The sequence below is a fragment of the Daucus carota genome, chromosome 6 (assembly GCF_001625215.2).
Source record: "Daucus carota subsp. sativus chromosome 6, DH1 v3.0, whole genome shotgun sequence".
Classification (NCBI taxonomy): Eukaryota; Viridiplantae; Streptophyta; class Magnoliopsida; order Apiales; family Apiaceae; genus Daucus; species Daucus carota.
The window spans coordinates 17,031,082-17,103,170 of record NC_030386.2 but is presented as its reverse complement, the minus strand read 5'-3'; the positions used below and the strand labels follow the sequence as shown (position 1 = coordinate 17,103,170).

The following is a 72,089-nucleotide window of genomic DNA, read 5'->3' as shown; positions in this document are numbered from 1 at the left end:
TTACCAGATTTGGTCGGAAATGACCAGAATTGGTCGGTTTTCTGGGCACCAAAATTCAAAAAATGCAGTGCTTACAGTATGAACTATATACCTTTCCTGTCATTTACCATACCCAACAAACACAAACAAAATACCAAATAATATCAAATTCTGAACCAAAAACAACATCCAATATGCATTAATTTAAAACATCATTCAAATACAACCAAACACTTCCATACAAATTATCCAAACCATGCAAATTCACAAGATACAATTCTTTTAACATAGCGAAACCATGCAAATTCAGGTTGCATCCCAAAATTATCCAACCAAAAGTCATTAACAAAAGCAATAATAGTTAGCTAATTAAAAACTAATTAACATGCTAACTATCACCATCGGAAGCATCATCGGAAGCATCGTCACCAGCACCATCTCCATCATCCTCACCGAGGTCGTTCTCCGAACTTTCACCATCGGTAACATCCTTGTTGGCATCTGCAATTGCCTGCAACAATTCATCGTTTATAATTACCTCCTCCCACATAAAATTCAAACACACAAATATACATTGCACACACACACACATATAAATACTTATATACTTACAGCTTGGGTTCCAGCCTCGTATTTGTTGCAGATGTCGCTCATGATTGTCGTGACAACATTCACAACCTCCCTAAAGAAAATGGAGTTGAAGTTGCCTCTACTCTCCGGATCAGAAACTTCTATAAGGTTCCTAGCAAGACCTTCTAGCTCTGCAGTGTCCAACTGTTGCTGGAAATTAGTTGGATTTGCTTGTGCGTTTGTGAGAGCATTGCGAACAACTTGCACAAACAGAGGGTCTGGTATATTTGAGCGGTTGGAGACAGAAGACGAGGAACTTGCACCTCCCCTAGTAGTTTCTCTGAAGCGGTGAGCCAGATTTGGCAACAACGTGTTTGCAGGCACTGTTGGAAATCCAATGAGCCGATTCTTTTTTGGCGTATTTGCGCCGTCTGTTGTTGCTTGCAACCACCACTCTATAGGCTCCGAGTAATCTGATCCCGGAGTTAAGTCAACCCCTGAATTCTCTAGAATGGCACTATAGCGAGACTGAAAAGAACATAAAACTAAAGTTAATTACGTGTATATATGTATATATGTAGACAAACAAATTAAACATTCTTATAACTAGATATATATGATCAAGGTGAATTTAAGTGCAAGTACAAGTACAATTATATGAATTCAACTACAATCATATATAGAATAATTAAGTACAATTAAGTACAAGTACAATTATAGGATAATTTCATATGTCAATTCATGTAAAAGTACAAGTAAAACTAAATTTATATACTAACCACTATGGCCATCGCCCCTGGCGTAGTATAGACCAAAGGAGGGCATTTTTTCCCCTTGCTAGCCTCCCTCGCCTTCCTCGATGCTTTTGTTGTATGGGTCCTTTCCCACAATTCGAGGCGCTTCGGTTTCTTCCCCTTTTTTTCTGCCGTCATTTCCTAGAACAAGGGAATTATAATTAATCACAGTTGTTCATTAAAAATGTTTTGAATTACCATAAGCATGTACAATATAATTACCATAAGCATGTACAATATAATTAAACAAGAAAATAAGCATGTGGCATTATTAAATAATTAAGAAACATAACTGAACTTGATTACTCCTAAATTGTATAATAAAAATGTTTTGAATTACCATTTCAATTGCTTCAAAAGATTTTGCACCGGCAGTGTGCAAGGTCTCCACCTTTTCTCGATTTTGTGATCCAACCTTGGATCGATGCTTGTGAGTGTCGCTATCCCAATATTTCAACAGATTTTCCCAAAAAGGGCCTTGAAAATACCCCGGCCTCAGATTAGGGCTGTCAAAAAAGTCTGAAAAATCCGATATCCGTCCGAAAAATCCGCATTCGTATCCGAGATGAAGCGGATATTATCCGTATCTGAGACAAAGCGGATATTATCCGCATCCGAATCCGACAATTCCGGATACGGATACGGATATAGGCATATTCGTATCCGATAATATCCGAATCCGAAATTAAATATATATGATATTAAATATTATATATTATTATTATTATTCAATAACTATATAATGTGTGTATTTATATATGTATACATAAAATAATATAGTTATATAAATTTTGTATAATTTTAAAATATTATAGACATATATCATAATTTAATTTGAGTTTAATATTTTAAAGATAACAAATTTATATTGAAAGATAAATAAGAATTAATATTTGAATTAATATAAACCTTCTTTAATGATTTTAATTTTTTTACTCAGTTTTTAAAAATTAATTTTTTATTTTTACTATTTTTTTATGATTTTTTAGAAATTTTAATAGAAAAATAAAAATTCTGATTAAAAATCAGATTCAGATTCGGATATTATCCGAATCCGGATAGTATCCGTCGGATCCGGATTCGGATATCATCCTTTAAAAAATCTCGGATTCGGATACGGATACGGATATGGATTTTCGGATTCGGATCCGGATACAGGCAGATCCGTATCCGAATTATCCGTTTGACACCCCTACCTCAGATCCTTTGCCGACTTTCCAGTTTCCTTCATTTTTCTCACCAAGCGGCGCTTCTCCTCATTCATCATTTTTTTACAAGTTCTTTTCACGTGCTCCCTTATACTCCAGTTGGCCTCCGTCCGACTTTGTCCCCTCAAATTTTTGTAGAAGCACTGAAATGAAATAAAAAACATGTTAATTATATATATAGCAAGCATTACAAGGAATATATGTATGTGTGTGTGTGTGTGTGTTTATATATAGGATGTAAAGAATAGAAAATTAAGTTACATATATATACAAGGAATATATGTATGTTTGTGTGTGTGAGTATGTAATATATATATATATATATATATATATAAGGAATAGAAAATTAAGTTAAATATATATATACAAGGAACATATGTATGTGTGTGTGCGTATATGTAATATATATATATATATATATATATATATATATATATATATATATATATATATATAAAGAATACAAGGAAAATTGTACATATATGTATATACCTTAAACTCATTAACAACATCATCCATCCAGTCCGGCTTTTTGGCTATAATATCGGTATATGTGTATGATCCAACCGGCCAAAGATCACGAAGTATTGCAAGCAAAGTCTTCTTTGCTTGGTCATCAAAGATACTGTACAATGATGACAAAAAAATCTTATGACAAAATCCAAAAACAAAAAATACATTATAAATGCAAAAATAAAATGATTAAGTAATTACCGTCCGCCATGAATGTCAATCCGGGTAGGTTTTCTAGGCAGCTCTTCCCCGAACTTTCCTATAGAATTAGTTCTGGGCCTACGTATCAAGCGAACAAATTCAGTTTGACTTCCCGCAGGACTTGGCGGAGTAGCTGGACTTGGTGGGCTTTGATCATCAGCTGCTTGAGTTGGAGGAGTCCGTGGTGGGCTTTGATCTTCAGCTTGAGTTGTAGAGTTGCGGCCTTTCTTGCCACGAGTCGTGCTACCTTGAGAAATGGCGATCTTCTTTTTGCCTTTGTCTTTTTTTGGCGCCATAGCCTATACATGAACAATAATGACATATATAGTTAGTCAATTGAAATTAATGATCATAAGATATATATATACTAGTTAAACAAAATGCAAACACTAATTCACATTCACGAAGAAAAGATAAAAAAAAATGAAGCATGTTCTGAGCACATCATAATGAGATATTATGTCTTGGATTAGGCTATATAATGAGCACATCAGTTTGCACAAACAAAAAAAAACAAAATACTGGCAATGAGAGGGTAGAGCTAGACATGACATTGCTCAAGTAAGTGCTACATATTCTCCTGACTATATCTGAAAACCCCTATAGCATTCTTTTGCTTGGATAATATATTTTCACACCGAGAGTACCTTCTTCAATAGCACAAGAAAGAAGGTCTGATGCACGTAAAGATAGCAAAAGTTAAGACAAACAAACCTCGGGTGCAACTCAAATCACTATCCCAAGTATAAATCCCTAAACTGAGAATAATCAATTCCGATTCATATGTATATCGAAGCTACCATGCTATGTGGAGATTAAATCATTATATAGAGATAAAATATCTAATGGACCAAGGCACATTAACAATCGGCCTTTGTTATAAATAAATGAACTACTTGACTCATAAACTCGAGCACTAGTTTTGTGGAAGGCAAGAACCATATAAAACTGAACTGGACTGAAACAAAAATTCCACCGACTAGCAAGCGAAGGAGGTGCAACCCAGTGTTCTGGAACAATACCCATACATTACGTGCACAGAACACCCACAAATGCATGCACAAAACACAAAAACATACGAAAAACACCAGATTAAAGCAGCACAGGAGCCAAAACAAGATAGATTGAAGCAAAACAGGACACAAATTAAAACAGAGCCAAAAATAATCATATCAACAGATAATAAAACTGAAACAACTAAAATTCAGCCAGATTAAAGCAAATATAAACATATAAACACCAGATTAAAGCAAAAAACACCAGATTAAAGCCAAAAAAAAATCGAAACCCTAAAATTAGTACAGAGAGAGATGCGATAGAGAGAGAGAGAGGCGGATAGAGAACATAAACTAACACATGTATAGAGTATATATTAACCCTATGATAAACCCTAATTTAAGGATAGTACAGAGAGAGAGAGGGAGAGAGGGCTTACAGAGAGAGGGGGTTGCAGAGAGAGAGCTTTGAGAGAGACGAGAGAGAGCGTTGAGAGATGCGAGAGAGAGCTGGGAGAGACGAGACCACAGAGACGAGCTGGGAGAGATGAAAAATGAGAGACGTTAGGTGAGTTTTAACCCTAACATAATAAAACGACGCCGTATACATATGTAAACGCAGTCGTTTTATGTGGGCGGGGGTTTTAACTTTTCGTGGGAAATAACCCGGGAAAGCGAAAAAAAAGGGTCAGGCGGAATCGAACCCGCGACCCCTGTGTACGAAGGACAACGCTCGACCACCAGACCAGCCACAACATTAAGTTAAACATCAAGGGACTTAAATATATACGTAACCTTATTTTACAAAATAAAATAAATAAAATTCAATATTTCATTATAATATTCCTTCAACTAATGTTCAAAATGATTGATTTTAAGGACCCATATAAGTTAAGTAATTATATTCATATCCGTACGGTTGGATCATTTAAATTATTTATTTATTTTTTTTAAAAATTAACCCTACGTTCATATTTAAGTATAACCTAATATTTTTGTTATAATATCTCAACAGATAAAATCCTATTGATTTGATTTTTGGTATACAAGTACGATAACTACTTAATTTACGATCCGTACGGTTGGATCGCCCAAAAAATAAATTGATATTTCGAAAGTGTAAACCCTAGGATAAGTTCAGATAAAATCCAAACCCTGAACTCCGACGTTCACTGCAATGCATGATTCGTAACAGAAAAGCGTCTTTATAATTTTTTTTATATTTTTCTTCTTTTGTTATCGTGATTAGTACCTTAAATTAGACCATATCACAAAGATTCTACATTTTTCTGTTGTTTGAATAATTAATTTGAAGTTAGTTAGTTAGTATTTATAAATTGTTATGAAAATAAAAAATTTTAAAAATCAAATATTAAGTGATGAATATTTTTATATTAATTTAGTAACTAATTAAAAGCTAGTTTCAATTTTTTTAGTTTTTTTTTAATAGTTTACTTAGCCGTATAATTTTTTTTGTTTTTCTCACAAGTCAAAACCGACCGCACAGCGGTCGGAAATGAAGGAAAATATGATCGGTTTTCTGCATTGAGGATAATGGTCGGAAATGACTTAAAGTTGGTCGGTTTTCTGTGTTCAGTTTATAAGTTTGGTTGGAAATATGTTGCATTTAGTCGGATTTCTGTGTTCAGTTTACGAGTTTGGTCGGAAATATCAAGCAAATGGTCGGTTTTCTGTGTTTAAATTTTTGTTTTTTTTACAAGTCAAAACCGACTGCCAGTATATGCTGTTGGTCGGTTTTCTGCAGTACAATGAATACAATTGGTTGGAAAAGTGATGAGTTTGGTCGGTTTTCTGCAAGAAAATGACCACAATTGGTCGGAAATGACCCCAAGTCGGTCGGTTTTCTGGGTGTAAATGAAAAAAAAAAGATCAAAATGACCATGATTTGTCGCTTTTCTGCGTATACAATGACCAAATTTCACAAAATAAATCTCATAACATTTCAATTTTGAAGCATAATATTACAATTTCAATTCCATGAAACTAAAATAGTTAATTACAATATCTAGCCACTAATCAATATCTTCATAACCTTCTTCTTCTTCTCCTCCTCCTCCTCCTCCTATTTCTTCTTCATTTTCTTGATCTTCCCCATCAAATTCTTCATTGTTTTCATCTTCATCATCGTCATCAACTTCATCATTATCATGATCTTCGAATCGAATTCTTGGAATTGGCTCATATTGTGCAAAGTCAACGAACAATGAAAATATTGAAGTGGATGCATTAGATATATTTTCTTGGTAGGGATTTTCGGTAGAAGGGGTAGTTGATTCATCAAGAGGACTATTTTTAATTGAAATAACCGTATAGAAGTTACTACGAGGATTTAATACACTTGGTGCATAATACACTTGGGTCGCTTGACTTGCTAAAACAAATACCTCGTTCGACCTTAGTCTTGACTTTATGTCTATACTAACAATTCGATTTTTGTCAACATGTACACCGCTTCCCGCGGAATCAAACCAACAACATTTAAACAAATACACATGATTTCCCCCCCTATAAACAAGTCTAATAATTTCTTCTAATTGACCATAATAATTTTCAAGGGCATTAACATGAGATGTACCTTTGACAAGGACACCGGATTTATCCTTACAACGAAATTTATATCCATTAACCTTGCAAGATTGAAACGTCATAATCATGCGAGATGGTCCATTAAGTAGATCTTTGAACCGTGGATATATTGCAACATCATTTTCAATCTAAATATAATAACATACAAATCAATACAAGATGAAAACAAAAATCAATACAAAATCAAAACAAAAAATAATAAATGTGTTACCTTTTTCTTGAACCAAATTTTGAAGTTAGTCTTGAGAAGTGATTCCAATTCTTCGGGCGTTGCACCCGTATAAGATGCGTATTCTCTACACAAAAGTGTGGATAGTTAAAACAAGATTCAAACTTACTTTTTATGAATTTTTTCACAAAATAAACATACCGAATATATGGTTGAACCTCTGGCATGTTCAAGAGAACATAATATTCCGCAATGAAGTATTCATCATCATCCAAGTATCGAACAACATGTTTTCCCAAACACTCAATTGGATATCTAAAAACCTCCAAAATACTATCATCTTGTTTCTCAACCGCAACTTCGTTCCTTCCCACGGTGTTATGAATCGTGCCAACATTTGACTTAAAGTAATATGAACAAAAGTTGACGGTTTCTTCTTCGACATATTTTTCCGCAATCGAACCTTCCACTCGTGCCTTATTCTTGATCTTATCTTTCATAAACTTTAACAACCGTTCAAAAGGATACATCCATCTATAGTGAACGGGTCCCCCTAGACGACATTCTTCGGCCAAGTGTAAAACCAAGTGTTCCATAATATCAAAAGAGCTTGGGGGGAAAATAGTTTCTAGCACACATAGTGTCTTTACTATGGATTTCTCTAGAAGTTCTAGATCACTACGTACTAGAATTGTCGAACAAATATCGGCAAAGTAATTTGATAGTGCCGCAAGGGCATCCAAAATATCACGAGGTAAAAACTCACGAAAAGCAATACTCATCAATTTTTGCATAAAAATATGACAATCATGCGATTTTAACCCGTGAAACTTGAGAACATCCATTTTGACACATCGAGCTAGATTTGAGCAACACCCGTCGGGAAGATCTAATGATGATACCCATTCACATAATTGGCGAAGTTGGGGTCTTGTAAGCGTAAAACGTGCCTTTGGCTTCACCCCATTATTTAACCATAACCCGGACATCACACCAAGTTCCTTACAATCCATCCTAGACTTGTTGTGATCCTTTGACTTGAAACGGTCATCCACAATTGTGTAAAATACATTTTTAAAAACATTCTTTTCGGTATGCATAACATCAATACAATGACGTAACCTAAGTGACGACCAATATTCAAGTTCATAGAAAATTGGCCTACTAGTCCAATTGTGTTCTTTGCCATAACCCAAAGCTCGTTGTTTGGTCAATCTTCCGGGAGGAGGGAATTGCAAATGATTAAATGTTGATATTTCATACTCCCCACTCATCCGACCCCTAAAAACGGCCCGCTCTGTACTTGCGAACTTGGGTCCTTTTTTCCGTAACGAATCATTTTCATTCAAAAAAATTCGATTAGTCCCATACCAACATGGCTTTCCACAATTTTTAAGTTGGAAGCCTTTTACACTTCCAAGACAAACCGGGCATCCACATTTGCCTTTTGTTGACCATCCTTTGAGTTGTGCTAAAGCCGGAAAGTCACTTATAGTCCACATCAATGCCGCCCTCATGTGGAAATTATTTTTTTGTGATTGATCAAATGTCTCAACTCCACTATGCCACAAAATCTTTAACTCATCAATAAGCGGACGAAGAAATACATGAAGATCCTTCTTTGTATTATCCGGACCCGGAATAATGAGAGTCAAAAACATGTAGGGTTTTTTCATTGACATCGATGGAGGAAGATTATACACAACAACTACTACCGGCCAAAGACTATATACTTTATTACCGGAATTATCAAAAGGATTAAAACCATCGGTTGAAAGACCAAGTCGTACATTACGAAATTCCTTAGCAAACGAAGGGTGTTGCAAGTCAAAATTTTTCCAATCATCTCCGTCCGAGGGGTGACTAATTTCTCCCTCTTTTACCTCTCTATTCTTGTACCATGTCATTTGTTTAGCCGTATGCTCCGACATAAATAATCTTTTGAGACGATCTATAAGAGGAAAATGTCTTAAAATCTTACGAGGAATTGTGGTACTCTTTTTTCCACATGCTTCTTTGTAACGACTCTTTCCACAATGATCACAATCTTTTTTGTCTTTATCATCCCCATAAAACAACATGCAATTATTTTCACAAGCATCAATTTTGTTGTATGAAAGCTTCAATTCCTTTACTATTTTCTTCACCTCATAGTAAGTAGATGGTAATGTGTGTTTTGGTGGAAGAACATCGCCAATAATCTCAAGTAACAAATTAAAAGATTTCTCACTACAATGGGATTCATTCTTAAAGTGCAACAACCTTGTGGTGAAAGATAGTTTTGTGTAATTGGTGTTTCCCGGATATATTGGTGTTCCACATCTATTGACTTCTTTGTAAAATTCGGAAGCATCCGCATTAGGTGGTTCTTCTACTCTACTAGTACAAGCCTTAGGTTCGGCTCCAACATCTCTTAACATCGCTTCCATGTCTACCGGTTTTTCAACTTCTCTTTGAACACGATTATTTTTTCTTCGTGATGACTCCCCATGAGATGTCCAAATTTTATAACCCAAGCAAATTCCATTAGCTATCAAATGATATCTAACATTTTCAATGGTCTCCCATGTCCCATTTTTACAATTAACACATGGACACTTCATCAAATCTTCAACTACACCTTTATTCTCAATTGCAAATTTTATAAATTGCTCAACACCCAATTTATATTCCGGAGTAAGTGTTATTCGGTTACTTTCTAATCGACGATTCATCCAACTACGATCATTGGTCGACATCTACATACAAGCATACACAAACAACTCAAAACAATATACACACACATACACATATATATACACACAATTATATACACAATTATATACACAAATATATACACATATGTACACATATATACACATATATACACATATATACACATACAAACATTTCATACCTCCAAGTTCAATTTCAACTTCACCTCCTATTTCAACTCCACCTCCTATTTCAACTTCACCTAGAATTTCAACTTCACCTTCAATTTCAAAATTACACATTTCATAATTAGAAATATATTCAAAAAAGAAGACAAACATTTTAAGGTTAATTCATACCTTCAAATTTTTTTCTCTTCCACAAATATATAATTATGCTAAATTAACAATAAGACTTGGTGAGGTGAGGGACTTAAGCAAACTAAAAAAGTTGAAAAGTCATTTCCGACCGCCATTTAAAGATAAGACGGTCGGAAATGCCACGGCGGCCCCCACAGCTCATCCCCTCAGCCAATCACCGGCTGACACAGGCAAACAAAGCTAGGTTGGTCGGAAATGGCAGAACTTGGTCGGAATTGACTTGGTCGGGAAAAAAAACAGGGCACAACTGTGAAGCTTCTGTTCTAAAACCGACCGATAATGCGCGGTCGGTTATGTGGTCACAGCTCATCCCCTCAGCCAATCAGCAGACGACACTTGTAACACAGCCAGGCTGGTCGGAAATGTCACAACTCGGTCGGAAATGACTTGGTCGGAAATGAAAATCCGAGCTCAGATGCAAAGCTTCTGGTCTAAAACCGACCGATTCGTGACGGTCGGTTATGTGGTCTCGTTGACGCGGCGTCCATGTCAGCTGAGAAAAAGCAAGGGAATGGGGCCCACCCCCTTTTAACCGACCGATCATGGTTGGTCGGTAACGTCGGTCGGAAATGACCCTCACATTTCTGACCGGAGTTGTTTTGGTCGGTACGTCAGTCGGTTATGTGCTCTTTATTTCCGACCAAGTCCGTCGGTCGGTTTTATTGGTCGGTTATGTGCGCTTTTCTTGTAGTGGTAAACAATTTTGTGCACCAAATAAATTGTAGTGTAGTAATTTACTCAAATCCTCATAAAAAAAATATCATTATTTTTATGCTCCTTATTATTCTATATCTTCAAATTCAATTATTCTTCTTTGGGAAGGAGTTAGTTACGGTCTTATTCATTATTATTTTTAGATTGTAATTTCTTTTGTGTGCACAAAATATATGAATAGAACAAGTAATTTGAAATACAAAAAGTCCTAAATATAGATTCCGACTATAATTATTATTTCTTTTGTTCTAATAATACAATAATATAAATGAAACATATATATTTAGAAGTTCTTTTTCAACATATATTTATATTATACATAATTAACCATAATCATATCTACAATAATTATATAAATAATATATAGGAGTACTGTATAATAAGGAAGTATGTTCTTTTTCATTTTCTAAGATGTGTATATATCATTTTATAATAAATATATTATATATGTTTACAATGCAATAATATATGCAATATATGCCTCAAAAATGCAAATATGTCTTTCAAAGTTTATATTCTAAGAAAAAAAATTTGTTAGCCCGAGTAAGCTACAAATCTGGGTCTGCATATAATTTATACTCCGTTCCTTTGACTATACTTTTCGGATGTCCCTTCAATTCTATACATTTCAAAATTTTCCCATAATAATAAACTTTTATAATATAAAAATCTCACCCACCCACCGACTTCATCTACTTTTCCAAATTTATCATTTAAATATTAATGGGTCTCACCAGTTTAGCTACTTTTCTTTCTCTTTCTCATCACTTTACATTACTTTATACACTTTTCTTAGTCACAGTGCCCGATACAAATGTATATATATCAAAGGGATGGAAGGATCTTAGTCACAGTGTCCGATACAAATGTATATATATCAAAGGGATGGAAGGAGTACTAGTTTATAACTCATTTAACGCAATTTCAAATGTGTTTGAAAAACTTGCATTTTTTTTTAAAAATTATATTTATTTTAATAATTCGTACCAGGTATGGATATTTGCAATATATATATATATATATATATATATATATATATATATATATATTCTTATTAATATATATTTATAAAATGTAATATTATTTACTTTAATTTATTAATTATGTTACTAATATTCTATATGCTAAGTTATTCGCGATTAGAGTCAAGATTTTCAAATGAGTGAAAATAAAATAATTTAGTGATATTTAATAATTATATCTGAAAAGAGAATAGAAATGAGAAAATAATAATAAATTTTATGATAAGAATTATATTCTACTTATAAAATTTTCTTTTATTTCATTTTAAACTTAATATTGTAATTAGAAAACCTTTCTTTTTAATTTTAACAAAATCTACTCAATACAAAAAGAAATCGGAACGTTTTCCAATTACTTAACCTTCTTCAAATTGATTTAGATCAACGAAAATATCAATTATTTCTCATATATATTTAAGTATTATATATAACAATCTTTTATTATATGAATATAAGTGTTTATCAAATAATAAGATCAAATAATTTTTATTTATACTGCGGTATTTTAAATATATAAAAAGTAAAATTCATATTATAATTACGAAACTTACTTGTATTCGAATTTTACAAAACCTATATCTTCTATTTATAATAATTTAAAATAATAATCATATTCTATGTTTAAAATATAGCTAATACAGCTTGTACCATTGAAATGGAAGGTGTTACCCGTTTAGTAAATTTAAGATCATGTCTTATATATTCAATTTAACCAACGATTATAACCAACCTTCTTGAAAATGCCCTAACAACCTTCTTGAAAATGCCCTAACAACCTAATTCGAATAATTATTCAAATTTTAATAGATATTGGTCAACGACATTTTATTAATCCAAACTCGATCGAGTCTTGATTTTTATTACAATGTAGACATTATAATACTGATATTTGGAATTAAATAAATGTTATCTTTTTATCTAGTCGAACTTGCCAAATTCAAGATGTTGTCCATATTAAATAATTGAATTTTCGACCTGAGGCCTGAACTTTAGGTATATATGGAGCTTTAAAGATTTTCAACGGTTCACTTCTTACTTTGCATGAATTATTGAATCGATAATGATATATTCCTGCAACATGCATACAAAGGAGGCTTTCCAGCTGGAGACCACCAAGGCACACCAAGCTCATTCATGCACCAGTACACTAAATATGTACATATACTTTTATTACTTAAAAAGGAACACACATATATATATGCAGCAAACAGTTGACACAGGGATGAAAAGAATGTACACGCAAATACATGCATTGATAACCACTTAAATAACCTCTTCCGGTATTCCCCAGTTGTTCCCCAGTTGTCATCAAAACACATAAGCTTCTTTCTCGTCATCAATAAGTTCTTATAATTACATAAAAGCTAGCCAAGGTTCCATGGCTTCCCGCAACAGCACGCTCTTCCTTGGCCTCATTGTCGCCATTTCTGCAATCATGGCGGCAGCTCCCTCAATGGCATTGTAATTTCACTTGACGATCCCATCTCTGTCAGAGATATGATCGTAATTCAGGGTGTCCTGTCCTGTGCGATCAATGTTACTTTTTCACCAAATAGCACTGTTCCGGCTAGCAACCCCCATGTTTAATCTTGCATATGCTATATCGCAAACCCTAATATACAAAATAAAAAATAAATTAAAATTTATGCTATGTCTATGAAGTTCCGATCATTTTTTAGCTTCTGATAATAAATTAACTATTCCCGATGATTTAATTGACTTATACAATATAATTTCTAAACAATGTACAGATGCGCCATTAAAATTGTTGGAATTTAATCTTAAACTTATTTAAGTATTTGTTTATTTATTTAGTTTTAAATAAATTAGCTGTAGTGTTTAATTTATATTATGACTTGGTCATATGCAGTAGCAGGTTATTAGGAGAATTAGCGTTAAGTAGAGGAAATGTGGGAGCATAGTGGAGTAAGTTGATTCTATCACTAGTTTCCTATTTTACAGTTGGTGCTTGTTTGGTATCATCAGGAAGTAAATTCCAATAGTAATATCTACTTCCGATTTTTGTTAAATATCATGGAAGTATCAGAAAATTGTTTGGTTGACACGTGAGGTATTATACTTCCCTCATATTGTTTTTTTGTATTTTAAAAATGATATAATTTAATAATTATAATATCTTTTATTATAACTAAATGATAAATATTATTATTTGATAAAAATAATAATTATACAAAATTATATGTACTTTAAAAATAAATCCAAATTATTTGGCGATAAAAATATTCCATATTGACAATTACACAATGAAAAAAAAATTAATAGAATCATTTTTTTATTTTATATAAAATTTGGATATAAAGTTATTAAATAAATTAATTATTCAAACTTATTCCTAACCATAGATTAGATTATATTTATAAAATTTTGACAAAATAATATTATTAATACATTATTATTTTCTCAATATTTTTAACTGAATTAAAATAATATATTCAATGTTTTAATAAAGAAAAATAATTTAGTAATAATATTTTGAGTTACATATAATAATAATAATAATAATAATAATAATAATAATAATCTTTTATATATGTATTAATATATATAGTAGAATATTTTATATATTGTTACTAGCATATTGTACAAAAATTAACTTTACAAAAGTGTTGGAAGTGTGAGTTAACGAGGGGGAGTGGGTAAGTGACTTTCCACGTTTTACACCTATTAGAAGTTCCCAGCAACTTAAACTTCACCTGATTTTGGTAAACCAAACAATTAGGTGGATCCTTACTTCCCAAGTATTTTAAATATCCTCATCACTTACTGTCTACCAAACGACCTCGCAGCATTAGTATTTAAACCGTTGCATGTAATCAGTTTACATATATAAGAAGTTTTAGTTTTCCTCTCTGCAAATATTTTCCTACGTTGTCTAAACAACTTATATACATTATTTAGATTACGTTATTTTTTTCAACAAAAATTATTGTGCGGAAATAGAACTCTTGCAAATACAACGTCAGACATGATGGGGATATTTGGTTTCACGTTGGTTCCTCAAATTGGAAGCGAAATTGGAGACCTAACGAATTTCTTGGTTGCCCTAGTAGCAAGTGTACAGTAGTTGTTACCCCTCCTCTCGCTAGCTGCAACGCCACCCTCCCCGCACTGGAAATCTTGTATCAAGGCTTTCCACATCACGCATCTTCCTATCCGCATTTAGTAATATTCTCGCTATGACCATTTTATATATCTATGAGTTCCAGATAGCTTGATTATCCCATTAAGAGTATAATATATCTATATATATGCATCGCTGAATAAACCTGAAGAAAAACTATCGATGCTTAATTATCATGTTCACTCGCAAGTGAGCAGTATGTAGCTTCCAAGCTTTGTTAAGCAGAGATCAGAACAGAATGAAGTGTGTGATATTCTGTGTATACTGTTGGGCTTTTAATCTAAATTTGTGGGCTTAATTTTATTAGTCTGTACGTCTTTTGCTGTTTGGGTCGATCAGCAAGTCTGAGTTTCCAGCTGATAGAATCAAGCAGTGAAGTCGCGGAGATAGTTTAGGAGCTTTCTTTGTTATCATTTGAATAAGATTAATTAGTATTAGGAGTTCTGAGTTGTCATGGAGTCCTGGTTTCTAGCAGCTGTTAGTTGTTTTCCTTATGCATTCTATATATGTATTCAGTTGCAACTTGCAAGTAATAAAAGTAAGCTGAGCGTACAAAGAGTTTTTCCTCAGTTTATTCCTTTAAACTTTCACAGGTTTAATAGAGTTTGGTTCATTTGTATCCAACAATCTGGTATTAGAGCGAGGTTAGTTTGTGCATGCCCGAGTTTATACCCAGAATGTCTTTGACAGATACAGGAAAATGCAAGAATCGTACGATAAGCCTGAGTTATCCCATGCTGACGAGAGAGAACTATATGTGGGCTATGAAGATGAAAGTGTATATGCAGGCCCATGGTGTTTGGGCAGCCATTGATCCGGAGGGGTCGAAGATGCGAGTTGAAGACAAGACGGACAAGATAGCCTTAGCAGCTATTTATCAAGGTGTCCCTGAGGATATCTTGTTGACACTGGCAGAAAAGAAAGCCGCTAAAGATGTTGGAATTAATGCACTTTCACATTCATGTATCTCTAGTATTTTCTAGCAAGATCGGTTTTAATTATATGTTCATGAACATAGTAATCTGATCATCAAGAATTCATTGAATCTGATATCTACAAATATTCTAGAAACATCTATAAGGACATATATATTACATTGTACTTCTTCAGCATGAGATATATACAAAATCACAAGTTTCATATAGATATTAAGAGCTCTGCAGTAGCAACTCAATAAAAATTCCTACAAATTGGCATCAGAGCAGTGTTTCGATTCTAAACTGGGATTGAAATAAGAAATTAAGTATGGCATCTACTTCAGTTCCTAGTGGTGAGTCCCAGTCATCTTTAATTCCCTTATTTGATGGTGAAGATTATGACTACTGGAAGATAAAAATGAAGACTGTTCTACGGGCTGAAGGCTTGTGGAATATCGTGGAGAAAGGCTTTGCAGAACCTGCTGACGAGGCTAGCTTGACAGAAGCAGAATTAAAGAAAATTGAAGCATTTCGTCGCCAAGATGCCAGAGCACTAAGCAAGCTTCAGATGGGTGTCACAAAACTAATTTTTTTCAAGGATTTCAAGAGTAAATAAGGCAAAAGAAGCATGGGAAATCCTCGAGACTGAATTTCATGGAGATGAGAAGGTGAGAAGTATCAATCTTCAAGCTCTTAAAAAAGATTTTCAGAATCTCAAAATGAAGGATTCTGAAAATATTCAAAGTTATTATGCTGGAGTAATGGAAATTGTGAACCAAATGAGAACTTATGGTGATGATATATCTGACCAACATGTTGTGGAGAAAATCTTGATCAGTTTGACGGACAAGTATGAAAATATTGTTGCTGTTATTGAAGAAACTAAAGATCTCACCAAGTTGTTAGTAAAAGAATTGATGGGCTTCTCTCCAAGCACATGAAAAGAGAAGATTTAAACAAACGGGGCAAACAGAGAATGCATTTCAGTCAAAGACAAAGGTGAAGGCGCAACAATTTACAAGGAAGGGTTGTTACAATCAGGAGCAGAAAAAGGCTGATTGGAGGAAAACAAATGAATATTTTAACAGCAACAAGAAGGTAGAAAACAATGACAGAGGTACAAGCTTTAACTCTAAACTATTCTGCAAAATTTGCAAAAAGACTAGTTATATGACATCTAAATGCTGGTTTAAGGGGAAACCACAATGTCATTATTATAATAGATTTGGTCACCTCGAGAAAGATTGCAGATTTAAATTTCAAGAAAGAGCAAATTTTACTGAAGAAAAGGTGGATAACAAAGAGGAAGATTGTTTATTTTATGCGTGTCATTCTAGTCACCATGAAGATAATAATGTTTGGTTCCTCGATAGTGGCTGCAGCAATCATATGTCTGAAAATGAAAATATTTTTGTGCACCTAGATACTACAGTAAATCCAAAGGTGAGAATGGGAAATGAGATATAAGTAGCTGAAGCGAAAGGCAAAGGCACGATTGCTGTCAAAACAAAATCTGGTGTAAAATATATTCGTGATGTTCTTCTTGTTCCAGATTTGAATGAAAATTGTTAAGTGTTGGACAGCTTCTGGAGCATGGTTATTCTCTTGTTTTTGAAGATAACTTTTGCAAGATTTTTGACAAGAAGAACAACAATCAGGCCATTGCTGAAGTAAAAATCGAGAACAACAGAAACTTTCCTATAACATTTGACTACAAAGCTTTAAAGGCTGATGTTGTTGAAGAATCATGACTTTGGCACAAGAGATTTTGTCACCTAAACTTTCAGGGATTAAAGCTTCTCAAGCAAAGAAACATGGTGGACGGACTACCGGAATTACAAAGTAAAATGGACCCTTGTGAAGGTTGTATCATGGGAAAACATCACAGAATTCCATTTCCTAAAGGGAAGTCATGGAGAGCTAGGGAACGTCTAGAGCTTATACATACCGATATTTGTGGCCCAATGAAGACTCCATCTTTGGGACAACAAAGGTACTTTATCATTTTTATTGACGATTTTAAAAGAATGACTTGGATTTACTTTTTGAAGGAGAAGTCAGAAGCTTTCACTGTGTTCAAGAGATTTAAAGCTCTTGTAGAAAAGCAATCAGGTTCTAGTATAAAGTGCATTCGAAGCGATAGAGGAGGAGAATATACATCTAAAGAATTTGAAGAATATTGCAAAGACGAAGGAATTTGGAAGCAACTAACAGCTGGATATAGTCCGCAGCAAAACGGAGTTGTTGAGCAGAAAAATAGAACCATTGTTGAAATGGGCAGATCCATGATGAATGAAAAATGGTTGCCAAAAAAGTTTTGGGCAGAAGCTACAAACACGGCTGTATATATCCTTAATCGGTGTCCCACGAAAGCTGTACAGAACATGACACCTTTGGAAGCATGGAGTGGTGAAAAACCTTCTGCAAGTCATTTTAAAATTTTTAGTTGTGTTTGTTATGCCCATATTCCTGCAGAGAAGCGTACTAAATTAGATGATAAAAGTACAAAATGCATTTTTATCGGATATAGTCTTGAGACTAAATTTGGATACAGACTTTATAATGTCAAAACTAACAAACTGATTGTTAGTAGAGATGTTTTATTTGATGAAAAAGCAGCCTGGGATTGGAGAGAAAAACAAGAGGACCATATCAGTCATCCTAATTCCTCAATAATAAGTGAAGAATGTGAAGAAAGTGATGAAAGAGAAGTACAAGCTCATACATCAGAATCTGGATCCGAGGATGATAATGAATCTCCACCAAGAAAATGGAGGCGATTAAGCGACATCTATCAGACCTGTAATTTTGTAGTTGGTGAACCAGAAACCTTTGAAGAAGCAGTGAAGCATGATGTATGGCAGCAAGCAATGGAAGAAGAAATGCATATGATTGAGAAAAATAAAACATGGGAGCTGGTAGACAAGCCTGAAGGAAGAGAAATTATCAGGATAAAGTGGATTTACAAGACTAAGTTAAATCAAAATGGAGAAATACAGAAACATAAGGCGATACTAGTCGCTAAAGGGTTCACACAAAAGGCTGGTATTGATTTTTCAGAGACATTCTCACATGTGGCAAGGTTAGAAACTATAAGAACCTTGATTGCTCTTGCAGCACAAAAGAGATGGAAAATTTCTCAGCTTGATGTTAAGTCAGCTTTCTTAAACGGAAAGCTGGATGAGGAAATTTATGTTGAGCAACCGCAAGGTTTTGTGGTAGCAGGGGGAAAAAATAAAGTATTAAAACTCAAAAAGGCCCTTCATGGTCTATAACAATCGCCTCGAACTTGGTACAAAGAAATTGATACTTTCTTTTTAAAAACATGGATTTCAAAGAAGTAAGAGTGAGGCAACTTTATATGTAAAGAAAAATGGATGCAATATTCTGATTGTGTGTCTCAATATTGACGATCTCATCTTTACAGGAAACGATGACAAAATGATGCAAAGCTTTAAAGAACACATGATGAAGGCATATGAGATGGGTGATTTAGGGCTGCTTGGTATCGAAGTAACTCAGAAGGCAGAAGGGATTTTTGTCTCACAAAAGAGGTATGCAAAAAGTATTCTTGAAAAATTTAATATTTCAAATTGCAAGCCTGTTTCTACACCCATTAGTTGTTAGTGAAAAGTTATCAAAAGATGATGGTGCATCAAGGGTTGATAGCTCTCTCTATAGAAGTTTAATTGGTAGCTTGTTGTATCTTACCGCCACAAGGCCTGACATCATGTTTGCTGCTACTTTACTATCACGATTTATGCAAAATCCTAGTCAAATTCACTTTGGAGCAGCAAAAAGAATTTTAAGATACTTGCAAGGAACTCTGGACTATGGCATCTGTTACAAGGCTGGAGAAAATTTAAATCTGATTGTTTACTCGGATAGTGATTGGGCTGGAAGTGTTGATGACATGAAAAGTACCTCAGGGTATGCATTTTTACTAGGTACAAACATCTGTTCTTGGCTGTCGATAAAGCAAAAGGTTGTTGCGCAATCATCAGCCGAAGCTGAGTATGTAGCAGCAGGGAAGGCAACCTCCCAAGCTATTTGGCTAAGAAGAATTCTTGAAGATATTGGCGAGAAGCAAAGGGAAGCAGCTATTTTGTTCTGTGATGATAAATCTGCCATCTCTATTGCAAAGAATCCAGTATGTCACGAAAGAACAAAACATATAGCAATCAAGTATCACTTCATCCGGGATGCAGTTGAAGAAGGCGAAATTAGACTACAGTTATTGCAAGTCTCAAGAACAACTCGCTGATATTTTTACAAAAGCTCTCCCCAAAGAGAAGTTCTGCTATCTACGAGATCGTATTGGAGTTGTCAAACAAGTGCATTAAGGGGGAGTGTTGGAATTAATGCACTTTCACATTCATGTATCTCTAGTATTTTCTAGTAAGATATGTTTTAATTATATGTTCATGAACATAGTAATCTGATCATCAGGAATTCATTGAATCTGATATCTACAAATATACTAGAAACATCCTCACATAGTAAATCATGTTGATCTAAAAGCTTTGCAACAGAGAGCAAATTATGCTTGAACTCAGGAATGTAGAAAACATTTGACAAAGTAATGTCAGAATTCAGAGAAACTGTACCAACAGTCCTCACATGCTTAACTGTACCATCAGGCAAAACAATCAGTAAAGGTGTAATCAGCTGTTCAGTATTGATGAAAACATCAAGAGAAATAGCCATATGATCACTTGCCCCTGTATCAATTACCCAAACCAAGCTGTTTGAAGCCACAGTAACAGAATTAGCTTGAGAATCAGGAATTGTGTCAACAAAATTCACAATAGAGTGTGAATCTGTAGAAGAATGTGCAGATTGATTCATCTGCATAAATTTCATAAAGTCCTTATATAATCCAAGATGATGAGAATCATCAACTGGAAAAGATGAATCCTGAACAGAAAAATCCAATGGAGACTCCTGAACATTTGCAGCTAATCTCTGATTTGACTTTTGTGTCACTGTGTTTGAAGAAGTATCAGAAGTTTTGCCTTTATACCAGTCAGGATATCCAACTAATTTGAAGCATGATTCCTTCAAATGTCCTTTCATTTTACAGAACTCACAGAATCTGTCAAGTTTATTTTTATTAACAGCTGAATCCTTAACATCTTTCTTTGCAGAAAATTTAGAATTCTGAAAATTACTGTTATTAGAGACAGTCATCAAAGCACTCATTTCTAGAGTTTGAGAATTAGCCAAGGCATTCTGTCTCTCAATTTGTTGTAACATATGATATACTTTGTTAACAGAAGGCAAAGGATCCATACTCAATATGTTGACCTTAGCCTGATCATAAGACTTGTTCAATCCAGCAATGAATTGAATCAATTTCTTCAATTGTTCACCCTCAACGATTCTCTTAAGGAATCCACAAGAACATTTAAGTAAAATACCACACGTACAGATAGGCAATGGATCAAGCACATGTAATTGATCCCAAACTTTCTTGAGTTTATTATAATACTGAGCAATAGAATCATCATTTTGTTGAACTGACATGAGATTCTTATGCAAATCATACAGCTGTGGAGCAGTAGAGTGACCATACCTTTCAGCGATCTCAGACCATAATTCCTGTGCTGAAGAGACAAACATGAAGCTCTCTGCAATTGATTTATCAATTGAGTTAATCAACAAGCTGCACACCATATAATCATTCCTGATCCACTTTTCCAGATCCTCAGAATCATCAGATGGACGAACGAGAGATCCGTTCGTGAATCCGAGTTTGTTCTTAGCGCCAAGCGCCATAGTAACACTCCGATGCCAATTGATGTAATTGTTTCCAGTGAAAACAACATGACCTAATTGAGCATTAGAATTGTCATTTGATGAAATGAAGTAGGGATCATTGTAACTAAGTGCGGTATTGTGAATCGTTCCAGATTGAAACGATTGAGAATTAGTTGCCATGACTGAACAGAGATCAAGACAAATGCGATGTAGAAAAGCTTGAATAGACAGTAGACAGAGTATTAATGGCGGAAATGGATAGATCGGTGCTCTGATACCATATGGAGAAAATAGAATGGAAGGAGAAAAACCAGATTGTATTCATAAACTGTATGTACAAACAGAATGGAAATTACAGGAAATGAAAGTTCTATCCAAACTGAAACAAACCAGCCAACTTATAGTGCTGAGATCCTAACAGAATCCTAACAGAAACTCCCTCTCAATTACTGTAGTATGAAAAGACTAAAAACTCCTTCTATTTATCTTGACAACATATGTATTACATTGTACTTCTTCAGCATGAGATATATACAAAATCACAAGTTGCATATAGATATTAAGAGCTCTGCAGTAGCAACACAATAAAAATTCCTACAAAAGAAGCCTGGGTGACTTTGAAAACATTATGTCAAGGAGCGGAACGTGTCAAGAAGGCGAGGATTCAAACTCTTAAAGATGAGTTTGAATCGATGAATATGAAGGATATGGACTCACTGGACGATTTTTGCTTGAAAATGAATGGATTAGTAACCAACATACGTGCACTTGCGGAGAGCGTGGCTGATTCATATGTAGTAAAAAAAATTACTCCATGCGGTACCAATGAAATTTCTCCAAATTGCTTCGACCATAGAGCAATTCGGGAATGTTGAAACGATGACAATCGAGGGTTCTTTGAAAGAACATGAAGAACGATTGCGGGGACAATCCGAGAACAGTAGTGGGCACCAATTACTTCTTACCGAAGAAGAGTGGAACAAGAGAGAAAAGAAAGAGAACAAGTTATTGCTGACCAGGGAAGAGTGGCTGAAGAGGTCTAACAGAACAGATGGCTCATCAGGACAACGATATAGAGGCGAGGACAATACGCGTTGGGTAAAGGACAAAAGCAAGGTTAGATGTTTTAATTGCAGTAGTCAGGGGCGAATCTAGACACAAAATTCTAGGGGGCACCAAGCAAATTTTTGGAAAACAACTATATATTTTCAAATTGTGGGGGCACTTCTATATAATTATGTAAATTTTAGAATGTTGAAAATATGTATAAAAAAAATTAGGAGGGCACGTGCCCCCGCTGACTCTTTCTAGATCCGCCCCTGGCAGTAGCTATGGACATTTCGCTGCGGAATGCAAGAAACCAAAGCAAGACAGAGAAGCAAAAGAAGCAGCACTCATTGCCCAAGTTCCTGATGAAGACTCTGTATTACTTACGTATTATACATAACTACCTTTTATTATTATGAATATAAGCGTTTATCAAATAATAAGATCAAACGATTTTTATATATACTGTGGTATTTTAAATATATAAAAAAATAAGATTCGTATTATGATTATAAAACTTATTTGAATTTTACAAAACCTATATATTTTATTTATAACAATTTGAAATAATAATATGTTATATATATTTTTTTTGAAGAATAATATGTTATATTTAAAATATAGCCAACCAATAATGACAGTAGTAGCATGCATTGAAACGAAAGGTGTAACACGTTCGGTAATTAATTTACATGATGTTTTATATATTGAATTTAGCCGATCATTATAACTAATTTACCTCATTGAAAATGCTCTAACATATTCGAATAATTGTTCAAATTCTAATAGATGCTGGTCAGTTAGCCATTTGGATATTTTATTAAAACAAACTCGAGTTTTATCACTTAATTTGCGAGAGTCAGCATAGAATCTTATCGAGTCAATGTATATATTAGTACAATTTAGACATTATTATACATTATTTAGAATTAAATAAATGTTATGTTTGAATCTAATCGAACTTGCCAAATTCAAGATTTTTGTCGATATTAAATAATTGAATTTTGGAACTGAGGCACAAACTTTAAAGATTTTCAACGGTTAACATCTTAGTTCTTACTTTGCATGAATTATTGAATCCATAACGATATATCGTTGGAACACGCATACAAAGGGGGCTTTCTAGCTGCTAATTAGGGCGGAGACCACCAAGGTACACCAAGCTCATTCATGCACTGGAACTCTTGTATCAGGGCTTTTGCCAGGCATCACCCAAGCCCTCTTTGGTTTTCTCCGCATCTTCAATATACAGCTTGGTGGGTTCCGGTTATCTTGATTATCCCATTAAAAGTATAATATATCTATATATTATATGCATCGCTAAATAAACCTTAAGAAAAACTATCGATGCTTAATTATCATGTTCACTCACAAGTGAGCAGTGTGTGTAGCTTCCAAGCTTTGTTGAGGAGAGATCAGAACAGAATGAAGTGTGTGATATTCTGTGTATCCGGGAGATATTATAGGCTCCTCTGTAATAAATAAGGTCTCTGTGATTGTAATTTATCTACAAGGTTATGCTTTGCTTAATTTGCTGTTATCTCCATCCATATACATGTTGTCTGAGGAACTTTATTAACAATATATACATGCAATACCAGAGGAAATAAATACAGCACATAAAAACATAACACGAATATACCAACAGAGAAGCTACAATATAAATTACCAAATTGAATTGAGCATTTTAAAATGACCGCCAGTATAATTATATATATATATATATATATATATATATATTCATTGGAATAATAATAATTGATTAAAAAGAAGATTCAAGGCCTAAGGGGGAAAATAAATTAACTTTTGCACAAAAGAAATAATTTAATAAAGTCAGATCAGATTTGCAAAAAGAGAGGTTAGATCACGCCAAGGCCCAAAAGAAGCCCAGCCCAGCCCAACACGCCAAGGCCCAAAAGAAGCCCAGCCCATTATTTGAACGCCTACATCACTGCTGCAACGGTCGAGGGAGAGAATCCTGCTTCCTTAACTGACCATTACTTCCCCCCGCATCGGGCGGGAACGTTACAAAACTGAGGTTCATCTCCCTCCTATATAAAGTGGGTAAATCAAGGGTAAAACACATTCACATACATACTCATACATACACACATACGCTTGCAGTTCCATAAACCCCTTCCTAGAGCCACTAACTTATTCTCACGCCGGAGGTGAATCGGGGGGACAATCCCTCGCATTCTTCTCTATTTCAGGGCACTTTCAGGCTTCGGCATCCGGCGGAACTTTGGCTCCAACATTGGCGCCGTCTGTGGGAACTGCAAGTAGAATTTCTTATAAATCAACACCATGACAAACACAACCGAACAAACCACTGGAAACACCTCCAACCCAAACCCCGGTTTTGACTTTGGCAACAGTCCCGAAAGGCTGCTGCCCACCCTCGAGGAACAACAACAGATGCTGTTGAAATGGCGGGAAGAACAGGCTGCTAAAGCCCAATCTTCCAAGACCAAAGAGCAAGAAGCTGCCCGATTAGCCAAGAAGAGGGAAGCCGATGAACTGCGGCTGAAGGCCCTCCAGCTACAAAGGGAAGAAATTGAGCTCCAGGAAAGAGCCCTCCGAGAGGCCTTGGAGGCCGAAGGAGATCGAGCGCCAGAAGGCGAAGGAAACAAGAAGAGGAATCGGGAAGACCAAGACGGGTCTTCGGACTCCGAGTCGCACTCCTGAGGGCCTCGTCACAGGCATGTCACACCTTCGGATTCCGAAGGGGAGGAAGGCCCCCACGTTAGGGACCGACTCCGCCGAATGGAGAAGGCCATGTTTGGGGACAAGACGTTGACCCACGAGCCAGTGATAGCCGAAGAGATCGAGCAATATCGGCCGCCCCCGGGGAGACAGTTCCCGAAAATGAATGAATTTAACGGGAAGGGCGACCCGATCGATCACTGCGACAAGTACGAGTCCCTTATGACCGGAATGGGGCATTGCGACGTCATGCTATGCAAAATGTTCAAGACCTACCTGAAGGGGTCTGCTACGATGTGGTACCGATCCCTGCGTCCAAGATCGGTCAGTTCTTATGATCAGTTGAAGCGCAAGTTCTTGAGGCACTACTCTCACTTGTGCCGAAGAGAGAAGGATACAGAGGCCCTTATTCATTGCCGACAGAGACCTAATGGGGAGCTGGGCGATTACTTGGCTAGGTTCAAGGAAGAAGCTGGGATGGTCACCAACCTGGATAAGGTGAAGGCTGCAGGATTCCTGACGGCTGGTCTGGATCCGGTGAAGGGTAAGAAGCTCCGATCATCTTTGTACGATATACCCCCCAAGTCGTTGAATGACATTTACTTGCGGGGGGAGAGCATCAGAAGGAAGATGGAGTCCATTGGGGGACATAAGAACGACCGGAAAGATGATCGGTACAGTTCCCGTTCGGACGGCAAGGGAAAAAGAAATGATGGCTACCGAGGCAGAAGAGATGAAAGGGATGAGAAGCTGGACAGAGGGGCCGAACGAAGGAGAGATAGAGACAGCACTGTGTTCACTCCTCTGAACACATCTGTCTCCAAGATTCTGAACGAGATTAAGGGGAAACCAGGATTCGTTCGGCCACCGAAGATGAAGATCCCAGATTACAAGAAAAACTCTGATAAGTATTGTGACTATCATCGGGACAACGGACATAATACCGATGAATGCTACCACTTGAAGAAGTTAATAGAAAGGATGGTCAAGGCTGGTGATTTAAACCAGTACGTTAAAGATCTGAGGGATCGGCTGGGTCCCAAAGAAGATAAAGGGAAGGCGCCCGAAGAGGGTGAGAGGTACAGAGGCAAGGTCCGAACGATATTTGGAGGAACAATTCTGGACCGAAGTAGCAAGACAGCCAAGAAGAAGTACGCCCGACAGGTCTACAACCTCTATAGCATCAACTCCACCAAACAGTCGTATCCTATAATGTTCTCACAAGAAGACTATGAGGACGTTATGCTGCCGCACGAGGATCCGTTGGTCATTAATCCCGTGATCGGTCAGAACAAGATCTGGAAGGTCCTGGTCGATGGAGGAAGTTCTGTTAACGTCCTCTACTACAACACCTACCAGAAGATGAACCTGGAAGGCAAGCAGATCGATACCTGCTATGAGGCACCTCTCTATGGGTTCGGCAATCAGCCCGTCCCGATCGAAGGTACGATCCACTTGCCCTTGTTGCTCGGTATATCCCCTTATACTGTGGAAAAACAGGTCAAGTTCTATGTAGTCCGAGTCGAGAGTCCCTTCAATGCCATCTTGGGGAGACCTGTTCTCACTGCTTTTGAAGCCATTGCCTCTATTCCCCACCTCAAGTTGAAGATCCCGACCGAGAAGGGAGTGGGGGAGATGAGAGGTGATCAGAAGGCCGCTCGGATCATTATGTTGGAGGACTTGGAGAAAGACAAGGATCTAGGCGGCGCCGAAGGAAATAAACGGCGCCGAACCGAAGATGGTCCTGGGGGCAGTGGCCATGCCTTACATATTGAGTTGGAGAAGTTTGGGAATGATCTTTCAAACCCGATAGCCGAACCAGGCACTGAGACCGAAGAGGTGGAATTATACGCAGGGTGCTCGGGAAAAATGGTTCGGATCGGTAAAGACATGGAATCAGGGCTGAAGGAGAAGGTGATTGATGTGGTCCGTCGGTACCATGATGTTTTTGCCTGGGGGCCCGAAGATATGCCGGGGTTGGATGAGTCGATCGCTCGGCACAGGCTAAATGTTCATCCACAGGCTGTGCCAGTTAAGCAGAAAAAGAGGAACTTCGCTGTGGAAAGGCAGAAGGTGATTGAGGCCGAAGTGGAAAAGTTACTGGAGCCCAAGTTTATTGAAGAAATCGAGTATCCTGAGTGGTTGGCAAATGTGGTGGTGGTCAAAAAGTCAAACAACAAATGGAGAATGTTTGTCGATTATATCGACCTCAACAAGAATTGCCCGAAGGATCACTACCCTCTGCCGAACATCGATCAGCTGATAGATGCCACATCTGGCTATCAAATACTCAGCTTCTTGGACGCATTTTCAGGCTATCACCAGATCGCCATGGATGCCGAGGATATTCCCAAGACAGCATTCATCACCCCGAAGGGAACCTATGCTTACATCAAGATGCCCTTCGGTCTGAAAAACGCGGGGGCCACTTTTCAAAGGATGGTGAACAAAGTCTTCGCCGATCAGATAGGCCGAAACATGGAATGCTACGTCGACGATATGATAGTAAAATCCTTGTTTCGCGATCACGCCGATGACCTCAAAGAATGCTTTGAGACCCTAAGACGGAACAACATGAAGATCAACCCCGCCAAGTGCACCTTCGGGGTTTGTAGTGGCAAGTTCCTAGGGTACATGGTCAGTGCAAGGGGGATCGAAGCGAATCCTGAAAAGATAAAGGCAATATTAGAAATGGAAGCCCCGAAGACCATTCGGGACATTCAGAAGTTAATTGGGCGACTGGAAGCCCTCCGAAGGTTCATCTCTCGGTCGGCGGAAAAGGCGCTCCCTTTCTTCGAAGTTTTGAAGGGAGCAAAGAATTTTGAGTAGGGGCCGAAATGCATAAAGGCCTTCAAAGAAATAAAAGAATATCTGGTTAAAGCCCCCCTACTGCTGAGGCCCGATCCGAAGGAGACCCTCCAGCTGTACTTGGCAGTAAGTGACCGAACCCTTGGTGCGGTCTTAGTGAAGGAACACGAGAAGAACCAACATCTGGTCTTCTATGTGTCTCATATGCTGAGGGATGCAGAAACCCGATACCCGAATGCCGAGAAGTTCGCATATGGGCTGGTCATGGCCTCCCTAAAATTGCGACACTATTTCCAAGGGCGAACGATACAAGTGGTCACCGACCAACCTTTGAAGAAGATCTTCAGCCGACCAGAGGCTTCGGGCAGAGTCGTCGCCTGGTCCGTAGAATTGGGGGAATATGACTTAGAGTATGTTCCCCGAACAGCCATCAAAGCCCAAGCCTTGGTTGACTTCATGGTGGAGTGCATTTTTTCGGGGCCGAAGGATTTGGAGCCGAAAGAACAGCTCATCCGGACTCCAGGAAAGTGGAAGCTGTTTGTAGATGGGTCGGTGGCCGGGTCAAAGTGTGGGGCTGGATTGATCCTTTCTAGTCCCAATGGATTTGAGATTTGTCAAGCCATCCAATTCACTTTCCCTTTGACCAACAATGAGGCCGAATACGAAGCCCTCCTGGCAGGAATGGGTCTAGCAAAAAATCTGGAAGTAAGGCATTTGAGGGCTTTCAGTGACTCCATGCTGGTCGTCAAGCACTTTTCCGGGGAATATGAACAGAAAGAGCCCCGAACGAAAGCTTACGCCGCCAAGGTACGGGAACAAACTCAGTTTTTCGAAACATTTGAATTAAGCGCCATCGGTCGGGAAGACAATGGCCGTGCCGATGCTCTCTCTCGCTTAGCCTCGGCCGAAACACAAAATTTGACGGGGTCCATCTACTTGACGGAGGTAAAAACGCCTTCGGTCGACAAGAAAGCTTGCCTGGAGATTCATCAAGGCATAAATTGGATGACCCCCATCAGAGCCTACTTAGAGAAGGGGTTCTTGCCTTTAGAGAAGAAGGAAGCTCAAAAGATAAAGTACCGAGCAGCTAGCTACACACTGATCGGGGGCCGACTCTTTAGGCGATCAGCCTCTCAGCTCCTGCTCCGATGCTTGGATTCAGAGGAACAGCTTCTAGCCCTGGAGACAGTTCACGAAGGAATCTGTGGCGAACACCTGGCCGGCCGATCCCTAGCCCTAAAGATACTCCGATAGGGTTTCTTCTAGCCGACCCTTAGAGAAGATGCAGCCAACTATTCAAAGAAATGCCGGCAATGTCAAATCCACAGCAATGTTCCGAAGCAACCCCCAGAAGAAATGACTTCGGTCCTCAGCCCAATACCATTCTCCATGTGGGCCATCGACATAGTGGGAATCCTACCGACCAGCACTCGGCAAGCCAAATACTGCATAGTGGCCATTGACTACATGGCAAAGTGGGTCGAAGCCCGACCACTCTCAGCTATCACCGAACAGGCCGCCAAGAAATTCTTCCTGGAGCAGATACTTGTGAGGTTCGGCATACCGATGGTGTGTGTATCCGATAATGGCACTCAGTTTGTTGGGAGGAAGTTCAAAGAGTTCTTGGCCAGCTTCGGCATTCAACAAAGGTTCAGCTCGGTCGGTCATCCCCAAGGAAACGGGGCGATCGAGGCAGCTAACAAGATCATCTTTCACGGAATCAAGAAGCGCCTTGGAGAAGCTAAGGGACTGTGGGCCGAAGAGCTCCCTTGGGTCCTGTGGGCATACCGAACCACTCCTCGCTCTTCGACAGGAGAAACGCCGTTTCAGTTAGCTTATGGGACCGACTCGCTTGTTCCAGTCGAGGTTGGCCTGGAATCTTACCGAACCCAGGTCTTCAATCCTGATACCAATGAATTTGGCCTCCGAGGCAACCTGGATCTCCTAGAAGAAGAAAGAGAAGCCGCCCATCAAAGGAATGTCCGATACCAACAACAAGCATCTCAATATTATGATTCGGGTATCCGAAAACGTTCTTTCAGAGTTGGGGACATGGTTCTCCGAGACTCAGCTACTTCTATGCCGACGAAGCAAGGAAAGCTTATGCCGAACTGGGAAGGACCTTACACTGTTGTCGAGATCGTTCGGCCGGGAACCTACAAACTAGCAGCTTCGGATTGGAGCCCCATTAAGAATACTTGGCACGCTTCCCAACTCCGTAAATACTATCAGTAAGGCTTCCCGCCTGAACATTTCACTTTCCATTTTACAGTTCTACAGTTATGTAATTATTTGCCTTACGATAAATAAAAGTTCCTATTTCAAATTCTGGATAGTTGTAACTTGTTTAATACTCCGTTCGATCCCGTAACTTGGGGCAACCTGATTAAGATACGGGACCGATGGAGATGGCCATGATTAACCTAAATATTTGCACGATTGTTTCTATCTCTAATGGGGCCGATTGAATTCCTAACTTAAAGATAATAACAATCTCCAAATATTGGGAGAATCGATGGGCATTATACTGAAGCCAGTTTTAGGCTAAAGATGTACACTTGTAGAAATTTTTTTTGGCATGTATCGAGACCCTTCGGTCGGAGACATACATCAAAGTTCACCGTATCGAGAATTATCGGTATGAGACATACGAAAATGCTAAAATTGTATCGAGACCGAACAGTTTAAGACGTACATAAGAAGAAACTAAACTCGTGTAAAGACCGACCGCTCGGCCGAAGAAATATGATGAAGTTTAAAACATGTATGGAGACAATTCAAAGTCGAAGACATACATTAAACATTATTCTAATTATATCCAAGACATGCATCGGGAACGAAAACATGTATGGAGATAAACCAAGTATCAAAAGCAAGCCCGAAGGTGGAATTAAATAAAAGCCCGAAGGCAGAATATCTTTACAAAGCCCGAAGGCATATTGTTTTTACAAATAAAAGCCCGAAGGCCAACAAACTACTGAAACTAAACTACTCCGAATAATCAGAATCTGGATCGGATGAGACCACGATAGGGTCGTCCGGGTCCTCACGGCCGACTGGATCCGAAGCCCCTTCGTCAAGAAGAAGCTTGTGATCCAACCCTTCCTTGTGGGCCCGGCGAACGGCCTCATCATAGCCTATCTCCAGAAACCGATCTTCAGTCTTCTCCAGAAGCTTCTTCGCCTTCTTCTCCTTCTTACGGGCGGCTTTCAACGCCAAGTTGCGATGCTGAACCCTCCGAGTCAAGGTGTCAACTTGGCCCTTCAGTCGGCCTTCGGACTCCCGAAGGTCCTTCAGGTCCTGATGGGCCGCATCCAACTCGGTCTTCAGGGCCGCCAGGGTATCCTCAGCAAGATTAGCCCTGATAGTGAGGGCGTTGACCCCGGCCATCTGCTTCTGCATATCCTGGACCTTGTCGGTCACCGCCGCTGCCCAAGGAGAAGCCTGCACAAAATTAGACAAGTTAAAAGATGTATTCAGGGTCTATAAAACGAAAAAGTGAAGAACGAAGACACTTACCAAGGAGAGGAAGCACATCAGTTGCTCGCACGCCTGGAGAGCAGTGGCTGAATCATAAGTACCTCGGTCGGCCGGAAGAACTTGCGATCGGCACAGATCGGCTGCGACATCCTTGATCCGATCCGGAGCCATGATCGCAATTGAATCGGTCGCTAGAACCGACCACTCCGGAACATACGGCCGGACTTCAGACGAGCCGTCCGGCCTATTCCTCTTCCTGGAAGCTTCGGCGGCCGGAACCTCCATGACCTCGGAGGTTTTCTCAGTCGCCCCATCCGTGCGACCAACCTCCGGAGTCTTCTCCCTAGCCACATCCGCCTGGACTATGGCACCAACTGTTGTTTCGCCGCGGGCCTTTGCTTCGGCCTCCTTCTTGGCTGCCATGGCCTTTGTCGTCTTCCTCTTCAGGGCTTCGGTCCTAGAAGACACTGCACGAGAAAATAAGTGTCAAAACAACGCACAGATACAAGCGAAAAAGTTGAAATATTGAGAGGAAAGCATGGAAGAAACAGAAAGACTACCGTCACTACCCCAAAGAGTAAAGAGCCATTCCTTCTCCCGGCTCATCGATAACAAGATCCGGTTCGGCTCCTGGACTTTGTTTAGTTTCTCAAAGTCCTCCAGGTCCTTGCCGACCAGAGGGGGAGTAGTGATGATGGAGGGGTCGACCTCCCTCCACGTAGAGAATTTGTGGATTGAGTGACCCCCCAGATAGAACCATCGTTCATGGGTCCCTTTGTTGCTCGAATTGGTCTCGCACCAATTCGGTCGGCCGGTCTTGCGGCCGATGGTGTAGAAGCCATTGCTCTTGGCATTTTTCTTGAAATCGTGATGATTCCAGAAAAGAGCTGGCCGAGGAGACACGCCAGCCATCAGACACCGATGCTGGAAAACGTTGATGTACATAAATCCATTCGGGTCCAACTGGCCTAGGGCGATCCATGTCTGCTTCAGGAGTTTCTTCAACAGGGGAAGCATCGGAAGCCGAAAGCCGCATTTGAAGGCGTTCTCGGAGATGCCCACGCACCTATGTCCGTCCTCCGACTCAGGAGTTTGGTAGATGCAGTCGTTCTCTATGGCCGGGTAAATATCCCACGACCGATGAATCTGGTACTTTATCCGAAAAGTCTTCAGATCTGCTTCGGTCAGTAGGGAAGGAAAGTTGGCCATAGGAAACTTCAGCGCATCGCTGAAGTGATCCGCAGCCGAGTAAGAGGTCCCCACAACGTCACCCGACCTATCCATTTGCCTGCAAACGAGAGAAGGCAAGCATAAGCCATGTACTCGGAAAGAAATAAGAAAAGAAAAAGAGGCGAGCCCGAGTACAGAGGGCCGAATCGGGTCGGGCCGACGGGGCTTAACAAAACCTAACCCTAAAAGGCAGCCCCATCACCAAAACGACAGCAAAAAGGGTAAAAACCACGGCAAGGCCCCGAGTTTAAAACTCGAGAACCGCCGGAAAACCCCAACCACTATTCTAACCTACGACAACCCAACAAGATGACACTACAATGTAGACAAACAACCAAAGTCAAAAACTACCAGAAAACAACAAATATCCACGGACCGGCGAGAAACCCTCACCGGAGAACACAATACAAAGAATCGACGACATCTAGCAGCATTCTAAAAAGACGGTAACAAAAATCGTCAAGGAAGGAAGAGCAACTTACTTGTTAAAGAAAGAACGGAGAGAGAACGGTAGAGATAAGCCGGAACTGGAACCGGTGCCGGTTGCTAACTTGCGACTGGGAGAGCAAAAAACTTATGAGCGGGGAGTTATGAAGAAAGCGAAGAGATGTTGGAAATATGAAAAGAAAACGGGTAATGATTTGTATTTATAAACAAATTGTGAAAAGGCGCGCCTCATTTAAGGCACCCTTTGGAATGCACGGCCCAGATTAAACACAAATCTCGAGGTAACGTCATCAAGGCAACGGACGAGATCCTCTCAAGCGACACCTAGCGCCGTTCGTACCAGACACTTTGAAATCAGACCGAGGCCTGGGGAGATGTCGATCGGCCGGTCGGAACGAACTCAGACTTTGGCCACGTTTACAACCCGACCGAAGCCTGGGGACATGTTGGATTATAGGCCTCTCGGCCCAACAAGCCAAGGCCCAAAAGAAGCCCAGCCCATTATTTGAACGCCTACATCACTGCTGCAACGGTCGAGGGAGAAAATCCCGCTTCCTTAACTCACTATTACTTCCCCCCACATCGGGCGGGAACGTTACAAAATTGAGGTTCATCTCCCTCCTATATAAAGTGGGTAAATCAAGGGTAAAACACATTCACATACATACTCATACATACACACTTACGCTTGCAGTTCCATAAACCCCTTCCTAGAGCCACTAATTTATTCTCACGCCGGAGGTGAATCGGGGGGACAATCCCTCGCATTCTTCTCTATTTCAGGTCACTTTCAGGCTTCGGCATCCGGCGGAACTTTGGCTCCAACAGTCCCCTTTGGGAGATAACTCGCAATCTACTTAAACTCTTAATCCGTACCGCTATAATTCTGTATACACCGATGTATACATACCAGGATCGAGGTTTTTTAGTTAATTTGATTTGGGGGCTTGTTCCATATATTTACAAGAAAGCCCAAGTACAATGATTTAATTATAAAGCTATATAGACTTTACTTTTAACTTTAGTCTCTTGTTTGTATTACTTGTAAATTCGTATAAATTTTTTCATGCCTAGTTCCAATTGTTTGTAGTCTTGATCACATTATATTTGGTTGTGGATTAAATAGTTATTTGTGTTGTTGGTTTACATTGTTCTTGAAATTTACATAGCTCAGGACCACTGTAATTCAATAAAGATTCTGACTTTACATTAGTTTCTTGTGCATATATACATGTTATATGTAGTATACTATTGAATGTTTAATAATTTTTGTTTATTGTTATAGATTTAGTGAATAGTTACTGGATGTGACTCTTAACTTTTCACCTTCCTTCATTGGCCACATCTCTTAGCCTTTCATTCACTTGTAATTACATATTGTACCCCTATATAAATCTTGTAATTTGTGGTTGGAGATATAAGAAAAAGTGTGATGATCTCTCTCTCTAATATATAACTCTTCTCTTCTTAAGTTTTATCTCTATAGTTATATATTATCCATAACACATTATCATCACGATATTGTTGTTACAAGAGCATATTATTGGCAGGGAATGTGGAGTATGTTTTCTCCAACATATCTTTATCGGTGATATTCTCGCCACATAATTTCAATTGAGATGTAATTTTAACCATGACAGAGTTATACTCGCTCACACTTTTATAATCTTGCAATCACAAGTGTAGCCAACATAGCGAGCTTTAGGAAGTATTACTGTTTTCTGGTGGTCATATCTTTCTTTGAGATCCTTCCAAAGAGTTGATGGATCTTTAATAGTCAAATATTTAGTTTACAATCCTTTATCAAGGTGATGACGGAGAAATATCATAACCTTTGCCTTATCTTGCTCAGAGGCTTTATTTCCCTCTTTTATTGTGTCACCAAGACCTATAGCACTTAGATGGATTTCCGCATCCAAAATTCATGTCAAATAGTTTTTTCCAATGACATCAAGAGCGTTGAATTCGAGCTTTGTAAGATTTGTCATTGTAGCTATAACACAAATCACACATGTTTTAAACAATTATATCTAGAAGAAAAAATATATAAAAGCAAGATTTATCAATAAAACATAAATCTTATCATGTAAAGAAATCATTGGATAAATTAAACAATAAGTAGTCAATATATAATAGACATGCATATATTTTATGAAACACGTTCTCGACAGAAGATGTTGAGCAATAAAATAAGATAAAATAATGTAGCAACTATATGTTTAACAGGAAATATTAAAACATGGTTCAATTTAATCAATAAATAAAAAGCACCAAAAACGCCATATGTGAATATATAACCTGTTTGTGATCGTCCTTTGTGTGGATCAGACCGATATCTTGCATTTGCATAACCAACTAATTCCACTTTTGAGTCTTTAGAATAAAATAAACTCATATCCATTGTTCTCCGAAGATATCTAAATATTTGTTTCACATCAGGCCAATGTCTTCAAGTTGGAGCAGAATTATGTCTCGCAAAAGGTTAACAGAAAATGCAATATCAGGACGTGTACAATTGGCAAGATAAATTAGTGCACCAATGGCACTAAGATATGGTACTTCAGGACCAAGAAGTTCTTCTACCTTTTCTTTTGGGCGGAAGAGATCCTTATGCTTTTCTAATGATCGTACAACCATGGGTGTACTCACAGAATATGCCTTGTCCATAATAAACCGTTTAAGAATCTTTTCAATATGCAAACTGGTGGACAAAGATTCCTTTAGATAAATGTTCAACTTGACAACCAAGGCAGAGTTTTGTTTTACCCAAGTTCTTCATTTCAAACTCTCTTTTCAAATATCCAATCGATTCATGTAGTTCATCTGGGGTTCCAATGATGTTCAAATCATCAACATATACTGCAATGATAGTAAACCCCAATTTTGTCCTTTTAATAAAAACACATGGACGTATTACATTATTACTAGTACAAAAGTGACTTTTGGAGCCGCACTAGTACCCGACTGTTTCAATCTGTATAATGATCTCTGTAATTTAATTGAGTAAATTTCTCGGGGTCTTGAACTATATGCTTCATGCATTTTTAATTTATCACGCATTTTCATGTAAATGTCACTATCGAGTGACCCATACAAGTAGGCAGTCACAACATTCATTAAATTCATTCGGAGCCATTCCAAAATTGATAAACTTATTAAAAATCTGAATGTTGTTGCATCTATTACCAGGGAATAAGTTTCTTCGTAATCGATTCTCGGTCTTTGTGAGTAGCCTTGAGCAACAAGGCGTGTCTTGTATCTAACAATTTCATTTTTCTTATTTCTTTTACGCACAAATACCCATCTATATCCAAAGAGTTTTATACATGCATGTGTTTGCACAATAGGTCTAAAAACTTGGCGTTTTTCAAGTGATTTTAGTTTTGCTTTAATAGCTTCTTTTCACTTTGGCCAATCATTTCTTCTTTTACATTCATAGATCGATCTAGCCTTATGTGTTTACTTATTTATTATTTTAAATACTGCAATCCTGCACTACTAGCTATGATGACCAGATATCGATTTCTCTTGAAAAATTTAAAGCTCGTGGAGTGGTATTACATCCATACAATATATTTTTGCTTTTGTTTGAAAACGATTTCATTAAAATAAGTCCGAATATATTTTTTTCAAATATAAAGACATGTGAATAAGTGCAGAAATTTGATAGAGGCGATTTACCAAACAAAATTAAATAGTTTGATAGTTGGATCCTCAAATATTTCTGAAGAAAACTCTCCGATGAATATAGCTCTAAAGTGGATTGAAAAAATTCCTAAAGATAGATCATCATATATGCCTAACATCATATGACATCATATGATGAGGTCTTAGTGTGATATTCATAAAGTACAAGGATTAGCGGTAAAGAATCAAAAGGGTTCATAGCCATGTAAGGGAACCAACAACAGTAGTTTTCACCAGATTTCCAAATATGTGAAAGAAAATTCTTAATTAAATGATTGAATAAACGCAGTTCAATCACTCGATTAATCTATAAATTCTATTTGTTTATAACAATTTTCATTAAAAGAATATACATCGATATCTTTGTATGTATTATTCATATTGCCAGAATTTCTACACAACTCCTTCTTGAATCAATAAATTTTTGTCTAAGAACGAGAGTTTCAATGACAGTCCCAGCTTTATGTTCTGCAACCACATCTTCAAAACTATGCAACATGACAGTCTTCTTCATGATACCCTGTTATATTGTATTAACTATAAGTTTTAATTTATTTTGAAATTATGATTGCAAAAGAAAATTATTAAAGTGAAATGGACAAATATTTCAAGTAGGACGAAAAAGATAAATCGGTAAATTTTACAATCGAGAAAGAAACAATTCAAGCTAAATCCCAAAGACAAACACAAGAGCACAAAAAAATAGAGCAGCTTTATTTGCTAATAAACCTAAACCCCAAAGATAATATATTGCTTTACAACATCAACAAAATCTACGTTCTCGATGACAATATTCTTGTTTCGTCCTTTTGCTAATAGAGCAATTTTATTTACTAAATTTGCAAGCTCTTCCCTACATAACATTCAAAATTCACAAATCACAGCACAATCTTCGACTAAAGGGGTGACTTACCTACTAAAACCATTAGTCATAACTGCTACATCATCTAATTTAAAATTATCTATCGACAAAGACTCCTTTGCAACAAGAAGATTTAAAATAACTTCGCTTCCCTATTTATTAGGTATCTCAACCTCAAAACCAATAAGTCTAGTTAATTTTACCGATTCACAAATAATCGGTACTAAATTACAATCAAAGACATCAATTTTCAAAAATAATTACTCAAAAGAATAGTTCATGAAACTAAGCTTGAAGTATCTTTTTTGAGTTAAATTGGAATTAATTTAAATGCAAAAAAAACTAGCATTTTAACCTAAAATTACTTGGAACTTCTATCAAAGTTGTTCATATATACAAAATCAGTACCGAGTATCACATTCATCAACGAATTAAAAATTAAAATAGATTCTCAAATTACACAAATCAGGAAGCAATGTTTAAAGATATAGTTAGTGTGAAGCATACAATTTCAAAAGTTTCGCACTCATTGTCGACATCCGATTCTAGCTTTCGACCCGAAATGAAACTATCGACATTGATATCTCGTGCTCTCATATTTAATAATCAAAGTAAATATTAATACGAGGTACCGAGTATCACGTTCATCAATTAATTGAAATGAATTCTCAAATCACATAAATCAGAAACCATTGTTTAAACTTATCGTTACTAAGAAGCATACATTTTCAGAAGTTTTGCACTGAATAATGACGACTGATTTTAGATTTTGATATGAAATCGAACTACCAGAAATTGATATATTGTGCTCTCTGATCTAACAATCATTGTAAATTATCTATTCATGCCAAGAAGGGGAGAGGGAGTTGATTTTACTCATTCACAAATGAGTGCTGCTAAATTGTAATCAAAGACATCATATTTTTTGAAATAAGTACTATAAATTAATAGTTCATGAAGGTAATCTTGAAATATCTTTTTTGACTAAAAATTTGAATTAATATTAATGCACAAAAAACTAGCATCTTAACCTGAAATTACTTAGAACATGTCTCAAAGTTGCTCATATACACAAAATTAGTATTAAGTATCACAGTTTTCAGTTAATTTAAATAAATTCTCAAATTACACTAATCATAAATCATTTTTTAAAGATATAGTTACTATGAAGCATACACTTTTAGAAGTTTAACGCTCATTGTCGGTGATCGATTTTGTACACTTTCGAACATTAGACACACTCATCAAATCATCATACAGCTTCTTGAACTTTGTGTAGTATGCAGAGATAGTCATGTTATCTAGCACAGGACCTCACAATTCTTTCTTGATCTCAAACAATCTAAGGTCATTGTTTTAAGTAAACCTGATGTGTAAATCAGACCACATATCAGATGCAAGACTAACATATACTAGACTAGATCTGATTTTAGGCACTATGAAGTTTAACAACCATGTGATGAACATATCATTGCAATGCTGCCATGAATCGAAGTAAGGAGAGTTGTTACCTGAAAATTTGTATCTTCCAGTAACAATACCTAGTTTGTTCTTTGTAAAGAGTGCAAGAGTCATTGATCTTTTCCACTCATTAAAGTTATCACTAGTTAGTAGTGAAGACACAAGAACTTGACCTGGATGATCTGAAGGATATAGATATAAAGGATGACTTGATTCTAAACTTATTGTCGAAAAATCATCATCAAAATCAGTAACAATTTCTTCATTACCAGGCATTTGTGTTTTCATTGGACTATTTGACTAAATTACTCAGAGAAAAAATAATCAACAACTTGATTGAATTGATGTTGCAATGATCAATTCAGTTCATGAAATAAGTACTATAAATTAATAGTTCACGAAACACGTATGTGTTGCTGAGACGTTTCTTGACCTCAAAGAACATTAATTTAAATGCGACGACCGACAGTTGAACAAAGCTTGTTGGTTTACTATCAGATCAGCGGGAATGAAGATCGTCATCTTGTTAAATTAAATAAAATCAACATCAGGGTTCAAGTTTATGATCTTCCGAAGGGGCTAACGTCTGATAACGTATTCATGAGTATTGGAAATGTTACAAGTGGATGGAAGTTATATACTCATATCAGAGACCATGGATTTAGATAAACAGCATAAATGACAGAAGAAACTTCAAATACGTACGCAAGGCTCAGCACTTTTTGTTTTGTCTGTGATATGGTGGGATATTCAGAAAGAGATTGCGGTGTAGTTTACGCAAATTCTCATAAAAATATATCATTATCCTTATGCTCACTACTAGAAACATGGGAAAAATTGACTGCCATTTCCGGTCAATTTTAGTTAAAATTGACCGGGTTCGGTCAAATTTAGTTAATTTTGACCGGAATCAGCGGTCAGTCTTAGAGTTGTGGATTTTAGTCATTTTAGGTCAAAAATAGTTAATTTTGACCGGATAAAAGTGACCGGATAATTTTGACCGTTTAAAATTGATCACCAATTCCGACCGTTTGTGGTCAATTTTGACTATTGTTTTCGAACTTCAAATTTTCACGAAAATTCAAATTTCCCGCCTATTTCTAAATTATTTTGACCAACTCAGTCAAATTTATTTTTTTTGACCACTTATTTCAGTTGGTCAATTTTATATTTTTGACGAGAATGTTGCAGTCAAATTTATAAATTTGACTGATGTTGAGGTGGTCAAATTTATAATTTTGACTAGTGTTGGGTGGTCAAATTTATGATTTTGACTGCTGTTGGGTGGTCAAATTTAAGATTATCACAAGCAAATTTAAGAAAACTATCCACACCATTCTTGTATTCTTCCGTTATATATTTTAACTCATTGTATCGACTACGACCAACCCAACTACGATCGGATGTCATCTACAAAAATACACACAATTCAATATAAATGCAAATAAAATAAAATCACAAAATTCTAATTAACTCATACCTAAAATGTATACTAATACACACATCTATACTAATTTCATCATACATGAGTAACATCAAACATTTATACCAATTTCACAAACAACACTCTACATTAATTTAACAAATTTAGGAAACACAATTTAACCTATATAACTATCATAATTTGGTATTGAATTTATATTATTTAAAGAAAAAAACTAGTAAAATTTAAATACTAGAATGTGATACTTACTTGATGATCTCAATTATTTGATGAGAAGAATATGATATATATGATGGCATGAAAGAAGAAAAATGGTGGAAAAGAGAGAATAGAAGAGAGAAAGAGTAAGAAACAAAAAAAGGGAAAGCGGCGTGAAAGGGAAAGAGCAGTAGGGTTTCAATCTGGGAAGGGTAAATTTGATGGGTTTCGGGGCAACAAACGCAGCGGAAAAACGACGTAAAATCAAAATTCCGAAACCCTAACCCGAGGATCCATCTATAAAGTACGGCTGATCATGGAGATACGAAATAATACCTTGTTGAAGCTTTACGTTAGCAAAAGATGGAGGTCCGGAACGAGCAATCACCACGCACCCCTCGGTCTAAGGATCGCGTCTCTAAGCAGTCCACACGAACGTCTGATCGCCAAAGATCACCGGAGCCGGTACTAGCCGAATGCAGCCTCTCCCTCTCTCTCTCTCTAGCCTCTCTTGATCTGGAGCTGCTAGGGTTTTAATAAAACGATTTTATGAAAACTTAACCCTAAAACAATACATCATTATGTATTTATAGGGAAGAGAGATAGATGGGCCAAACCCTAATCGGATTTGGGCTTCTCCAAACCTAATCCAATTTTGGTTTTAATATTAAATTCGAAATTCTAATTACTTAATTAAGACCGGCTCAATTAAATAATTTATTTCGAATTAATCATTTAATTTAAATTCAGAATTTAAATTAAAACTCCTTTTAAACGTTCAAAGTGTGTGACCCTTTAGGTTATTATTACGTTGGCAATAATTTTAATATCCAATAATAAAATTATAAACAATGAGCGGCATCTAGTAATACATCATTGCTACCCAAGTAATAATAATAATTGGTGATTCAATTAAACCTTTTGTGAATAATGTACAATGTAATATAATCCCTTTAACCTTATATTATAGATCAGACTCAAGGCATGTATTGTGTCATCCTCTTCATCGTCTAATCCGAATTTCCTTGATCAATGAGTAGACTATTAAACAAATTAATATTTGAGCACGGCCATGCATTTTATAGTCTCACTCAATCAAGAGGCCAATAATATCACTCCTAAAATAGGGGGGTTAAATCCTTTCTAGATCATTCATATTTCTCATACGATTCATAATATACCCAATGTACATTTCATCATCACCCGGTCAAAGGTAACTTTTAGTGCAACCAAAGTATATTAATTCTCATATAGAAATATAATGATATCAAGTCAAAGGATCATTACATCATTATCACAGTGAGAATTTCCAATGACACTTATTAACATGTAAAATCTCACGGTAGGTCATTCCAGTGCCATGTGTCGATACATGCACTTATGTTCTCGACTTTAGCATCATTATACCTATGATCAATGAGATGTGATCATCAGTCAACAAACATACTAGTCTTAATGCATCATTATTGTCCCTTAACAATAATACTCGACTAGGGACATTTAGGAATATGATATTATTCTCATAATCTCATTTCTAAGTCACGTACTTAGAGATATAGAATTACATATAATATTCCAAGGACATTTATTATGCTTTCAATTTATTACGCAGTAAATAAAGACACAATAAATATTTATTCAATATTCAATATAACATAATCCATAAATGTCTACGATAGAACACAATAGTATTGTCTCTAGGACACCAATACTAACAATCTCCCACTTGTACTAGAGCCAATCTCTGATGTATCTAATACCCATGGAACTAGTATGACCTTCGTGCTTCTGCTGCGACAAAGCCTTGGTCAGTGGATCTGCAATGTTATCATCTGTATGCACTTTACATATATGTATATCCCCTCGAGTATTAATCTCTCGGAGCAGGTGGTATCGTCTGAGTATATGCTTAGTGCGGGAATGAGATCGGGGTTCCTTAGCCTGTGAAATGACTCCATTATTGTCACAGTACAAATCTATCGGATCTGATACTGAAGGAACCACATCAAGTCCTGTAAGAAATTTTCTGATCCAAACAGCTTCCTTGGCTGCTTCACAAGCAGCTATATACTCAGCCTCCATTGTAGAATCGGCAACCGTCCCTTGCTTTGAACTTTTCCAACTAACAGCACCTCCATTTAGACAAAATACAAAGCCAGACTGAGAGATCGAATCATCTTTGTCTGTTTGGAAACTAGCATCTGTGTAACCTTTTACAACTAGTTTCTCTTCTCCTCCATATACCAAGAATTGATCTTTAGTCCTCTTTAGGTACTTAAGAATATTCTTGACTGCCGTCCAGTGACCTTCACCTGGATTAGACTGGTATCTACTCGTCATGCTCAAGGCATACGAGACATCAGGACGAGTACATATCATTGCATACATTATGGAACCAATTGCCGAAACATATGGAACTTTGCTCATACGGTCCTTATCATCCAATGATTTCGGACTGTTTTCTTTCGAGATCAATATCCCGTGAGACATTGGGACATATCTCCTTTTTGCCTCTTGCATCCCAAATCGATGCAATACCTTATCAATGTATGTACTCTGACTTAGGCCGATTAGTCTTCTTGGTCTATCTCTATAGATCCTGATCCCTAATATATAGGTCGCATCGCCCAAGTCTTTCATCGAGAAATTTTTGCTCAACCAAGTCTTAACAGCCTGTAAAGAAGGTATGTCATTCCCCATTAGTAATATGTCATCCACATATAGCACTAGGAATGCCACATGGCTCCCACTCACTTTCTTGTAAACACAAGGCTCATCTTCATTTTGAATGAAGCCAAACTCTTTGACTGTTTCATCAAAACGAATATTCCATCTCCTTGAGGCTTGCTTCAATCCGTATATAGATCGTCGCAACTTACAAACCATTTTGGGAAATCTCGGATCGACAAAACCTTCAGGTTGTGTCATATACACATCCTCTTCTAGGCTTCCATTCAAGAAGGCGGTTTTGACATCCATCTGCCAGATTTCGTAGTCATAGTAAGCAGCTATTGCAAGCAAAATCCTGATGGATTTGACCATAGCAACTGGTGAGAAGGTTTCATCATAGTCAATACCATGAATCTGTCTGAAACCTTTTGCAACTAGTCGTGCCTTATAGGTCTGAACATTTCCATCCATGTCGGTTTTCTTTTTGAAAACCCATTTACACTCAATAGGTTTAACTCCCTCGGGTAAATCAACCAAAGTCCATACTTGGTTTTCATACATGGAATCCATCTCAGATTTCATGGCATCACGCCATCTCTTGGAATCTGAAGTGTTCTTAGCATCTTTGTAGGTTAGAGGCTCATCATTATCCATAAGCATCACATCACCAGTTTGAGTCAAGAGAAAACCATAATATCTCTCTGGCTCATGGCGAACCCTACTAGATCTACGAACAACCTGTGTTTCCGGAACAGGATTACTCTCAATATTTTGATGTACATCCTGCTCAGGTTCCTGCTTTGGTTCAATGTTATCATGTGGTTCTCGAACTTCATCGAGATCTATTATCCTCCCACTGTTTTTCTTAGAAAGCATTTCTTTTTCAAGGAACACAGCGGTTCGAGCAACAAACACTTTGTTCTCTGAAGGATTATAGAATGAATAACCTCTTGTTTCAATTGGGTATCCCACAAAATTACATTTATCAGACTTAGGTCCTAGCTTGTCAGAATTTTGACGTTTCACAAACGCCTCACATCCCCAAATTTTCATAAATGACATGCTATGACGTTTCTCAGTCCATATCTCATATGGAGTGTTCTGGACCGTTTTAGTAGGAACTCGGTTAAGTGTATAGGCAGCCGTCTCTAGGGCATAGCCCCAAAAACTAATTGGAAGATCTGCATGACTCATCATTGATCGCACCATGTCCAACAAGGTACGATTCCTCCTCTCGGAAACTCCATTCCATTGTGGTGTTCCAGGAGGAGTAAGTTGTGATACAATACCACACTCTTTTAAGAAATTCTTAAATTCTTGGCTTAAGTATTCACCTCCACGATCTGATCGTAGAGTCTTAATACTTTTGGTAGTTTGCTTTTCTACTTCAGCTTTGTACTCTTTGAACTTTTCAAAAGAATCGGATTTATTCTTCATAAGATACACATATCCATATCTACTGAAATCATCAGTAAATGTTATGAAGTAGTAAAAGCCACCTCTTGCCATAGTTCGCATTGGACCACATACATCACTATGTATTAGTTCCAATCTCTCAGTGGCCCTCTCACCTTGTCCTGTGAAAGGTGCTTTAGTCATTTTTCCAATGAGACATGGTTCGCATGCTTCGTATGATTCAAAATCAAACTTATCCAAGTATCCATCCTTATGTAACTTGGAAATACGCTTCTCATTTATATGGCCTAAACGACAGTGCCAGAGGTATGTTTTATTTGAGTCATCAGTTTTAAGTCGTTTATTATTCACATTATAGATGGGAGTATCCAAGTCAAGAACATATAAACCGTTAAATAAACGTGCAACCCCATAGGTAACATTATTCAAAGAAAAGGAACAACTATTGTTCTGAATTGAAAAAGCAAAACCTTTCTTGTCCAAACAAGAAACTGAAATAATATTTCTGCAAATTGCAGGCACGTAAAAACAATTCTCAAGTTCTAAAATAAGCCCAGTGGGCAACGATAAATGATAAGTCCCTACAGCTATAGCAGCAACTTTTACTCCATTGCCAACTCGTAGGTCGACTTCTCCCTTTGCCAACGTCCTACTTCCCTGTAGCTCCTGCACATTCATACAAATGTGAGAACCACATCCAGTATCTAATACCCAAGATGTTGAAGTAGACAAATTGACTTCTATAACATAAATACCTGAATCAGAAGCGGCAGCAGCCTTCTTCTTCTTCTTCAGATCCTCCAAATAAGCATGACAGTTCCTCTTCCAATGACCTGGTTTCTTGCAATAGTGACAATCACCCTCCTTCTGAACACCACCTTTCGGCTTCAAGGCCTTAGTTGGACCAGGTTTCAGATTGGCATTAGAATTAGATCCCATCTTCTTCTTGCCTTTCCATTTACCCTTTCCTTTGGCCTTCCCCTTATTCACCATCAATATGGGAGTAGGGGACGCCTTCTGAATGTTGGTTTCAGCAGTTTTCAACATTGCCAACAATTCGGCGGGGTTCTTGTTTATCTCATTCATATTGTAATTCATTACAAACTGAGAATAGTTATTGTTTAGAGATTGCAAGATCAGATCAATTTGGTGCTCAGGACCAATCGGGGCACCCAATTTTTCAAGATAATCAATATACCCTATCATCTTCAGAACATGCGGTCCTACCGGATCACGTTCACCCTGCTTACAAGCATTCAAAGATTTGAAAGTATCAAACCTCTCCTGACGAGCCTGTCCCTCAAACATACGCTTAAGGTGCTCAATCATATCATAAGAATCCATATTCTCATGTTGTTTCTGAAGTTCAGCACTCATGGTCGCTAACATGAGACATTGAACACCTGTGTCATCATCGATATGCTTCTGATAAGCAGTATGCTGAGCACGGGTTGATCCTTCAGCGAGAGGTGTAGGGCGAGGAATATCTATGACATAGAGATTGCGCTCTTGTTTGAGGACAATCCTCAAATTCCTTTGCCAATCAAGGAAGTTGGTCCTGTCAGCTTGTCCTTCTCAAGGACTGATCGTACAGAAAAGTTGTTTGAATTATTTGCCATTGGATATCTACAATATTTCAAATGCATAAGATAAATTAGTCTACAGATGTTTATTAAATTATGTTCAAGTGATTATAAATATATATTCAAAATATATATCTCCCACTATTTTGTTCAAATCAATAGCCCTAACTATTAATTCGGAAAGCATTTCTGCAAATCTTTCTAGTGAGCCACGATCCATATTTCATCCATGTTTTAAGTTAGCGTGGGCTAATACTCTCAAAACATGACTATTTAGGTAGACAACATTTGTCAATTATATCAAATATAACTCTTGGATAGTTTGGTGGAGCAACCCTTTGCACATATTTATATAATAAATCTCACCAAACTCCATGCCTCTAAACCCAGAATCCTATTGTGATGGTTTAGTTAAGTTAGACCCAATAATTCAATAACTAAGTACATTTACTTATCACGTCTTCCCATGATTGATTAAAGCACTTTGCTTTGGCAAACCTACTTCTTTCAATCTAGATCTTGACGAGTATTAATCATTGGAAGGCATCTGATTAACTTAATATTTTTAATTAGGGATTTTATTAAAACGACCATGATCCTGTCATAAAGAGATCCTCAATTTTTCCTTGAATTAAATATTTCAAATCAATACTCTTTGATTGGTTGAAAACCCGACCTGAGGTGTTGGCACAACGGCTATACTTAAAAACCCCAAATCCGACGGAATCTTCCTCTCATTGAATATCGAAAATCCATAATTAATTCCGTGTTTCATAAACACGAGAATCTCATGATCGTTGTATTCCTTTTTAAAATCTTGAGTCGTTACAGATTTTATCTTGTTTAAACAAGCATGGCATGGGTGTCGTATCGAATACATACATCTTAATCTAATTAAGCATGCATCTCTATAACTACGCATACATATCATCATCTCATGCATCATATATGTAAAGTGCAGTATGTAAACGTGCATGGTTATGGCCTTTATCCTATGTGATTCTTTCAAGCTAATGAAAGAATCTAGGTCAATCTATGGTGAAGATGTATAACTATTACAAGTCTTCATGCTCCTTGATTGCCCCTCCTTGTGGATCATCCTTCAATCTTCAAGTACATTACAATGAATAATTGAATACATCCTATTCTAATGTGCTTACATGAGAAACTCGAGTTACATTCGAGATTAAAATTACAAGAATAAATATCACGACATGCAAGTCGTATTTATACAACCAAAACCAAAAAATTAAACTAGGGGTCCTTAAGGCCATAACCAGCACCATGCTCAAGTAAACAAACAAGAACACATAACCATACAAAGCGGGGGTCCGGGGGCGGCAGCCCCTGGGCGGGGGTCCGGGGGCGGCAGCCACCGGGCGGGGGTCCGGGGGCGGCAGCCACCGGGCGGGGTCCGGGGGCGGCAGCCCCAGGCTGGGGTCGAGTCGGAAATTTTTGATTCCTAAATACACAAGTGCTATACAAAAATCATCAATTTCGGAACAACAGATCATATCTGTTACCTTCTGCCACTACTGCATCATATGCAGTTTCAGAAGCATATATCATATACATGCTGATCATTCCCCAGTGACCAGATCATGTCCATACACCATCTTGTTGAACAGTTTATATCATTATATAAACAACACATCATATGCAGAACATACAAATCGCATACTAATCAGTCATGGCAAATCATAATCATGCTAGTATCATCATATCACTATACTTAACATAACAGAATCATATATGATCAATATAGCATGTTATAATCAACATATCTCAAAACCATATCAAGGCAGATTCATAAAACATGCATACATGCATCGAATACTGTAAACACGTAACCAAATCAACCCCTTATAGACGTAGCTCTGATACCACTGTTGGGTTTCGGGGCAACAAACGCAGCGGAAAAACGACGTAAAATCAAAATTCCGAAACCCTAACCCGAGGATCCATCTATAAAGTACGGCTGATCATGGAGATACGAAATAATACCTTGTTGAAGCTTTACGTTAGCGAAAGATGGAGGTCCGGAACGAGCAATCACCACGCACCCCTCGGTCTAAGGATCGCGTCTCTAAGCAGTCCACACGAACGTCTGATCGCCAAAGATCACCGGAGCCGGTACTAGCCGAATGCAGCCTCTCCCTCTCTCTCTCTCTCTCTAGCCTCTCTTGATCTGGAGCTGCTAGGGTTTTAATAAAATGATTTTATGAAAACTTAACCCTAAAACAATACATCATTATGTATTTATAGGGAAGAGAGATAGATGGGCCAAACCCTAATCGGATTTGGGCTTCTCCAAACCTAATCCGATTTTGGTTTTAATATTAAATTCGAAATTCTAATTACTTAATTAAGACCGGCTCAATTAAATAATTTATTTCGAATTAATCATTTAATTTAAATTCAGAATTTAAATTAAAACTCCTTTTAAACGTTCAAAGTGTGTGACCCTTTAGGTTATTATTACGTTGGCAATAATTTTAATATCCAATAATAAAATTATGAACAATGAGCGGCATCTAGTAATACATCATTGCTACCCAAGTAATAATAATAATTGGTGATTCAATTAAACCTTTTGTGAATAATGTACAATGTAATATAATCCCTTTAACCTTATATTATAGATCAGACTCAAGGCATGTATTGTGTCATCCTCTTCATCGTCTAATCCGAATTTCCTTGATCAATGAGTAGACTATTAAACAAATCAATATTTGAGCACGGCCATGCATTTTATAGTCTCACTCAATCAAGAGGCCAATAATATCACTCCTAAAATAGGAGGGTTAAATCCTTTCTAGATCATTCATATTTCTCATACGATTCATAATATACCCAATGTACATTTCATCATCACCCGGTCAAAGGTAACTTTTAGTGCAACCAAAGTATATTAATTCTCATATAGAAATATAATGATATCAAGTCAAAGGATCATTACATCATTATCACAGTGAGAATTTCCAATGACACTTATTAACATGTAAAATCTCACGGTGGGTCATTCCAGTGCCATGTGTCGATACATGCACTTATGTTCTCGACTTTAGCATCACTATACCTATGATCAATGAGATGTGATCATCAGTCAACAAACATACTAGTCTTAATGCATCATTATTGTCCCTTAACAATAATACTCGACTAGGGACATTTAGGAATATGATATTATTCTCAAAATCTCATTTCTAAGTCACGTACTTAGAGATATAGAATTACATATAATATTCCAAGGACATTTATTATGCTTTCAATTTATTACACAGTAAATAAAGACACAATAAATATTTATTCAATAATCAATATAACATAATCCATAAATGTCTACGATAGAACACAATAGTATTGTCTCTAGGACACCAATACTAACAAAATTTGACCGTGTTCGGTCAAATTTTACAATATTGACCAACTTCGGTCAAAAATATATTCCAGGTTTTTTTGAAACTTTGTGCGGGAAAATTCCCGCCTAGCAAATAGTTTTGACCGAACTAAAAATGACCGATGGCGGTCAATTTTACAATTTCGACTGAATCCGGTCAAAAATATTTCTCCCATATTTTTAAAAATTTGTGCGGGAAAATTCCCGCCTAGAGAATAATTTCGACCGCAGGCAAATTTGACCGCGACCGGTCAATTTTAATGACGTCATCGAATTAAAGTTTGGCGGGAACTAGGGCTGAGCATTCGGTCGGTTCGGTTCAAAACCGAACCGAACCGAAAAAACCAAAAACCGAATTACTGATTTTTTTGAAACCGAACCGAATCATTATTTTAAACCGAACCGAATTAACCGAAATATTTCGGTTCGGTTTCGGTTTCGGTTTGAAAAAACCGAAATTTTAAAGATCCTGCAACACTGATGACAGAACACAGTTTACAAAGCTTGAAACTTCAGGATTTAACACATTAAGCTCGTACTAAAAACTGAATATCAGTAACAGTATGCCACTTGATTCAAAATCACAAATTACAAAATTTAAACTTTAAATCTGTAGTCTGTAGTCTCTAGTCTGCATCCGCAACATGCCAACATACACCCTCCACCTCCAGCGGCCAACCTCAACTCTTGAGCAGTAAAAGAGGTAATAATATAATCTCAGATCTTAACCCAAATTAGGAAAAGTATTAGCTAAATCCATAAGCTAATTAACAGAAGCTCGCCTTAAATTAGAATATAAACCTGGAGTTTAAGTTGCTGGAGAATGGAGATGAAGATTTGAAGATTCGCGTTGCTGGAGGGTTGGAGAGTGGAGACTGAATGATTATCGGAGAGGATGAGGGCTGACGGCTGAGGGGACTGGGGAGAGTCGCGCCGCGCGGTGGAGTGGCGGTATTCGTGTAAATTGTAATCGTGTTAGTCAGATTAGAATAGGGTTATGTGTATCGGTATACTGTAGTCCGTAGTCTGTATTATGTATATATGTAATATTAATATATTTATTTTTTATTTAAAAAAAACTTCGGTTATTTCGGTTTGAACCGAAATATTAAATCAAAAACCGAACTGAACCGAATTTTTATTCGGTTCAAACCGAAAAACCGAAATAACCGAACTTTTCAGAAAAATGAAACCGAACCGAACTGAAATTATACGGTTCGGTTCGGTTTTTCGGTTTCGGTTCGGTTTTGCTCACCCCTAGCGGGAACCTTCCCTCCAATTTTTTCAGGGCCCGCCATTTAAAATTGACCGGATAAATTTGACCGAAAACTTATTTTGACCAAAAACGGTCAAAATTATGAGCAGTCAAAATTAATCGGTCAATTTTAGCCTTGACTTGGTGGCATGCGAGTTTGACTTTATATTTGACCGCGTTCGGTCAAAAATAAGGCGGTGAAAAATAACCGGTCAAAAATAACCGATTTTTCTTGTAGTGGCTCATTATTATATTTCTTCACTGCTTTTTCACTCCTTTTTTGCCGTTTTTAATGTTTAAAATCTTATTTTTCTTTTAATAAGTTCCAAATTTATTTGGGTTTTGTGAGTCTCTCTTTGTGAGAGTTTGTTTTTGTCTTGGTGTGTTTTCATGTTCACCATAACTGAGACCATAACCGAGGTTATAGATCAGCATGATTTTCATGGGTTTGATTCAGGTTTGAAAGTTATTATGGGATTGCATCTATGATCGATTATTTAAAAAGAGTCATGTGAAAATCAATAGGATGAAAACAAGTATATATATTCAAACCATCTTCAGATTGCTTAGATTGCTTAGTTCCCTCTCTAAAAGAGAAGGATTCAACGGCGATATTCCTTAGCGTCTATCCAATTTCGTTGTATTTGTAGATACCGTATGGTTTTTAATTAATGAATTGATTATTGTCCAAAAAAAGGAAATGGGAAAATAGTAATAATTTTATGATAAGAATTATATTTTACTTATAAAATCTTCTTTTATTTCATTTTAATATAAAATTGTAATTACAAAATCTTTTTCTTTTTGTTTTTTTACAAAATCTACTCATATTTCGTATATAATACAAAAAGAAAACGGGATGTATTCTATTTACTTAACCTTCTTCAAGATTGATTTTGATCAACGAAAATATCAATTATTTCTCATATATATTTAAGTATTATATATAAATGTCTTTTATTATTATGAATATAATAAGATCAAATGATTTGTATTTATACTGCGGTATTTTTAAAATATAAAATTCGTATTATAATTAAAAAACTTGCTTGTATTTGAATTTTACAAAATTTATATATTCTATTTAAAATAATTTGAAATAATAATAATATGTTATATTTAAAATATAGCCAATCAATTCAGTCAGTACTATTGAAACGAAAAGTGTTACATGTTCAATAAATTTATATAGTGTCTTAAATTTTAAATTTAACCAATCATTACAACCAACCTCATTGGAAATGTTGCAACGACCTACATATTCGAATAACTATTTGGATATCTTATTAAATTAAACTCAAGTTTTATCACATAATTTGCGAGAGTCATAATCAAATCGAGCCTTGATTTATATTACAATTTAGACATTACTATACATATATTTAGAATTAAATAAATGTCATGTTTGAATCTAGTCGAACTCGCCAAATTCAAGATTTTGTTGATATTTTATGCTCTGTCGTCCCCTTTTACATTTTCATTTTGATTTTCGAGTAGTCAAATTGACGAATTTTTGACTAAATATCACAAATTATCTATTCCCTGAAAGTTAGATGTTAAAATAGACTAAATATACATTCTAATGATATATTTTCTATTATTTTTCACAATTATATGGAACATGTAAATTTCAGTCAAAAAATAATGAATTTGACCTGTTAAAAGTCAAAATTAACCTGTAAAAGGAGATGAAGGGAGTAATTGAATTTTCAAGCTGAGTCTCAAACTTTAGGTTGGGAGCTTTAAAGATTTTCAACGATTCACTCCTTTACTTTGCATGAATTATTGAATCGATAATGATATATCGTGGCAACACGCATATAAAGGTGGCTTTCTAGCTGCTACCTAGGGCGGAGACCACCAAGGCACACCAAGCGCATACATGCACCAGTGCCCTTAATAAGTCATCATGCACAAGTCTAAACCAGTACATACTAATATGTACATGCTTTTTTTTTTTGTCAGGTCTACTAATATGTACATAATTTTATTACTTAAAAAGGAACATATATGTACTGGCAAAAAAAAAGGGGACATATATATGCCGCAAACAGTTGACACAGGGATGAAGAGATTGTACACGCAAATACATGCATTGATAACCTCATATTTTAAGAAGAACAACCTTATCCTTCGTATGCATGCTTTCAACTCACGCCCAGCCCTCTAGCTAGCTACCTAACTCATTCACAACACTATAAATACCTCTTCCGGGATTCTCCAGTTGTCATAAGCTTCTTTCTCGTTATCACTCAGTTGAGTTTAATACTCCCTCGGTTTCAAATTAGATGTCCTTTAAAAAAATCACATAGTTTAAGAAAAATGATTGTTTACAAATTAATTGCATTAAATGATCAAAATATATGGAATAAGATTGATCTAGAAAATATAAATAAGAAATATGTGGAGTAGAATTGACTTTGGAAATATGATTTTGCATTGAAAGTTGAAGTGGACAAGTAATTTGAAACAAATTATTTTTTTTGAAAGTGGACATGTAAACTGAAACGGAGGGAGTAATTACATAAAAGCTAGCTAAGGTTCCATGGCTCCCCGCAACAGCACGCTCTTCCTTGGCCTCATTGTCGCCATTTCTGCAATTAAAGCGGCAGCTCCCTCCAATGCCATTGTAATTTCACTTGAGAATCCCGCCTCTGTCACGGATATGATCGTAATTCGGGGCATCCTGTATCGTGGGATCAATGTTACTCTTTCACCAAATGGCATTGTCCCCCCATTCCCTAGTGAGTACATGTTTAATCTTGCACATACTATATCGCAAACCCTAATATCCAAAAAAAGAAAAAAATGCTACGTCTGTGAAGTTCTTATTTTTTTTAGCTTCTGATGATAAATTAACTATTTACGATGATTAATTGACTGATACAATAATATTTGTACAGATGCGCCATTAAAATTAATGTGCGGGAATAGGACTCTTGCAAATACAACGACAGACATGATGGGGATATTTGGATTTACGTTGGTTCCTCGAATCCAAAATGAAATTGGAGACCTAACGAATTTCTTGGTTGCCCCGAGTAGCAACTGTACAGTAGTTGTTACCACTCCTCTCGTTAGCTGCAATGCCACCCTCCCCAGCACTGGAAATCTTGTATCAAGGATTTCCACATCAGGCGTCATCCTATCCCCCTTTAGTAATTTTCTCGCCATGACCATTATATTGTTAGAGATAGATAATCTTACGTATATGTGTTTGAATATATAAACTGAGAAAACAAGAGTTTACGCGGAAGTTATCGACTTTATTGATTCATTGCAGAACAATATATATAGAAAGAGCAGATAAGAAAGTGGCCACAAAACCAGGACCACAAACAAAAACAACTCCTATTATAACTCTACTTCTAATATCCATCTCCTAAAATTACTCCCTACTCCCACGTCCAGATAAAACATGCAGGGACTAACTTGTGCACTACCTAACTGCACTACCTAACTGATTACAAAATAAAACTAAGTAAGATAAAACTTTAAAACAATAAACAAGTTTTAGATTAAATCCCAACAATCTCCCCTTTAATCTGAAACTTGTGTGATCACTATCACACTCGATCAATAGCATTACCTTGCCCTTTTGGCAACTTCTTCATCCGCCCGCATGGCTTTTAAACCGAGCCCGTATGACTATTCTTCACAAGCCCGTATGGCTTTATACTGAGCCCGTATGGTTATTCTTCTGAGCCCGTATGGCTATTACTTCTTTGCCCGTCTGGCAGTTTTAATTTGCCCGTCTAGAACGCCCATCTGACACTTCCCATCTGACACTTAGACTTTAAAGAAAGAACTCCATATGCATCCCATACTGCACATGATGATCTCTCCTACATTTCATGGAAATGTTGGCACACTCTATCAAAACCAACCTTCTGTCCCCATAATTAATCTTTTCAGCCCGTATGACTTTTAAACTCAGCCCGTATGGCTATTTTGTTTAGTCCGTCTGGCACATTGTATAATTCTCCTATGTGCACCATAGTAATAACCTTGATTCCCATAGGCACTGAAATAGGTGCCCCATCAGTGTAATCCTACAACCATCTATTTTTACCGATCACAGCTTTAAAAATCCTTACAGCCCTGCTGCAATATCAACCCTTCTGTTACTAGAAGAGCCTGCCAGGTGAGGCCAAGTTCACCAGGATAGCAGCACTCTTGCGATCGCTGAAACACGGCCTCACATGAAGCTAGAACAACCTCGCTCTGATACCAAGTGTTAGAGATAGATAATCTTACGTATATGTGTTTGAATATATAAACTGAGAAAACAAGAGTTTACGCGGAAGTTATCGACTTTATTGATTCATTGCAGAACAATATATATAGAAAGAGCAGATAAGAAAGTGGCCACAAAACCAGGACCACAAACAAAAACAACTCTTATTATAACCTTACTTCTGATATGCATCTCCTAAAATTACTCCGTACTCCCACGTCCAGATAAAACATGCAGCGACTAACTTGTGCACTACCTAACTGATTACAAAATAAAACTAAGTAAGATAAAACTTTAAAACAATAACCAAGTTTTAGATTAAGGTACCGTTTGGGGTTGTTGTTGCAGACAGCAACAACAGCTTTTTGCTGAAAAGCAGGTGAAAAACTGTTTGATAAATGTGCTAGCAGCTTTTTCGAACAACAGCTTTTAGCTGAAAAGCTGCTGTTAGAAAAAGCAGGTCCTCCCGTGCTTTTGGAAAAAACTGCTTTTTAGCTTTTGCAGAATGCTGTTATAGATTTCATTATAAAACCTCACCAAAAACATTAATTTTTTTATATTATAACTCAAAATAAGTAAATATCAAAAAATTACCAAACAGTTATCTGATTTCTACAACAGCACTTATTTTACCAGCACTTTTTCTGACAGCACTGCAATTTTTAACAGCACTCCCAAACAGACCCTAAATTCCAACATATATTTCTTGGTGGGTTCCAGTTAGTTTGATTATCCATTAAAAGGATAATATATCTAGGGTAGCACTCCATGACATACCCTCTTATATGGGGTTACATAGCACACCATTATAAATATATACGTAATATATATTCCATTATATTTTTTATAAAATATAATTGCAAATTTTGATTATTAAACCGAAAACGAAGTTATACAATTTTTTTATTCCAAAGATCATCTAAAATTATGCAATATCTCAACATGATTCTATAACAGAATAATAATCATTCAGAATTATTCTGTTGTAGAATCAGTTTCGAAAATATATTTTTTAATCAAATTTTAAATATTAAATTACTTAAAATAGATTTATTTTATAGTATTCTATATTAGAATCACGTTTTATATGTATTCTATAACAGAATTTATAATAAAATTGATGATTTATAGTGACGCACTATGTAACTCCATATAAAAAGTCCCTCTTTGGAATGTTGGCCAATATATCTATATATATATGCATCGCTAAATAAACATTAAAAAAACTTATTGATGCTTATCATGTTCACTCGTAAGCAAGTGAGCAGTGTGTAGTTTTCCAAGCTTTGTAACATTAGTGAATTAGAAAAAATTATTATGTAATTCAGTGTAGGTTGCTAAAATATAAAAAGTTGAGTAATAAAAAATATTATTTTTTATTATAAAACTTAACGGAATGATTAAAATCACAAACATCCATAACGTGAATAATAATATTAAGTAAAATAATTGTTTGGCGGTAAGTTTCTAAAAGAGATAATAGTTGAGTGATAAAAAAACTATTTTTTCAAATAATAATTTTTTTCCCAGAAAAGAAACACACTTTCATTAATCAGAATAAAACATAGTCGGGATAAATCCCCAACTATTCATACAACCAGGTTGGAAAACAAAAAACATACTAAAAATAATTAAAACAATTAGATGTTTTGTTTCCTAGATCATTTAACACATAGAATTTTAAAATTATTAAAGCTAAAAATGAACTCAAAGATATTTTAAGCGATCCAAATTGCACCAGCATCCTGAAAAGCGGGATCCTCGCGGACAGAAAAAGATTGCAGTCAAGCAACATCACAATTGACCTTGTCACATAAAAGTCAATATTAGACAATTAATGTTCAAAAACCCTAATCTCATAAGATGAGATAAGAGAAGCGACACCCCGGCTATCTACATGCCGGATACCAGCTATAGACATGCTGAAAGTGTAAACCCTGACGGATGAACAATCTTCGGTTGTAAAAGGTGAGCTCTTGCAATAATGACCACCGGCTCAGATTTGACACGGGTTTTCCAAATTTCCAAAAACATCAATAGACTCATTCTTAACTGATCCAACATAGAACAAATTCAAACATAATTAGACAAAAACATACGAAACACTCCAAAAGTAGAGACAAAACAACCACTCCAAAAAGAGAGACACGAACACCCAAAAAATCAACTAGAACTGTCCTGGAATCGAACTTGCATCTACAATGAGAACTCACAACACCCTAACCATGGGGGCAACTAAAACATTTGATTAATTTGATAGTAGAGATATGGATTTACTTTGAAAATCAGTGGGGGCAAGTACCCCCACTGCCCCCACCCTGGATACGTCCCTGGGGTCGGGAGGGGCCGGGGCATTAATTCCACCAGTAAGAGCAAGTCCAACACTATGCTAAGGGGTTCCCTAAAAATATTATAAAATAATATGTCTTAGTGATTTAGCACAAGATTTAGCACATGAGCTCCAATAGTACTCCCTATATTCATTCCCTATTATTATAATAATATTAAATATAAACAACTTTGGTGTGGAGGAGAGAGGGAAATGATGTGGAGAAGAGAGAGAAATGAATATTTTAATGATAAAAATAGTTTAGGAGTGGCTAGCATATTCTAAAAATAGGGAAGGGGAAGCTTGTGCTAGCACTACAAGAAAAGCGGCTATTTTCGACCGTCAGATTCTGGTCGAAAATAGCTATTTTCGACCGTTAACGGTCGAATATAGCTATTTTCGACCGGAACAGAGATGGTCGAATATAAGCTAGTCGAAATTAATGCTCCGGTCGAAAATAAGTAATTTCGACCGTTAACGGTCGAAATTAATTTCGACCAAATTTGGTCGAAATTATAAATTTGACCAAAATTTGAAAATTTCAAAAACTTTTGAAAAATTTAAATTTGGCGTCTAAAAATATTTATTCGACTGAAATTGGTCGAAATTATAAGTTCGACCGGATTCGGTCGAAATTCCAAATTCGACCGAATCCGGTCGAATTTAACAGACCGAATTTAAAAAAAAAATCGAATTCATGTGCCTTGCTGATGCGATGATTGTTTGGTACTTTATTAGGTGGTCTGTTATTGCTGTTCAATCCGGTCAATAATTCTAAAATCTACTGAAACACCAAACTGCAGAAAGCGAGAAATGCGCAAAAACTTTCACATGAATATTCCATCCGCCTCTTCAAGTCTGGGGCCGAAACTTGCAGATGATGCAGATGGGGAGTTCAATCTGTCGACATTCCAACCAGATCAGTTTGAATTGGTAAAGACACGCAGCGTCGCCGCATAGGGAGTGAGGTTGGTGTGATTTTGAAACCCGCGACGTTGTGGCTGGTCGGAGGAATGAAGGTGGAGCTGTAGCAGTGACTGCGAGGTGTTGGAGCGGCGACTTGCCGCTGTTGCAGTGAGTGCGATGTCTCCAAGGTTGCAGCCGGTATGGAGATGAACAGATGAAAGGAGGTGGGGGTTAGAGATGCTGAGAAGGGACTGGGACTCTGGGAGAGTAATAAGGGAACTGTGGTCTGTGGGAGTTATAAGGGGAGTAATGGATGGTTAGGATTCATACAAGTAGAAGGACAATCCATGTGCTTGTTCTTGGCCAATACAAGTGTGACACATGGCGGTGGAAATATGGCAATTCAATATACTCAGTTGAATGCGATCATATTCATGAATTTGTGTTTTAATTTAGTGTAAATTATATAAATTTCTATAATATTCATGATATTAAATTTGAATTAATTTTATTTAAGAAGTATATTATCCTTTGTCATATCCTAAATTTAAAAAAATATTAAATTTAATTGATGTGATTTTTTGATAATCAATTAGTAATTGTCTCATACTCCTAATTAGTGTTTATTTTCAGATTCAACCTTATAGATGTTAAGATGTATATATTTCATTCATATTTCTAAATTTTCAATAATTAATAAATTTATTTGATTTGATATTTTAACGGTCAACTAATAATTTGACCATTACATTTAAATTGTGTATACTCCTAGTTTGGTAGTTTGAATTGTTTTTAAAATAATAATCGATGCTCCAATCTTAAAGATGTTAAGTTTTATATATTTTAGTCATATTTCTAAAATTTCAATAAATATTAAATTTATATGATTCGAGATTTTAACAGTCAACTGATAATTTGACTATTACATCTAAATGGTGTATAATCCTGGTTTAGCAGTTTCAATTTAATTAAAAATAATTATCGATGATCCTACCTTATGGATGTAATGATTTACATATTTTAGTCATATTCCTCAAATTTCAATACATATTAAATTTATATGATTTGAAATTTGGACAATCAACTGATAATTTGACAAGTACATCTAAATATTGTATACTCCTGGTTTGTTAGATTGATTTTAAAAAATATAATTATCAATGATCCAACCTTATAGATGTTAAGATCAATATATTTTAATCATATTCTTAAAATTTCAACAAATATTAAATTTATATTATACGAGATTTTAACAGTCAACTGATTATTTGACTATTACATTTAAATCGTGTATACTCGTGGTTTGGTAGTTTGAATTTCTTAAAAATAATTATCGATGATCGAGATGTTAAGATTGATTAAATTTAATCATATTTCTAAAAATTCAAAATTATTAAATTAAACTATATTTGGTTGATTTAATAAGTTCGACTATTTCTGGTCGAAAATAATAAATTCGACCAGAAATGGTCGAAGTTGTTAACTTCGACCAGAACTGGTCGAAAATAATAAATTCGACCAGAAACGGTCGAAATCAGTTCAAAATTTTTTGAACAGAATTAGGCGGTAATTTTCCCGCTCTAAATTTTTGGGCGGGAACTTTCCCCCTTCATTTTGTGGCCAAAATAAATTCGACCAGACGTGGTCGAAATTATTAAATTCGACCGTAAATGGTCGAAATTAATAATTTCGACCAAAAATGGTTGAAATTAGTTTGAATTTTATTGGGCGGGAACTTTCCCCCCTTTATTTTCCCCAAAATATTTTCGACCAACTAAAAAACGGTCGAATTTATGTCTATTTTCGACCAACTAAATTCGACCGGCAATATTTTCGACCAACTAAATTCGACCGAAAATATTTTCGACCAAACTCGGTCGAAATAAATAATTTCGACCGGTTACGGTCGAAAATAGCTGCCGGTCGAAATTAGCAGGTCGAAAATAGCCGTTTTTCTTGTAGTGTAGTGATTTAGCACATCACTAGCATAGTGTTGGAGTGCAATTTTATCCCATATTCCCTATTTTTGGATTTAAGACTTGATTTAGCACACCTATTGGACTTGCTCTAAAAAAACTAATGGAAACCCCTAGAATAACTTGAAAAAGAAACAAGATCAAATTAAGAAGAAGTATGTACAAAGGAATTATAGTCACAAAAGAGTAGCAAAAAGAAGTTAGAAGTCCGATTACGAGAAAAAAATTGTTCACTTCATTTTGATCAAAAGTTGAAGGCAATCATTAGATCTTTTGTAATTAAGTAAGGAACCTTTTCTCGAAACAGGCCTGAAAGAAATTTCGATAGATATCTGAACACCTCGGTACTTGCCTGATGCATTTAAGCGAGAAAGAATTGGGGAACCTTTCGGGATCAGTGGCGTACGTCGTGGAATTAAGAAGAGCTAATGGTTGAATTAAGTTGAGCTAGCAAAAGAATATAGCCATTGTGTCCAGAAAGAATGAGCAGTAATTACTAAAATGATGAGGCACCATACAGCTTGTTCCATGAACTGACTTGTGACAAAATAGATGCATGTGTCTTGCATGATTGCAAGTTTTTTCTGTCTTTTTATATGACAAGGTTTTAAGGTATTTTCATTTCTTTTATCATCTACTATCGGGGCATTTCAGAAGATGAATACGCCAACCACAAATTTGGAGGAACTGTCCGCAAGGCTTACATTAATTAGAGACTGAGGAGGATGGGCGGTAAATTATAATCACAGAGAAAAAAGTGAAATAAACGCGAAAAACGTATGTTTTGGTGGGACGTTTCTTGACGGCAAAGAATATCAAGTTTAATGCGATGAAAAACGTTTTTGCATGATTTTATCGCTATGGCGACCTAAAGAAGGAATGGAGGTGCATGATAATTAATGGAGGGCATAGATACTCTTTCGTGTTCTACTTCTATTATATGCTAGATCTAGGAAAAGTTTTAAAGGGAGGACCCTGACATTTGAACCAAACTTGTTTGTTTACCATCAGATCAGCGGGAATGAAGATCGTCATCTTGTTATTAAATAAAAATTAACATCCGGGTTCAAGTCTATGATCTCCCTAAGAGGCTTATGACATCTGATAACGTATTCATGAATCATGAATATTGGAAATTTTGTGGAAACGTTTGTAAAGGCCGATTCTACAAACATTACAAGTGTATAAACAGCTGAGATGACAGATGAAAATTAAGACGGAGGAGACTGGCTGGGTAAACTTCAAATACGAAAGGCTCAGCACTTTTTGTTTTGTCTGTGACACATGGTGGGATTCAGAAAGTGATTGTGGTGTGGTTTACGCAAATCCTCATAAAAATGTATCATTATTGTTATGTATTATTATATTTCTTCAAATGCAGTGATTCTTCTTTTGGAAGGAGTTAATATTATTATGGGCTTATTCATTATTATTTTCAGATTATAATCTCTTTTATGTGCACAAAAATTTGTTTGAAATAGAACAAGTAATTTGAAATTCAAAAAATCCTAAATATAGATTCTGACTACAACTATTATTTCTTTAGTTTTAGTGATACAATAATATAAATAGAATATATATTATATTTAGAAGTTCTGTTTCAACATGTATCTATATATTATACATAATTAACCATGATCATATCTACAATAATTATATAAAATAATATATAGGAGTGTATAAGATGGAAGTATATATGTACTTTTTCATTTTCTAAGATATGTATATACCATTTTATAATATATATATATATATATATATATATATATATATATATATATATATATATATATATGCACTTGCTCAAATGAGAACTTTCTTAAAATGAGAACCATGAGAACTTTTTTAATTTATCAATATCTCATTCATTTGAAGGGCCCCGCCAGGGGCACCTTCACAAAAAATGTATATCATTAAGGTCCCCACCTAGCTAGCCGAAAAAATAAATAAAAAAAATTCACTGATGACGTGGCAGTGGACTTCTTTTTTTGAATTTTTTTTTTGACTAGCTAGGAAGAGACTAGTTTTATATACATTTTTTATATTGGGTACCCACTAGTTTGATGTTTAGATTAGCCAAAATATGATAAATTAAGGAAGTTCTCACGGTTCTCATTTTAAAAAGTTCTCACTGAGTAACCCTCTCTCTCTCTCTCTCTCTCTATATATATATATATATATATATATATATATATATATTATATGTTTACAATGCAATAATATATGCAATATATCCTAAAAATGCAATTATATCTTTCAAAGTTTATATTCTAAGAAAAATATTTGTTAGCCCGAGTAAGCTATACAGATCTGGGTCTTAGTTTATAACCGTGACATGTATGAACATTTTTTAAATATTTATATTTATTTTGATAATTCTTGCGAGCTGTATGGATATTTGCAATATATTCATATTAATATTTATAATATAATATTATTTCATTTACTTTAAGAATTATGTTAGTAATATTTTAAGATTCTCAAATGAGTGAAAATACAATAATTTAGTGATATTTAATGATTATATTTGAACAGAGAATAGAAATGGGAAAAGAGTAATAAATTTTATGATAAGAATTATATTCAATTTATAAAATCTTTTTTTATTTCATTTTAAACATAATATTGTAGTTACAGAACTGTTTTTTTAATTTTTACAAAATCTACTCAATACAAAAAGAAAACGGAACGTATTCTATTTACTTAACCTTCTTCGAATTGATTTAGATCAACAAAAATTTCTCATATATATTTAAATATTATATATAACTACCTTTTATTATTATGAATATAAACGTATATCAAATAAGATCAAACGATTTTTATTTATACTGCGGTATTTTAAATATAAAAAAAAATAAGATTCGTCTTATAATTATAAAACTTATTTGTATCTGAATTTTACAAAACCTATATATTTTATTTATAATAATTTGAAATAATAATATGTTATATTTAAAATATAGTCAATCAATAATATTATCATGCATTGAAATGAAAGGTGTGACACGTTCGATAATTAATTTTACATGATGTTTTATATATTCAATTTAACCGATCATTATAACTAGTTAACGTCATTGAAAATGCTCTAACATATTCGAATAATTGTTCAAATTCTAATAGATACCGGTCAGTTCTAGCCATTTGAATATTTTATTTAATCAAACTCTGAGTTTTATCACATAATTTGCTGGAGTCATAGAATCTTATCGAGTCAATATATATATATTACAATTTAGACATTATCTATACACTATATTATTAAAATCGAAACATCACATAATTTGCTGGAGTCATAGAATCTTATCGAGTCAAAATATATATATATATATATATATATATATATATATATATATATATAGAGAGAGAGAGAGAGAGAGAGAGATAGAGAGAGAGAGAGTCCTACTCGAATAGAAACCAAATTAGCCTAAAAACTAAAAACCAGTTTCTGGACAGTTTTTTATCACTGTTTTTAACTACAGAAATCACTAATTTGTACATAACATATCACTAATTTATATATGGTATATCTCGCGAATATAAATATATATATACACATATATGCAACGTATATGCCCATCATCTTCATCCAAATCGTAATAATGGACCTCTTACCACCACTACCAAATGTTTCCATGACTTTCCACCATTGTCTATCATCACCGATAGTCACATACACTTTCCATCACAACTTACAAAACTAACGATTACTTACCATCATCATACAACTTCTCTTGCGGCTTCCTACCACCAAGAACCTTCCTACGGATGAAAATAATCATCTATAATCGATTATCAATAATTTAGATAAGTAGATTTTCTCAATTTTGATAATAAAAATCGCTGTTTACATACTGTATAAAAATAGTGATTAGTGCGGTATAAATTAGTGATACCCATAGTTATAAATAGTGGTAGGAAAAGTGGTTTCTATTTTTTATTTTAAGAGTAGTTTCTATTTGATCATTAGCCTATATATATATATATATATATATATATATATATATATATATATATATATAGGGTAGCACTCCATAGCATACCCTCTTATATGGAGTTACGTAGCACACCATTATAAATATATACATAATATATATTCCATTATATTTTTTATGAAATATAATTGCAAATTTTGATTATTAAACCGAAAACGAAGTTATACAATTTTTTTATTCCAAAGATCATCTAAAATTATGCAATATCTCAACATGATTCTATAACAGAATAATAATCATTCAGAATTATTCTGTTGTAGAATCAGTTTCGAAAATATACTTTTTTAATCAAATTTTAAGTGTTAAATTATTTAAAATAGATTTATTTTATAGTATTCTATATTAGAATCACGTTTTATATGTATTCTATAACCGAATTTATAATAAAATTGATGATTTATAGTGGCGCACTATGTAACTCCATATAAGGAGTCCCTCTTTGGAATGTTGGCCTATATATATATATATATATTACAATTTAGACATTATCTACACTATCTATACTATAATATAATAAGCCAACACAGGTTTAATCGGTAGTCGTACAAAATTTTGGTTTGGTCATCTCTTTTATAACTACAAGTCTGTCACATGTAGACTTCTTTTACTCTTACAATATTAAAGAGTTTTATACCGTTCAAATTACAAACACTTGTGATGTAATACAAGATAAAAAACTCCACCATTATTCTTTTAGATATAATTTATATATTATTTATATACTATATTATAATAAACCGATATTGGTATAATTCGTAGTCGTCCTAAAAATGTAATCAATTGATAAATATAATCCGGTTAAAATCTAATTCATTAATACTACTAATAAGATGATGTTAAAATTTAAATTATAATTAATAAATTACGAATTCTATACCCGTCCGTGCTTCGCACGGGTTAAAGGCTAGTATTATTAAAATCGAAACATTAAAAGTTTGGTCGGTCGGTACACGAGCTTTTATATGGACTTTTATAATTAGCAGGCTTCAAACAGAATATAAACACATCAAAACATAAAACAAATATACGTTCAAAACATAAAACAAATATAAAACCTATTTGACTATACCAAAACTAAAGTCAAACATTAAAAAATACTATACTATTAAAGCGAAACATGAAAAATATGATCGATCGGTACGCGGGCTTTTATACGGACTTTTATAATCAACGGGTTTCAAACAAAATAAGTGGGTTTCAAACAAAATATAAACAAATCAAAACATAAACAAATATAAGATCAAAACATAAAACAAATATAAGACCTATTTGACTATACCAAAAACTAGAGTCAAACCTTAAAAAATATATACGCATCTATACTATACTATTAAAACCGAAACATTAAAAATTTGATCAGTCACTACTTGGACCAAAATATGGGCCCATCTATATACCAATTATTCTCTTTAACTAAAATATGTTATCTTTTTTTATATTTTCTAACTAAAAAAATTCCATTATTTAAAATAACATCGAAAAACATAGTAATTACATTTTTAACTAAAATACATTATCTTTTTTATATATTCTAACTAAAAATGGATATTCTACAATTAACACGGGCTACATATATCATAATTTTATTTTCACAATAATATTAAAACCGAAACATTAAAAGTTTGGTCGATCGGTACTTGGGCCAAATTATGAGCTACATATATAATCAATTATCCTTCTAACTATATCTATTATCTTTTTTTATATGTTCTGACTAAAAAAAAACTCAATTTTCTAAAAATAATATTGGACAACATAGTAACTACTCTTTTTAACTAAAAAAAAACTCAATTTTCTAAAAATAATATTGGACAACATAGTAACTACTCTTTTTAACTAAAACACATTATATTTTTCAGAATCCTAACTAAAAAATTGATTTTCCAAGAATAACACATGCAACATTCATGTAAAAAAGATATTATATATCAATATTTTTATACTATTAAAGGCGAAACATTGAAAGTTTGGTCAGTACTTGAGCCAAAATACGGGCCTATCTGTATACCAATCATTCTTTTTAATTAAAATATGTTATCTTTTTTTTATATTTTCTAACTAAAAAAACTCCATCATTTAAAATAACATCGAGAAACATTGTAATTACCTTCTTAATCAAAACACATTATCTTTTTTATATTTTCTAACTTAAAAACGGATAAAATTCAAAGATTTTGCCAATATTAAATAATTGAATTTTCGAGCCGAGGCACGAACTTTGAAGATTTTCAACGGTTCACTTCTTAGTTCTTACTTTGCATGAATTATTGAATCCATTATGATATATCGTTGCAACACGCATACAAAGGGGGCTTTCTAGCTGCTAATTAGTGCGGAGACCACCAAGGCACACCAAGTAGGGGTGGCAATATCAGACACGACCCGAAACCCGACACGAACCCGACCCAACCCGAAACCCGATTTACTGAGACAGAAACCCAAAAGTGACCCGAAAATCACCCGACAGACCCGAAATGGACCCGAAATGACCCGAAACTAGAATTTCATTTGTAATAACTTCAATTTTTGGTTTTATTCAATTTTAAGTGATTTTAGGTTGACCCGAAATCGACCCGATTGCTGACACGAACACGACCCGTTACCCGAAATTGCCACCCCTAACACCAAGCTCATTCACGCACCAGTGACCAGTACTCTAAATATGTCTTCATGCACAAGTCACATAACATATATGTACATACTTTTACTACTTAAATAGGAATATATATGCAGCAAACAGTTGACACACGGATGAAAAGAATGTACACCCAAATACATGCATTTATAACCACTTATTTCATAAACAACCTAATCCTTGGTATGCATGCTTTCAACTCACGGCCAGCCCTAGCTAGCTGCCTAACTTATTCACACCACTATAAATAACCTCTTCCGGGTTCCCCAGTTGTCATCAAAACACATAAGCTTCTTCTCATCATCAATAAGTTGTTATAATTACATAAAAGCTAGCTAAGGTTCCATGGCTTCCCGCAACAGCACCCTCTTCCTTGGCCTCATTGTCGCCATTTCTGCAATCATGGCGGCAGCTCCCTCCAATGCCATTGTAATTTCATTTGACCCCTTGTCTGTCACTGATATGATCGTAATTCGCGGCGTCCTGTCTTGTGCGATCAATGTTACTCTTTCACCAAATGGCATTGTCCCACCATTCCCTAGTGAGTACATGTTTAATCTTGCATATACTATATACATCTGCAGGCTACGTCTGTGAAGTTCCCATCAGTTTTTAGCTTCTGATATAAATTAATTAACTTATTTAAAATGATTTAATTGACTCTAATACAATAATATTTGTACAGATGCGCCATTAAAATTAATGTGCGGAAATAGGACTCTTGCAAATACAACGACAGACATGATGGGGACATTTGGTTTTTCGTTGGTTCCTAATATTGTAAACGGAATTGGAGACCTGACGAATTTATTGGTTTCCCCTAGTAGCAACTGTACAGTAGTTGTTACCACTCCTCTCGCTACCTGCAACGCCTCCCTCCCCAGCACTGGAACTCTTGTATCAGGGCTTTTGCCAGGCATCACCCAAACCCTCTTTGGTTTTCTCCGCATCATCAATATACAGCTTGGTGGGTTCCGGTTACTTTGATTAGCCCATTAAAAGTATAATATTTCTATATATATATGCATCGCTAAATAAACCTTAAGAAAAACTATCGATGCTTAATTATCATGTTCACTCGCAAGTGAGCAGTGTGTGTAGCTTACAAGCTGCTTTGTTAAGGAGAGATCAGAACAGAATGAAGTGTGTGATATTCTGTGTATCGGGGAGATATTATAGGCTCACTACGCCATATATGGCCTTCAACAACATCAAAAAAATGATGCAATAACCCCAAAATATGTTGCCATAGCCCGAAAATGGGCTATTGCAACATAAAATTTAAGTTGCTTTTTTCGATGTTGCCCTAGGCTTCTATTGCAACATTATGGTTACCTACTGCAACACGAGCTTTTCTGTCACAATAGTCCGCTATTGCAACATCTGACTACCTTATAGCAACAAATATTTTATGTTACGTTAAACCTTATTTCAAAAAAAAAAAAAAGCGGGACCCATTTGTGGGTCCCACCTGTAGGTCCCACTTTTTAGGTCCACATGGATCCCACATGTTAGTCCCATGTTTGGACACCTGTTTGCTAGTCCCATGTTTGCAACATTATTCTAAAAGAAATTGAAAATATACTCTTTATATATTAAACATCCCAATAAACTATTCTTTCTTACAAATTTCATAACAAATCCAACCAAATCAAATTACCTAACAATTCAAAACCAACTAAAAGTAACAACAATTAGCCTGTGCTCTCTAGCCTTTTCTCTAAAATACACCCTTCTCCATACATAAATGAAGTGCAGGATATGTGATTCCAAGGCTGTGACAATAGGAGTCATCTGTTCCACTAGCAAGAAACTCAAGCCTGGTGAAATCCTTGAGCCATTCCCACATAATCTTCATTAACACCATGGACAACAACATCAAACAAACTTTGTATATTTTGCTGGATGGAGAAACAAAAGCAATAGGTAAATACTTAATTAATATCACAATCAATATATTTGGAACAAATATTTAAAAAAGCCCAGGTACTTTGGTCTTCTGTCATCATCCTCTGCAAAATAAATTTCATGTGCTAATTCGCATTAACCAAGAAAGAGAACATGAAAACAACGAAAGGCTGTAGAAAATATGAGATAGTCACTGATTTTTTTTCCTGTGTAGATAGCAAGACATATGAGAAGAAAAAGTGCAGGCAAACCTGCACCAAATAATAAAAACACCAGCTTCAGATGAACACCAGGATTAATACAAATAGGATCATTATCTTTAACTTCCTAGACCTGGTTTTGGAGCTCTAGAAGCTCACTTTCAAGCTTATATATTGTGGTTTTCCCATTCATTAAATTTTCCTGTTAAAGCTTCATGGATTCTCTGCTCTTGTTCTTCTTTTGCTTGTCTTAGCAGCCTAACACATTCTTACTGATCATAAAAAAAAATTCTAATATCATTTTCCAAGGCTTACTAACCATAAAAATCTCTTATGCTAGCTTTTCGCTCATGGACATACATAGAACACAAATCACAACAAAGAGAAATCATAACAGTGACAATCAGTCAAAGATAATAATGAAAAACAAAAAGTTAGATTCATAACTGATTTCCATCCGCTCTCAGACACTAATATAAAGCCTATCTAAAATAAATAACTGGTGTACATAATCCCCAAATTTCAACTGCTTAAATTCACAATCAAACAAATAAGGAAAACAAAATGTAAAACCCCCAAAAATGGAGAGAAAGAGAGAGACGGGGCAGGGAGAGAGTGTGAAAATTATAGAGTGAACAGAGACATAATATAACAAAAACAGAGGCATTCAATTAAAAATAAAACCAGAGATACGCACCACTCATACACATAATCATAAAACATATACACACCAATCATAAATATATACACAAGAATTGAATAAAAGTAGTACCTTGAAGTAGAAGCTTAAGCTAAGTCCCAACTTATTCAACCCCAAATTAGCACTGGAACAAAGAGATAAAACAAAATTAGTACCAAAACAGAGAGAGTCTCACAAAAACAGAACCAAAAACCAAACACCCCCAATTCAAACATGAAACCCTAGTTTTGTTTGAAGCTCGAATCGGTTCAAGGAGTCCCCATTTCCATTGATCTGTGAAAGTTTAACTCTCAATTGAAGCCAATTGACTTTCATCTACAGCTCAGTTGAAAGAAATCTGAGAGAGAGAGAGAGAACTGGCTAGATCTAGAAGAGAGGGAAAGAGAAATGTCCAGAGTGGGTAGGTAGACATTTTAATTTTTGAGAGTGTGTTTTCACTTCTTCAAATATTAACCCGCCCTCTCCAAAAAAAATTGTCCGCGTGTCCAAAAACTTAACCCGCCTAAAACCATAATGAAAATTGAAAATTTTACTTTATTTTTATATTTTTTTAAAGATAATAGAGTAATAGATTGTATTCGAAAAACTTTTAATCGATAAAAATATCAGTTAATTACTATATCTAGTAATTTATTTAAAATAAATTATTTGTGTTATTTATTTAAAATCAACTAATAACATATTCTATAAATAATATTCTTTACTTTTAAAATTTATTCAATTTTAGTATTATTATTTTATTCCTATGCAAATTTACTACTTTTACTATATTTAATTAATATTAAAGCGATTATATGAAAATTAATATTTTTTCACAAAGAATTGTGTTTTCATGTTTAATATAATATATTTTATCAATTAATCATTTAAAAGTATTATAATTATATTTTATGTGAATATTATTATCAAATTATAAATAATTATTTTACTAATACTCTATGCAACACATATGTTTGGCTATTGCAACATCAAATGGACATAAATGGCTATCGTTGCGGTAGGTATGAATTAGTGCCTCTAATGCAACATAATTTTGCAACACTCGTGTTTACACCATTGCGATAGGCCATATATGGCCTAGTGGCTCCTCTGTAATAAATAAGGTCTCTGTGATTGTAATTTATCTACAAGGTTATATGCTTTGCTTATATAATTTGCTATTACCTCCGTCCATATACATGTCGTCTGAGGAACTTTATTAACATTAATATATACATGCAGTACCAGAGGAAATAAATAGCAGCACATAAAACATAACACATTAATATAGGTTTTCCAGATTCTGTATGATTAATTTTCCTAGCACAAAGATACCTACAGAGAAGATACGATATAAATTACCAAGTTGAATTGAGTATTTTAAAACGACTGCCAGTATAGTCTATCTACATTTTTTTATGGGAATAATAATAATCAATCAGGTTTCAAAAAAAAATAATCAATCGATCAATCATCAATCGTCAATATATTTATACAAAGGAGAAGCTAGTGGCTTTTATGCGGCGCTCCATTCTAATTTTCTAATCTTCTATATCTGAATTATAAGAATTAAAAATAAAAAGGGTTTTTTATAGAAAATTGTCTCTTAGAAAGTTCCGTTATATTTCTCTAATTTTCAAAAATTTCAGAATATAAATATCAAAAATTATAGTTGCTTTATTTGGTTGAATATATTGGAAGAATACTATCTTTTTCGATTTTAAAATTATTAGAAAAAAGTTTCAAATTGTCCGTATTAGTAGATATTTTATGGTGGAAAATTTTCAAATGATTAAAAGATTTATTGGATGTAAAGTTTCACAAGATTGGATATATTTAAGTTCGACAATATTCAATACATT

At 35.6% G+C, this 72,089-nt stretch overlaps 2 protein-coding genes and 1 long non-coding RNA gene across 3 annotated transcripts; 1 reads left to right on the top strand and 2 right to left on the bottom strand.

Annotated features, from left to right (window-relative positions):
* Window positions 1-6,293: 6,293 nt before the first annotated feature.
* Window positions 6,294-10,032, bottom strand: LOC135147228 (uncharacterized). The gene is made up of 4 exons (XM_064080099.1): window positions 9,904-10,032; window positions 7,238-9,774; window positions 7,079-7,163; window positions 6,294-6,995 (listed from the first exon to the last, which is right to left on the bottom strand). Exons 1-4 carry the CDS (start codon window positions 10,030-10,032, stop codon window positions 6,294-6,296), a joined length of 3,453 nt encoding a protein of 1,150 aa, XP_063936169.1.
* Window positions 10,033-20,327: 10,295 nt separating this feature from the next.
* LOC108225961 (uncharacterized) lies at window positions 20,328-21,845 on the bottom strand. Its single transcript, XM_017400912.1, has one exon. The coding sequence runs from the start codon at window positions 21,843-21,845 to the stop codon at window positions 20,328-20,330; it is 1,518 nt and encodes a 505-aa protein (XP_017256401.1).
* A 1,896-nt stretch (window positions 21,846-23,741) lies between these two features.
* Window positions 23,742-71,421, top strand: LOC135146968 (uncharacterized). The gene is made up of 2 exons (XR_010284153.1): window positions 23,742-24,226; window positions 71,380-71,421. It is a non-coding gene; the product is annotated as an uncharacterized LOC135146968 (long non-coding RNA).
* The last annotated feature ends 668 nt before the right edge of the window (window positions 71,422-72,089 follow it).

Bases quoted from the DNA above. Each gene is read 5' to 3' on its own strand.
- LOC135147228 (XM_064080099.1), bottom strand. From the start codon at position 10,032: ATGTGTAATTTTGAAATTGAAGGTGAAGTTGAAATTCTAGGTGAAGTT. The intron at 9,775-9,903 runs GTATATATGTGT...GCTTGTATGTAG, and splicing joins GTTTGTATGTGTATATATGT to ATGTCGACCAATGATCGTAG. The intron at 7,164-7,237 runs GTATGTTTATTT...ACTTTTGTGTAG, and splicing joins GAGGTTCAACCATATATTCG to AGAATACGCATCTTATACGG.
- LOC108225961 (XM_017400912.1), bottom strand. From the start codon at position 21,845: ATGGCAACTAATTCTCAATCGTTTCAATCTGGAACGATTCACAATACC.